This window comes from Nematostella vectensis, chromosome 11, assembly GCF_932526225.1.
Source record: "Nematostella vectensis chromosome 11, jaNemVect1.1, whole genome shotgun sequence".
Classification (NCBI taxonomy): Eukaryota; Metazoa; Cnidaria; class Anthozoa; order Actiniaria; family Edwardsiidae; genus Nematostella; species Nematostella vectensis.
This window is the reverse complement of record NC_064044.1, coordinates 13,097,195-13,158,142: the sequence shown is the minus strand read 5'-3', so window position 1 is coordinate 13,158,142 and position 60,948 is coordinate 13,097,195. Positions and strand designations below refer to the sequence as shown.

Below are 60,948 nucleotides of genomic sequence, written 5' to 3'. Positions count from 1 at the left end.
CAGCGACGATTGCGTGAAGTCCACGGTGGTGATCTCTGTAGGTGAAATTATCTAAAGTGCTCTAAAAATTATCTATATCTGGTTTTAAGGCGAGTGGTCAGGCCACCCCTTTTTACTCGTGAAACACGAGTTTTGCAAATACGAATAACCACGTAAATTTCACTCAAGTGGCGGCGGCGTTGGTGGTGTGGACAAAGAATGTGGACATTGCAAAGAATGATGGGTCAATATATTGGCCAGTCGAAAAGCGTTTACTTGAGAAATGTAGAAGTCCGCACGTAAGGCCTAACATGATTGGCTAGATTACCCTCATTGTTCAATTGTATTCCTGTTCTTCGTCTGTTTTTCCTCTTCACCACAGAAGGCCCAAGTTCATTATAAGTACAATCTATCTACTGTTTTGATGGGGATATGCAGTAGTTTCACGGTGTTTATATGGGTTCGTATAAGCGTCATCGATAAACTTGCTAAATCACGTGGTACAAAGAGGGAGTCACTTCGTTCCAACTTCTTCCAAATCGAGAAATAAAAACAGCACAAGTTTAGGTAAGACATACTTTTATTTTACACTGTTTTCTGGAACTCTGAAGTGATTTTAAGCAATTTAACGAGTTTATCGATGACGCCTATACGAACCCCTATCTAAACAGTAGATGGATTGTACTTATAATGAACTTGGGCCGCCTGTGTCTACACTTGGTGTAGCACACTACCATTGCACTGTTGCTTGGTAAGGTACATCAAGGTACAAATCACAAAATGCCAAAATTATTATCTTGCACTGCGTTTAAATGCTTGTTTGCACAAAGCAAAGAAATCTTATGACCACGATAAATGATGAAAATATGGACACACCTCGGGTGTGACGCTATCTGGAGGAGGCGAGCTGAGAACTCCAAGCAGTTCTGCCCAGGTCTCCTCGAACTGCTGACGGTTTATACAATACAATTTCAAGAAGGGAGTTCCACTGACTTATAGTTCTATGGTAGGAGTCTATGAGCTTCTGCTTTACGGTGTTTTTGATTAAAGGTGTGACATTTCGTTTGTCTTGATTCTCTCGCTGTAAGAATAATTAACGAGGCCGTTGACTTTCTTTAAACATAAGAGCAAGAGATTGCTCTTCTCTTTGCAAGTGTGTCCAATCCAAGTTTGTTTCGTTTTCATACGCGTGATATGCTTATGTATGTGTGTGCTTGTGTGTGTGTTTTGTGCATAGTTACTCTATCTGGCTACCCCCGAACTCACATTTAAAAAGAATCGAAAAACCAGGTAAGCGGAGCCTAGCCCGCTTAGCTCTCCAACTACTCAAGGGTGCCCATAAATACCCCAAATTTAGGTCCCATATTGGTATACATCTGGGGTTACATGTATCATACATGTAAAACGAAATGAAAAAAGAAAAAGAAAGGAATTCAAAAAAGAAAGAAATGGAAAAATGAAGAGAGGAAGAAAAGAAAAAAGGAAATAAAATGAAAAAAGGAAAATGAAATTTTTTGTATCTGGAGAAAAAGGTATATTTGTATTTCTCATGTAGCCGGGATCAGACGAGGCCAAGCTGGTATTTCAACTGGTTTTAATTGTAATTGCCTGAATGCCAGCGCACATAAATTACAAATCTGCTTTCTATATTTATACGCTAGGACCAGACAGCAATCCATGTGGTCGTCTCACATGAAAGAAAACCAATTCAAAAGACCCCAGGGAACGGGGAGAATTGGATACGTTTGAACCAATGTGTAGTTCCAGAAAATATGCATACCCCCCTCCAGTAACTGTTAAGGAAAAAGGACATTTTACCCCCCCCCCCCCCCCCCTCCCATCTGGAAATTCCTGGGCGTTTTAACGCCCACACCCCGGAATTCCCAATCCCCTCAAGGGGGAGGATGGATATTTTATGGAACTACACAATCATGAAAAATATCAAGGGCGTGGGAAATTACAGGATTGGTCTCCTGTCAAAGCGTATTTACAAAATAAGAAGTCAGGGTGACTCTAAAATAATATTAATGATTAAGCAACTTTTAAGAATAAACTGCGCATGTACAGAGGTGAACATAACATGTGAGGTTAAACTGCTCAAGTAAAATGTCTGAAACGACAAGAAGAGACCACGATTCCGCCTTGTATGTGAAACTGAACATACCCTTTTGATTTAGGCGCTAAAAGGCCATCCATCGAAGAAGAGGGTCCACGGCAGGCCCGTACCCAGGATTTTTCTTGGGGGTGGGGGTGGGGGTGCGAAATCCGGAAAAACGAGCCTAATACTTCCGGGGGAGGACCACGCCTTTGCAGTATCTCCACCGGACGTTTATTGTCGGATTTGGCTCATACCAGAGTGATCTAGCTGATGCTTTATAGTTTTGTCTACAAATAATAACACGTCTATTGAGAACCGAATATGGACCTTTGGCCGCTATGGGAGGGGGGGGTGCGTTTGCAACCCCTGCACCCCCCTGGGTACGGGCCTGCACGGGCGTGCAACAAACTAGACTAAGGAAATCATCAACTATCAAATTATCCTTAAAAGAACCAAAACTAAAGAAGTTCCGGTTCTCTTAGAAGAAACATGAAATACTAAACGACAATTAGCTCTAACCTAATAAATTTGTCAATTCGTCCTGTAACATTGGCTTCCCCTTTATCGAGCGTTTAGGGTTATTCATGTGTATATTTTCATTAGGAGAACACGATAAGGCTTGCATGACTTCTTTGTTTTCAAATGAGCCAGGCTTATGAGTTAGAAAGACAGCACTTTACACAAAAAAACGCAAAAATCAACTAAAAGTTCCGACAGAGAAATATGATGCTCGAATTAACTTTGGTCTGACTTTTGGAAAAAGAAAAAAAGTTCTGGACATTGTGAAATCTATTTCTTAGGTCCAAGAAAAGTTACCAGATCCCTAGAAAATCGTCCCGATCACAATATTTGGAATCTCGATCCCAACAAATACATGAGAATGATCCCTACCTTGATCCTGGGGAGAGTGGTAACAACAATACAGCATCAAATCGTTCTCTATCATTTTCTATATTTCATCTCTTAATTTTTGTCCATGTTTTTAGCTTATTTCTTCTTTCTATATTTAACTTGAATGTCTAAACAGTGGTGCATTTCTAGTGTTGCTTTAGCATTTCTAGCAGAAAATTCGGAAAATTCAAAACCTGGAACGGCTAGACGCACAAATCATGTAAAACACAGTTCAAAGTTCAGAGTTTTTTTGTTCTTCTTCTTTCTCTAACTGTGGAGACCATTTGCCGCCGGTATGTAAATAAACAGGACAGCGGATTCCCTTGAATATATCCCTCTCGTCTGTTCCTTCATCACAGATAATCATTCTTGTTCCCAGCTCATCACTGCTGAGATACATCCCAAACACGCCACCCCAACTTTTCTTATAATGTCAGTCGTTATTCTGATCAAATGTCACGGCACTATGAGACTTACAACCCCAGATCTGCTCACCCTTATTTGATTTACGTTTTACTCCGAGCTCAAGTTCCAAACTTGCTTTGAGAAATTGGACTCTCACAGCGACGTGTTGCGCCCAACTAGTTTTTGACAGTAAATGACAGTAAGGGGTAGCCGGCAGACTCCTCAAACATTTTGACCAAATCAACCTTTGGTCGCACCCAACAATGGAATGGGCTCCTTCTGACATGTTCACCGTTTACTGTAACAGACAATTTATACATTCCTTTATCAGGTGGCCTGTACGTAAATTCATAGCCATAGCCATTGTCATAAAACTGTATTACAACATTCAAAGGGATCCCTGGCCCAGCTGAAATAGATATCTTTTGAACATAAGCTTCGACCCTCACTGGCGCATCATAACGTTGCTTCTCACTGTCGTAAACTGCAACGGAAAAATGTATGCGCTGCTTTGCAAACGTGGAATAAATGATCCCTGGCTCTGCACCTGTTCCCATGGTAACGACGCACTGCTTGGGGTCAACGGTCACTCTTTCGAAAGAAGCTTTCTCGGTCACAGATTTCCAGAAAACCTCGTCTACATTAAAGGTAACGATGACTTTTTCAAACAGCACATCTTGCATGGTGGTATCTGCAAGATGTGATAGTCGCGGCATGATCTCCCTCTTCAACGATAACACCTCAACTTCGTTTCCTGGACCCGCCTGACATACACGCTCTGCGAACTTCACACAGCTATTGCAGTTTGCGATGAAAATAGAAAGAAAATCTTCGTGACAATCAAGCTGCTTATTTCTCTTCTCATAATCAGAAATAACCTCATCTTTTAGATTTGAACGCATCTTTTCCAAAGTACTGATCTGTGCGTTTATAAAGTCGTCAATTTCAGACGTCAACGATTTTTTTTGTGCTTCTATTCGAGCTTTTTCATTTACGACTTTATCATGTAGTTGGGATGAATCGATTTGCTTGGATTTTACTTCTTCCAGTTTCGCCTTAATTTCGTCTTTCTCTCGATCTATAATGTTGCTAGTAAAGTTGATCTTGTGATATTGGTGGGTAGTGATTGCACAATCTCGGCAAATCAGTTCGTCACAAGTGTCACACAACAAAGTGAGCCTTTCTCCTTTGTGCCTTGGGCAATAGTGTGACTTGCAGTTTGACTTGCCTTTCACTGTGGCCTCTTTCACACCTATTATCTTGTGCTGCTTCGTTCGCAGAAAACGCCCGTGTGCTGTGATGCAGAACTCACACATGAACTCACAGCAATCATCGCATCTCCCAGTAGCAACATCACTTTGGCAGGTTTCACAAGTAATAGAGATGTCGGCTTTATTTTCCTGATCCAGCGACATCTTTTTAATCATATCATTCAGCATGAAGTCTACTTTTAGATCTTTTACCTCTTCCACACTAATCTGTAAAAAAACACATGAAATTGGACGGAAAATTATTTTGAGATGAAAGGATGGAGTTCTTGGTCTTGGATTTTTCATTTCTTTTTTCTCGGATAAAAAAGACGTGATCTCGTGGTCTCGGGGGGGGGGGAAGGGGGTGGGTGCGTAGTCATAGTTATCATATGGAAAATCATAAAATTAGAAGATTCCTTATAAGAAATGACCCACGTTTTGGCCAACAATAGAATTGAAGATTCCTTAATAAGAAATTACCCACGTTTTGGCCGCCAAGGGGGATGCGCGCGCACCCTGCGCACCCCCCCTGTGTACGCGCCTGGACCAATCAAAAAGCAAAAGCTTGTTAAAATAGCGGAACTCAAAAGGCGATTAAGAAGTTGAAATGTTCGCATGACATTAAGATGGTGTGCCGAGGTTGTTTTGGCTAAACAGCTAATACTAAGTTATACTAAGAATAATGTTCGGCGCGATTTTCGTAAATTTTTAATTAATACACTTATGCTTTATCAGATTCCGCTAGATTCACTCACTTTGAAAATTATTTTTTATGCAAGTTAAATTAAAGCAATAATTCACCTCAATACCTAAGATTCCCTAGTAAAATTGGAATTATGTGCTTTTTTAGTTTTAAACAGCCTATGTCAGCCGCCATTTTGTCATCCTAACAAAGTGGGAAAAAATCCCATCCCATCGGCTGATTTGGGGAAGCCAATGCGATATATTCATTGAATTTGGTAATTAAATATATTAAGCTTTGTTTTTGGATAGTTATTTCAAGACTTTAACACATTATGTGCCTTCCAGTATTAAATGAAAACAATAACAAAGGTGTGGCTGACACACTTCAAGTGTTTTTTAGTTGCTTGCTGCTCGCTTTTTTTTTTTGGGGGGGGGGGGACTGAAATATTGTGTTTGTGATAGAAAGTCATCAACTGCGTACCACTATTTTTTCACGGCACTGGGGGCAAGACACTGTGCGTTCCTTGGCTGTGCTCTACCAGACTTTCCAGACAGTGTCGGCAATAAGTGTGCAGACAGGCTAGCACTCGCGGGTCTTGGTACTGCTCCAGGCAAAGAGAGCATGTGACATCACTGACATCTTTAGGCTTCGTCTCAGAACCAGCCATACTATAACAGAAGACATAGAATCAACAAACATATAGTTTGTACAGCGCTCTGGGAATGCTGTGTGACTCAAACTGATTGGGGTTGCGAAAGAGACTAACAAACATGTTGATATCATCTAAAACCACGTTGCTGCCATTACAGATTGCAGAGAATTCTGGGAGATCCGTGAAAAAAATCACAGGGGGAGGGCCAGTCAACACTCCTCTCCCCAAAGTCAGACGTGTTTTTTCACCCCAAAGCAAAACAAATCGGTTCCAGGTCAAACAGACCCAGGAGCTGTGGTTATTTATTAGTAAATAATTTTCTCATTCAAAGCCAAGCAAGAAGAAATCCCTATGAATCCACCAATATGCCCAAATAGACTTTATGATGTCCTTGAGCACTCTCCCAACATGCTCATAGCTGCATTTTTGATGAAAAGTACAAGAAAACATCAACTTGTGCTCACATTAGCACCGTGATTAGGGATTAGAGATGGTACCGCAAGGCACTGTTGGAACTTGGATACAGCTGACTAGGGAAAGGTATCTGTTTTTAGTTTTTTTGTAAATTCAGCTTAAAATAGCAGTCAATGGTTAATTGTTGTATAAAACAAATAGGTCATTTTTGGCGCGTTTGATTTGTGACAGTGTGAACTGGACTTGACTTTATCTCTTGTGCGTGTGTATGTTTTAAAAAGTGTTCGTGTTTTTATTTCTCTTATTTTAGGTAGACTTTGTTTAATTTCCTAATATAGATGTCATGACCTTATTTGGAAAGTGTCTACACGTGTGTGATTTCTGCATTTTTTGGAATAAATTTAGTTATGTCCCAGCGCTCGCGTGGTGAACCTGTAAATTTGTTTGTCTACGTAAACTTGCGAGCCATCCGCCGAACCGACCTATTCCACTCCGTCACATTTGGCGTTGTCGGCAGGATGGCTTTGTTTACGTGTGAGGAAATGCAGGTCAAAGGAGTAATGGGGCTCAATGTTGAATGGAACTAAAGAAGATCGTAAGTGAGTGAGTGGACAAGATGGCGTCGGGCGTGAATGAAAGGGCGTCTCAGCAGTTTGGTGAAAAGTAGGGAAGCTCCACAGGGCGACAAAGACACAGTTGATGGAGTGTCGACCCTATTCGAAGATCACGGCCAGGGAAGGAAAAGCAGGCAGGAGTGAAGTTGCTTCAAAGTCCAAAGTCATTTTGGGTTTGTTCCGCGAGCTTGTGCTACGAGTACACTGTAATCTGCCGCTCTATACAGGATCGAAAGTTGGTCGTCAAGCAAGAAAAAGGGACATTTATTGTACTGTTTGTGCATTTACGAGAATTAAATGCAGGTCGGGCGTGAATGGCGTGAATGACTTTGGACCTGTAAATACACAAACAGTGTTAATGATCATTCAGTGGGAGACGAATGTTCGCGCGGAGAGAAGAGCGAAGAAATATGCGTTTACCGAACGTAAAGACAGGACGTGTTTTTTGTGTCGTCGCGGGTGTGTGCCAGCATGTTCTCCGGTCCCGTTTGACGGTGGGAAGCGTCGCACTTGAATATGCTGCTGCTACGGATCGACAAGGGATTGAGAAATGGAACATTTGCGTTGTAGTTAAAGTACTGTGTATGATTAACTCTGGACGGAGGTTTTAGTTTGCTATTGTTCACTAGAGCTGGATTGTTCCGATGGCTGGATGGAGGTCCTCTTTGTTAATTTGGTAGTTTTGGACTGGTTCACACCTCCAAGACATTCCTAATATACACAAGAGACTGAAAAGTACGACGGTTGATGTGCGAATAGGAATGGTTGCAAGGAGCTACTTGAAAGGCTTACTTAGCCGATTTCAAGTCCTCAAAGCATTATGGCGTTTTAGTGTGGTGAAGCACTATGTTAATGCGAGTACTTGTTCTTTACTCTCACGATATCCTGCCGCTCCTGCGTCGGTTAATTTCCCGGGGAACAGCACCTGAACTGTTAACTGTATTGTTCAAGACTGTTTATACCAAGAAGTTCAAGACTGTGGTATACGAAAGGAACTAGTTGCCTGGACATGACATAGATTATTTTAATTTGCTCGAGGGCGTAGCAAAGTTCCGCGAGGGCGGATGTGACAGTGTGTCTTAACTTGTGCGTGTGTATGTTGTAATGAGTGTGCGTGTTTTTATTTTTCTTATTTTGGGTAGCCTTTGTTTAATTTCCTTATATAGATGTCATGACCTTATTTGTAAAGTGTCTACACGTGTGTGATTTTGCATGTTTTGGAATAAATTTAGTTCTGCCCCAGCGCTCCCGTCGTGAAGCTGTAAATTTGTTTGTCTCCGTAAACTTTTAGAGCCATCCGCCGAACCGATATATTCCACTCTGTCACAGATTTAAACAAAATCATATTGATATAACTCTTTATACATGACTTATACTTCTTTTAAATAAGCTTAGTGATGAATTTTTGTAAATCTTTGAAGAAGATTTAATAGAATAATCAGTACGTGCTTCAAATCTTTGTAGAAGATTTAATAGAATAATCAGTAGGTGCTTCAATTTTGAATTTCTAACTAATATCACTTACTTACTAGCGAAAATGAAGGACAAAATGGGATGAAATCCTTAATCACTTAAGTCTGCTTAGCATCCGCTCTTTATAGTGTCACTAGGCTACTAAAGCAGACTTCAATCAAAGGGACTGAAAATTATTTATTTCGTTGATGACGCCTATTTCAGGAAGGTCCTTAACTGGCGATAGATAATACGATAGATATTTCGACCGAGGACGACTTTAGTCATGTGCTAGATATATAAAGAACTTATACTGACCAACGATTTACTCTAGACTTTCTTACAGCGGAAAGGAATTTGGACTATTCCTTCGCATTCTCACACGAGACCTCAAGTTGCGAGGAATCTAGATAAACATTTAGATGCATTCCAACAGTTCTAACATACGCTTATAAAAATGGCAAATAGGGGGTGTAAGAAAGTTAAGAAATACCTGCAAATCAAAACTTGAGAGCAATTATCCTTGTAGGCAGTCTCTTGTTGTCGTTCTAGCGGTTTCGGAAAAACTGTTACCAAAAATAGATATACTTTGAATGCAAAACCCAACAGGCGTTACTGGTAAAGAAAACAGGGATACCATGACGGGGTAATCCAGTTTCGGAGGCAGCCACAGCGCATCTTCGGGGACCCAGGGCGTCGCGGAGATTGGGCACACGGGGCGCGCGCAAAAAGGGCGAGAAAGAAAGACGAGTGATTTTCGCGCGCTCCCTTTGTGCCCGATCTCCGCGACGCCCTGGGTCTCCGAGGATGGCCACAACATATAACTAAAAACTGACATTTATTCAAACGGTAGAGGTAGCTTCCTGTGCGGGGAAGTCGAGTGTACACTGGTCATTGTGCCAACAGACATTAATTCGTAAGGAGCTTAGTTACTTGTTATGAGCGTCCGTATAGGTCATGTGTACTTTTGGCCCCCACCCTTCTCTCCCTTGAATATTGAATTGGTGGGTGTGGTCCTCCATGTCTGCCACGGACCCTGGTAACGTCCCTATGTCAGGCGCGGAGTTACCATACATGTTGTTCATATACGGATAAAACTGAACATTTTGCTAAGCAGAACTAAGGCCCCTATTTAGGCTTCAAACGTCGTATTGTCTTTGAGCCGTATGCAATGTAAATGCGTGCAAATGAATCAAGTCGATTGTTTCATATCTCTATTTGCATTGAATACGGCTGATGAATAATACGACACTTGAACTTAACCTAAGTTCAATGTCGTCGGCGATCTTAGGCTAAGGGGGCGCTTAGTGTAAACGTATTATCCATGAGCCGTTTTCAGTGCAAATTAATAGAAATAAACCAGGAACATTGTTCCATCTTTATTTGCATGAATTTACATTGAGTACGGCTCATGGAAAATACGACGTTTGTGCATGGCGTTAGACTCCAAGCAATCGCCGTTATGTAGGTCGTTTCACATTTCTCCACGAAATGAAACGCCCGACACAGCGACGACGGCGTAAAGTCCACGGTGGTGATCTCTGTAGGTGTTCAATTGTATTCCTGTTCTTCGTCTGTGTTACCTCCTCACCACAAAAGGCCCAAGTTCATTAGAAGTATAATCTATCTACTGTTTTGATGGGGATATGCAGCAGTTTCACGGTGTTTATATGGGTTCGTATAAGCGTCATCGATAAACTCGCTAAATCACGTGGTACAAAGAGGGAGTCACTTCGTTCCAGCTTCTTCCAAATCGAGAAATAAAAACAGCACAAGTTCAGGTAAGACTTATACTTTTATTTTATACTGTTTTCTGTAACTCTGAAGTGATTTTAAGCAATTTAACGAGTTTATCGATAACGCTTCTACGAACCCCTATCAAAACAGTAGATGGATTGTACTTATAATAAACTTGGGCCGCCTGTGTCTACACTTGGTGTAGCACACTACCATTGCACTGTTGCTTGGTAAGGTACATCAAGGTACAAATCACAAAATGCCAAAATTATTATCTTGCACTGCGTTTAAATGCTTGTTTGCACAAAGCAAAGAAATCTTATGACCACGATAAATGATGAAAATATGGACACACCTCGGGTGTGACGCTATCTGGAGGAGGCGAGCTGAGAACTTCAAGCAGTGCTGCCCAGGTCTCCTCGAACTGCTGACGGTTTATACAATACAATTTCAAGAAGGGAGTTCCACTGACTTATAGTTCTATGGTAGGAGTCTATGAGCTTCTGCTTTACGGTGTTTATGATTAAAGGTGTGTCATTTCGTTTGTCTTGATTCTCTCGCTGTAAGAATAACTAACGAGGCCGTTGACTTTCTTTAAACATAAGAGCGAGGCGAGAGATTGCTCTTCTCTTTGCAAGTGTGTCCAATCCAAGTTTGTTTCGTTTTCATACGCGTGATATGCTTATGTATGTGTGTGCTTTTGTGTGTGTTTTGTGAATAGTTACTCTATCTGGCTACCCCCGAACTCACATTTCAAAACATACTCCCAGAACCTTAAAAAGAATCGAAAAACCAGATAAGCGGAGAAACCCGCTTAGCTCTCCAACTACTTTAGGGTGTCCATAAATACCCTAAATTTAGGTCCCATATTGGTATACATCTGGGGTAACATGTATCATACATGTAAAAAGAAATGAAAAAAGAAAAAGAAAGGAATTCAAAAAAGAAAGAAATGGAAAAATGAAGAGAGGAAGAAAAGAAAAAAGGAAATAAAATGAAAAAAGGAAAATGAAAATTTTTGTATCTGGAGAAAAAGGTATATTTGTATTTCTCATGTAGCCGGGATTAGACGAGGCCACGCTGGTATTTCAACTGGTTTTAATTGTAATTGCCTGAATGCCAGCGCACATAAATTACAAATCTAGGCTTTCTATATTTATACGCTAGGACCAGACAGCAATCCATGTGGTCGTCTCACATGAAAGAAAACCAATTCAAAAGACCCCAGGGAACGGGGAGAATTGGATACGTTTGAACCAATGTGTAGTTCCAGAAAATATTCATACCCCACTACAGTAACTGTTGAGGAAAAAGGACATTTTACCCCCCTCCCCCTCCCATCTGGAAATTCCTGGGCGTTTTAACGCCCACACCCCGGAATTCCCAATCCCCTCAAGGAGGGGGGGGGGGGTGGGTGGGGGGAATGGATATTTTATGGAACTACACAATCATGAAAAATATCAAGGGCGTGGGAAATCACAGGATTGGTCTCTTGTCAAAGCGTATTTACAAAATAAGAAGTCAAGGTGACTCTAAAATACTACCCCCCCCCCCCATCTGGAAATTCCTGGGCGTTTTAACGCCCACACCGCGGAATTCCCAATCCCCTCAAGGGGGAGGGGATGGATATTTTATGGAACTACACAATCATGAAAAATATCAAGGGCGTGGGAAATCACAGGATTGGTCTCTTGTCAAAGCGTATTTACAAAATAAGAAGTCAAGGTGACTCTAAAATAATATTAATGATTAAGCAACTTTTAAAAATAAACTGCGCATGTACAGAGGTGATCATAACATGTGAGATTAAACTGCTCAAGTAAAATGTCTGAAACGACAAGAAGAGACCACGATTCCGCCATGTATGTGAAACTGAACATACCCTTTTGATTTAGGCGCTAAAAGGCCATCTATCGAAGAAGAGGGTCCACGGCAGGCCCGTACCCAGGATTTTTCTTGGGAGTGGGGGTGGGGGTGCGAAATCCGGAAAAATGAGCCTAATACTTCCGGGGGAGGACCACGCCTTTGCAGTATCTCCACCGGACGTTTATTGTCGGATTTGGCTCGTACCAGAGTGATCTAGCTTATGCTTTATAGTTTTGTCTACAAATAATAACACGTCTATTGAGAACCGAATATGGACCTTTGGCCGCTATGGGAGGGGGGGGGGTGCGTTTGCAACCCCTGCACCCCCCTGGGTACGGGCCTGCACGGGCGTGCAACAAACTAGACTAAGGAAATCATCAACTATCAAATTATCCTTAAAAGAACCAAAAACTTAAGAAGTTCCGGTTCTCGTAGAAGAAACATGAAATACTAAACGACAATTAGCTCTTTCCTGATCAATTTGTCAAGTCGTCCTGTAACATTGGCTTCCCCTTTATCGAGCGTTTAGGGTTATTCATGTGTATATTTTCATTATGAAAACACGATAAGGCTTGCATGACTTCTTTGTTTTCAAATGAGCCAGGCTTATGAGTTAGAAAGACAGCACTTTACACAAAAAAACGCAAAAATCAACTAAAAGTTCCGACAGAGAAATATGATGCTCGAACTAACTTTGGTCTGACTTTTGGAAAAAGAAAAAAAGTTCTGGACATTGTGAAATCTATTTCTTAGGTGCAAGAAAAGTTACCAGATCAGAAAATCGTCCCGATCACAATATTTGGAATCTCGATCCCAACAAATACATGAGAATGATCCCTACCTTGATCCTGGGGATAGTGGTAACAACAATACAGCATCAAATCGTTCTCTATCATTTTCTATATTTCATCTCTTAAATTTTTTCCGTGTTTTTAGCTTATTTCTTCTTTCTAGATTTAACTTTAATATCTAAACAGTGGTGCATTTCTAGTGTTGCTTTAGCATTTCTAGCAGAAAATTCGGAAAATTCAAAACCTGGAACGGCTAGACGCACAAATCATGTAAAACACAGTTCATAGTTCAGAATTTCTTTGTTCTTCTTCTTTCTCGAACTGTGGAGACCATTTGCCGCGGGTATGTAAATAAACAGGATAGAGGATTTCCTTGAATATATTCCTCTCGTCTGTTCCTTCATCACAGATGATCATTCTTGCTTTCAGCCAATTATCCCTGCTGAGATACATCCCAAACACGCCACCCCAACTTTTCTTATAACGCCAGTCGTTATTCTGATCAAATGTCACGGCACTATGAGACTTACAACCCCAGATCTGCTCACCCTTATTTGATTCACGTTTTACTCCGAGCTCAAGTTCCAAACTTGCTTTGAGAAATTGGACTCTCAAAGCGACGTGACTCCCATTTAGTTTTAACTTTAAGGGTTTGTTGGCAGGCTCCTTAAACATTTTGACCAAATCAAATTTTGATCGCACCGACAACTGGAATGGGCTCCCTCTGACATGTTCACCGTTTACTGTAACAGACAATTGATAACATCCTTCATCAGGTGGCGTGTACGTAAATTCATAGCCATAGCCATCGTCATAAAACTGCATTACAACATTCAAAGGGATCACTGGCCCAGGAGAATCAGAAGACGTGAACAAATCAAAATCTTCTTTTTGAACATAAGCTTCGACCCTCACTGGCGCATCATAACGTTGCTTCTCACTGTCGTTAACTGCAACTGAAAAATGTATGCGCTGCTTTGCAAACGTGGAATAAATGATCCCTGGCTCTGCACCTGTTCCCATGGTAACGACGCACTGCTGGGGGTCAACGGTCACTCTTTCGAAAGAAGCTTTCTCGGTTACAGATTTCCAGAAATCCTCGTCTACATTAAAGGTAACGATGACTTTTTCAAACAGCACATCTTGCATGGTGGTATCTGCAAGATGTGATAGTCGCGGCATGATCTCCCTCTTCAACGATAACACCTCAACTTCGTTTCCTGGACCCGCCTGACATACACGCTCTGCGAACTTCACACAGCTATTGCAGTTTGCGATGAAAATAGAGAGAAAATCTTCTTTACAATCAAGCTGCTTATTTTTCTTCTCATAATCAGAAATAACCTCATCTTTTAGGTTTGAACGCATCTTTTCCAAAGTACTGATCTGTGCGTTTATAAAGTCGTCAATTTCAGACGTCAACAAATTTTTCTGTGCTTCTATTCGAGCTTTTTCATTTACGACTTTATCATGTAGTTGGGATAAATCGGTTTGCTTGGATTTTACTTCTTCCAATTTCGCCTTAATTTTGTCTTTCTCTCGATCTATAATGTTGCAAGTGAAGTTGATCGTGTGATATTGGTGGGTAGTGATTGCACATTGATTGCAAATCAGTTCGTCACAAGTGTCACACAACAGAGTGAGCCTCTCTCCTCTGTGCCTTGGGCAATAGTGTGACTTGCAGCTTGACTTGCCTTTCACTGTGGCCTCTTTCATACTTATTATCTTGTGCTGATTTGTGCGCAGTAATCGTCTGTGAGATGTGATACAGAACTCACACATAAACTCACAGCAATCATCACATCTCCCAGTAGCAACATCACTTTGGCAGGTTTCACAAGTGATAGAGATGTCGGCTTTATTTTCCTGATCCAGCGACATCTTTTCAATCATATCATTCAGCATGAAGTCTACTTTTAGATCTTTTACCTCTTCCACACTAATCTGTGAAAAAACACACATGTATTTGGACAAGGTAGAGCGACAGGGACTTCCATCAATTTCGTGATGGAAAATGATTTTGAGATGAAAGGATGGAGTTCTTGGTCTTGGATTTTTAATTTCTTTTTTCTCGAATAAAAAAAGACGTGATCTCGTGGTCTCGGGGGGGGGGGGGGGGCAGAGGGTGGGTGGGTGCGTAGTCTTAGTTATCATATGGAAAATCATAAAATTAGAAGATTCCTTATAAGAAATGACCCACGTTTTGGCCCACAGTAGAATTAAAGATTCCTTAATAAGAAATTACCCACGTTTTGGCCGCCAAGGGGGATGCGCGCGCACCCTGCGCACCCCCCTGTGTACGCGCCTGGACCAATCAAAAAGCAAAAGCTTGTTAAAATAGCGGAACTCAAAAGGCGATTAAAAAGTTGAAATGTTCGCATGACATTAAGATGGCGCGCCGAGGTTGTTTTGGCTAAACAGAAATACTAAGTTATACTAAGACTCATTTTCGGCGCGATTTTCGTAATTTTTTAATTAAATACACTTATGCTTTATCATATTCCGCTAGATTCACTCACTTTGAAAATCAAATTATTTTTTATGCAAGTTAAATTAAAGCAATAATTCACCTCAATACCTAAGATTCTTTAGTTAAATTGGAATTATGTGCTTTTTTAGTTTTAAACAGCCTATGTCAGCCGCCATTTTGTCATCCTAACAAAGTGGGAAAAACATCCAATCCCATCGGCTGATTTGGGGAAGCCAATGCGATATATTCATTGAATTTGGTAATTAAGTATATTAAGCTTTGTTTTTTGATGGTTATTTCGAGATTTTAACACATTATGTGCCTTCCAGTATTAAATGAAAACAATAGCAAAGGTGTGGCCGACACACTTCAAGTGTTTTTTAGTTGCTTGCTGCTCGCTTAAGTTTTTTTTTTTCGGGTGGGTACTGAAATAATGTTTTTGTGATAGAAAGTCATCAACTGCGTACCACTATTTTTTCCCGGCACTGGGGGCAAGACACTGTGCGTTCCTGGCTGTGCTCTACCAGACTTTCCAGACAGTGTCGGCAATAAGTGTGCAGACAGGCTAGCACTCGCGGGTCTTGGTACTGCTCCAGGCAAAGAGAGCATGTGACATCACTGACATTTTTAGGCTTCGTCTCAGAATCAGCCATACTATAACAGAAGACATGGAATCAACAAACATATAGTTTGTACAGCGCTCTGGGAATGCTGTGTGACTCAAACTGATTGGGGTTGCGAAGGAGACTAACAAACATGTTGATATTATCTAAAACCACGTTGCTGCCATTACAGATTGCAGAGCATTCTGGGAGATCCGTGAAAAAAATCACAGGGGGAGGGCCAGTCAACACTCCTCTCCCCAAAGTCAGACATGTTTTTTCACCCCAAAGCAAAACAAATCAATTCCAGGTCAAACAGAACCAGGAGCTGTGGTGATTCATTAGAAAGTAATGTTCTCATCCAAAGCCAAGCAAGAAGAAATCCCAATGAATCCACCAATATGCCCAAATAGACTTAATGATGTCCTTGAGCACTCTCCCAACATGCTCATAGCTGCATTTTTTATGAAAAGTACAAGAAAACATCAATTTGTGCTCACATTAGCACCGTGATTAGGGATTAGAGATGGTACCACAAGGCACTGTTAGAACTTGGATACAGCTGACTAGGTATAGGTATCTGTTTTTAGTTTTTTTGTAAATTCAGCTTAAAATAGCAGTCAATGGTTAATTGTTGTATTAAACAAATAGGTCATTTTTTGTGCGTTTGATTTGTGACAGTGTGAACTGGACTTGACTTTATCTCTTGTGCGTGTGTATGTTTTAAAAAGTGTTCGTGTTTTTTTTTCTCTTATTTTGGGTAGACTTTATTTAATTTCCTTATATAGATGTCATGACCTTATTTGGAAAATGTCTACACGTGTGTGATTTCTGCATGTTTTGGAATAAATTTAGTTCTGTCCCAGCGCTCGCGTGGTGAACCTGTAAATTTGTTTGTCTACGTAAACTTGCGAGTCATCCGCCGAACCGACCTATTCCACTCCGTCACATTTGGCGTTGTCGGCAGGATGGCTTTGTTTACGTGTGAGGAAATGCAGGTCAAAGGAGTAATGGGGCTCAATGTTGAATGGAAGTTAGAAGATCGTGAGTGAGTGAGTGGACAAGATGGCGTCGGGCGTGAATGAAAGGGCGTCTCAGCAGTTTGCAGAAAAGCAGGGCAGCTCCACAGGGCAAAAAAGACACAGTTGATGGAGTGTCGACCCTATTCGAAGATCACGGCCAGGGAAGGAAAAGCAGGCAGGAGTGAAGTTGCTTCAAAGTCCAAAGTCATTTTGGGTTTGTTCCGCGAGCTTGTGCTACGAGTACACTGTAATCTGCCGCTCTATACAGGATCGAAAGTTGGTCGTCAAGCAAGAAAAAGGGACATTTATTGTACTGTTTGTGTATTTACGAGAATTAAATGCAGGTCGGGCGTGAATGGCGTGAATGACTTTGGACTTGTAAATACACAAACAGTGGTAATGATCATTCAGTGGGAGACGACTGTTCGCGCGGAGAGAAGAGCGAAGAAATATGCGTTTACCGAACGTAAAGACAGGACGTGTTTTTGTGTCGTCGCGGGTGTGTGCCAGCATGTTCTCCGGTCCCGTTTGACGGTGGGAAGCGTCGCACTTGAATATGCTGCTGCTACGGATCGACAAGGGATTGAGAAATGGAACATTTGCGTTGTAGTTAAAGTACTGTGTATGATTAACTCTGGACGGAGGTTTTAGTTTGCTATTGTTCACTAGAGCTGGATTGTTCCGATGGCTGGATGAAGGCTCTCTTTGTTAATTTGGTAGTTTTGGACTGGTTCACACCTCCAAGACATTCCTAATGTACACAAGAGACTGAAAAGTACGACGGTTGATGTGCGTATGGGAATGGTTGCAAGGAGCTACTGGAAAGGCTTACTTAGCCGATTACAAGTCCTCAAAGCATTATGGCGTTTAAGTGTGGCGAAGCACTATGTTAATGCGAGTACTTGTTCTTTACTCTCACGAGATCCTGTTCTCCTGCGTCGGTTGATTTCCCGGGGAATAGCACCTGAACTGTGAACTGTATTGTTCAAGACTCTGTTTATACCAAGAAGTTCAAGACTGTGGTATACGAAAGGAACTGGTTGCCTGGACATGACATTTAATTTAATTTTAATTTGCTCGAGGGCGTAGCAAAGTAAAGCGAGGGCGGATGTGACAGTGTGTCTTATCTTGTGCGTGTGTATGTTGTAATGAGTGTGCGTGTTTTTATTTTTCTTATTTTGGGTAGCCTTTGTTTAATTTCCTTATATAGATGTCATGACCTTATTTGTAAAGTGTCTACGCGTGTGTGATTTTGCATGTTTTGGAATAAATTTAGTTCTGCCCCAGCGCTCGCGACGTGAAGTTGTAAATTTGTTTGTCTCCGTAAACTTTAGAGCCATCCGCCGAACCGATCTATTCCACCCTGTCACAGATTTAAACAAAATCATATTGATATAACTCTTCATACATAACTTATACTTCTTTTAAATAAGCTTACTGATGAATTTTTGTAAATCTTTGAAGCAGATTTAATAGAATAATCAGTACGTGCTTCAACTTTGAATTTCTAACTAATATCACTTACTTACTAGCGAAAATGAAGGACAAAATGGGATGAAATCCTTAATCACTAGTCTGCTTAGCATCCTCTCTTTATAGTGTCACTAGGCTACTAAAGCAGACTTCAATCAAAGGGACTGAAAATTATTTATTTCGTTAATGACGCCTATTTCCGGAAGGTCCTTAACTGCCGATAGATAATACGATAGATATTTCGACCGGGGACGACTTTAGTCATGTGCTAGATATATAAAGAACTTATACTGACCAAAGATTTACTCTAGACTTTCTTACAGCGGAAAGGAATTTGGACTATTCCTTCGCATTCTCACACGAGACCTTAAGTTGCGAGGAATCTAGATAAACATTTAGATGCATTCCAACAGTTCTAACATACGCTTATGAAAATGGCAAATAGGGTGTAAGAAAGTTAAGAAATACCTGCAAATCAAAACTTGAGAGCAATTATCCTTGTAGGCAGTCTCTTGTTGTCGTTCTAGCGGTTTCGGAGAAACTGTTACCAAAAATAGATATACTTTGAATGCAAAACCCAACAGGCGTTACTGGTAAAGAAAACAGGGATACCATGACGGGGTAATCCAGTTTCGGAGGCAGCCACAGCACATCCTCGGAGACCCAGGGCGTCGCGGAGATTGGGCACACACGGGGCGCACGCAAAAAGCGCAAGAAAGAAAGACGAGTGATTCTCGCGCGCTCCCTGTGTGCCCGATCTCCGCGACGCCCTGGGTCTCCGAGGATGGCCACAACATATAACTAAAAAATTGACATTTATTCAAACGGTAGAGGTAGCTCCCTGTTCGGGGAATCGAGTGTACACTGGTCATTGTGCCAACAGACATTTATTCGTAAGGAGCTTAGTTACTTGTTATGAGCGTCCGTATAGGTCATGTGTACTTTTGGCCCCCACCCTTCTCTCCCTTGAATATTGAATTGGTGGGTGTGGTCCTCCATGTCTGCCACGGACCCTGGTAACGTCCCTATGTCAGGCGCGGAGTTACCATACATGTTGTTCATATACGGATAAAACTGAACATTTTGCTAAGCAGAACTAAGGCCCCTATTTAGGCTTCAAACGTCGTATTGTCTTTGAGCCGTATGCAATGTAAATGCGTGCAAATGAATCAAGTCGATTGTTTCATATCTCTATTTGCATTGAATACGGCTGATGAATAATACGACACTTGAACTTAACCTAAGTTCAATGTCGTCGGCGATCTTAGGCTAAGGGGGCGCTTAGTGTAAACGTATTATCCATGAGCCGTTTTCAGTGCAAATTAATAGAAATAAACCAGGAACATTGTTCCATCTTTATTTGCATGAATTTATTTATTTATTTTAATTTTTATTTGCATGAAATTATCTAAAATGCTCTAAAAATAATCTATATCTGGTTTTAAGGCGAGTGGTCAGGCCACCCCTTTTTACTCGTGAAACACGAGTTTTGCAAATACGAATAACCACGTAAATTTCACTCAAGTGGCGGCGGCGTTGGTGGTGTGGACACTGCAAAGAATGTGGACATTGCAAAGAATGATGGGTCAATATATTGGCCAGTCGAAAAGCGTTTACTTGAGAAATGTAGAAGTCCGCTCGTAAGGCCTAACATGATTGGCTAGATTACCCTCATTGTTCAATTGTATTCCTGTTCTTCGTCTGTGTTACCTCTTCACCACAGAAGGCCCAAGTTTATTATAAGTATAATCTATCTACTGTTTTGATGGGGATATGCAGTAGTTTTACAGTGTTTATATTGGTTCGGATAATCTTCATCGATAAACTCGCTAAACCACGTGGTACAAAGAGGGAGTCACTTCGTTCCAACTTCTTCCAAATCGAGAAATAAAAACAGCACAAGTTCAGGTAAGACATACTTTTATTTTATACTGTTTTCTGGAACTCTGAAGTGATTTTAAGCAATTTAACAAGTTTATCGATGACGCCTATACGAACCCTTATCGAAACAGTAGATGGATTGTACTTATAATGAACTTGGGCCGCCTGTGTCTACACTTGGTGTAGCACACTACCATTGCACTGTTGCTTGGTAAGGTACATCAAGGTACAAATCGCAAAATGCCAAAATTATTATCTTGCACTGCGTTTAAATGCTTGTTTGCACAAAGCAAAGAAATCTTATGACCACGATAAATGATGAAAATATGGACACACCTCGGGTGTGACGCTACCTGGTAGAAAGGAGGAGGCGAGCTGAGAACTCCAAGCAGTGCTGCCCAGGTCTCCTCGAACTGCTGACGGTTTATACAATACAATTTCAAGAAGGGAGTTCCACTGACTTATAGTTCTATGGTAGGAGTCTATGAGCTTCTGCTTTACGGTGTTTTTGATTAAAGGTGTGACATTTCGTTTGTCTTGATTCTCTCGCTGTAAGAATAACTAACGAGGCCGTTGACTTTCTTTAAACATAAGAGCGAGGCGAGAGATTGCTCTTCTCTTTGCAAGTGTGTCCAATCCAAGTTTGTTTCGTTTTCATACGCGTGATATGCTTATGTATGTGTGTGCTTGTGTGTGTGTTTTGTGCATAGTTACTCTATCTGGCTACCCCCGAACTCACATTTCAAAACATACTCCCAGAACCTTAAAAAGAATCGAAAAACCAGATAAGCGGAGAAACCCGCTTAGCTCTCCAACTACTTTAGGGTGTCCATAAATACCCTAAATTTAGGTCCCATATTGGTATACATCTGGGGTTACATGTATCATACATGTAAAACGAAATGAAAAAAGAAAAAGAAAGGAATTCAAAAAAGAAAGAAATGGAAAAATGAAGAGAGGAAGAAAAGAAAAAAAGAAATAAAATGAAAAAAGAAAATGAAATTTTTTGTATCTGGAGAAAAAGGTATATTTGTATTTCTCATGTAGCCGGGATCAGACGAGGCCAAGCTGGTATTTCAACTGGTTTTAATTGTAATTGCCTGAATGCCAGCGCACATAAATTACAAATCTAGGCTTGCTATATTTATACGCTAGGACCAGACAGCAATCCATGTGGTCGTCTCACATGAAAGAAAACCAATTCAAAAGACCCCAGGGAACGGGGAGAATTGGATACGTTTGAACCAATGTGTAGTTCCAGAAAATATGCATACCCCCCTCCAGTAACTGTTAAGGAAAAAGGACATTTTACCCCCCCTCCCATCTGGAAATTCCTGGGCGTTTTAACGCCCACACCCCGGAATTCCCAATCCCCTCAAGGGGGGGGGGATGGATATTTTATGGAACTACACAATCATTAAATATCAAGGGCGTGGGAAATCACAGGATTGGTCTCTTGTCAAAGCGTATTTACAAAATAAGAAGTCAAGGTGACTCTAAAATAATATTAATGATTAAGCAACTTTTAAAAATAAACTGCGCATGTACAGAGGTGAACATAACATGTGAGATTAAACTGCTCAAGTAAAATGTCTGAAACGACAAGAAGAGACCACGATTCCGCCATGTATGTTAAACTGAACATTCCCTTGATTTAGGCGCTAAAAGGCCATCTATCGAAGAAGAGGGTCCACGGCAGGCCCGTACCCAGGATTTTTCTTGGGGGTGGGGGTGGGGGTGCGAAATCCTGAAAAATGAGCCTAACACTTCCGGGGGAGGACCACGCGTTTGCAGTATCTCCACCGGACGTTTATTGTCGGATTTGGCTCATACTAGAGTGATCTAGCTGATGCTTTATAGTTTTGTCTACAAATAATAACACGTCTATTGAGAACCGAATATGGACCTTTGGCCGCTATGGGAGGGGGGGGGGGGTGCGTTTGCAACCCCTGCACCCCCCTGGGTACGGGCCTGCACGGGCGTGCAACAAACTAGACTAAGGAAATCATCAACTATCAAATTATACTTAAAAGAACCAAAACTAAAGAAGTTCCGGTTCTCATAGAAGAAACATGAAATACTAAACGACAATTAGCTCTAACCTAATCAATTTGTCAATTCGTCCTGTAACATTGGCTTCCCCTTTATCGAGCGTTTAGGGTTTTTCATGTGTATATTTTCATTAGGAGAACTAGATAAGGCTTGCATGACTTCTTTGTTTTCAAATGAGCCAGGCTTATGAGTTAGAAAGACAGCACTTCACACAAAAAAAACGCAAAAATCAACTAAATGTTCCGACAGAGAAATCAGATGCTCGAACTAACTTTGGTCTGACTTTTGGAAAAAGAAAAAAGTTCTGGGCATTGTGAAATCTATTTCTTAGGTGCAAGAAAAGTTACCAGATCAGAAAATCGTCCCGATCACAATATTTGGAATCTCGATCCCAACAAATACATGAGAATGATCCCTACCTTGATCCTGGGGATAGTGGTAACAACAATACAGCATCAAATCGTTCTCTATCATTTTCTATATTTCATCTCTTAAATTTTTTCCGTGTTTTTAGCTTATTTCTTCTTTCTAGATTTAACTTTAATATCTAAACAGTGGTGCATTTCTAGTGTTGCTTTAGCATTTCTAGCAGAAAATTCGGAAAATTCAAAACCTGGAACGGCTAGACGCACAAATCATGTAAAACACAGTTCATAGTTCAGAATTTCTTTGTTTTTCTTCTTTCTCGAACTGTGGAGACCATTTGCCGCGGGTATGTAAATAAACAGGCCAGAGGATTCCCTTGAATATATTCCTCTCGTCTGTTCCTTCATCACAGATGATCATTCTTGTTCCCTGCCCATCACTGCTGAGATACATCCCAAACACGCCACCCCAACTTTTCTTATAATGCCAGACGTTATTCTGATCAAATGTCACGGCACTATGAGACTTACAACCCCAGATCTGCTCACCCTTATTTGATTTATGTTTTACTCCGAGCTCAAGTTCCAAACTTGCTTTGAGAAATTGGACTCTCACAGCGACGTGCTGCGCCCTTCTAGTTTTTGACAGTCTTCTTAACTTTGACCAAAGCAACCTTTGGTCGCACCCACCAAGAAAATGGGCTCTCTTTGACATGTTCACCGTTTACTGTAACAGACAATTGATAACATCCTTCATCAGGTGGCGTGTACGTAAATTCATAGCCATAGCCATCGTCATAAAACTGTATTACAACATTCAAAGGGATCACTGGCCCAGGAGAATCAGAAGACGTGAACCAATCAATATATCCCTTTTGAACATAAGCTTCGACACTCACTGGCGCATCATAACGTTGCTTCTTACTGTCGTTAACTGCAACGGAAAAATGTATGCGCTGCTTTGCAAACGTGGAATAAATGATCCCTGGCTCTGCACCTGTTCCCATGGTAACGACGCACTGCTGGGGGTCAACGGTCACTCTTTCGAAAGAAGCTTTCTCGGTCACAGATTTCCAGAAATCCTCGTCTACATTAAAGTTAACGATGACTTTTTCAAACAGCACATCTTGCATGGTGGCAAGATGTGATAGTCGCGGCATGATCTCCCTCTTCAACGATAACACCTCAACTTCGTTTCCTGGACCCGCCTGACATACACGCTCTGCGAACTTCACACAGCTATTGCAGTTTGCGATGAAAATAGAGAGAAAATCTTCGTAACAATCAAGCTGCTTATTTCTCTTCTCATAATCAGAGATAACCTCATCTTTTAGATTTGAACGCACCTTTTCCAAAGCACTGATCTGTGCGTTTATAAAGTCGTCAATTTCAGACGTCAACGAATTTTTCTGTGCTTCTATTCGAGCTTTTTCATTTACGACTTTATCATGTAGTTGGGATGAATCGGTTTGCTTGGATTTTACTTCTTCCACTTTCGCCTTAATTTCGTCTTTCTCTCGATCTATAATGTTGCTAGTGAAGTTGATCTTGTGATATTGGTGGGTAGTGCGCCCTTCTAGTTTTTGACAGTCTTCTTAATTTTGACCAAAGCAACCTATGGTCGCACCCACCAACAAAATGGGCTCCCTCTGACATGTTCACCGTTTACTGTAACAGACAATTTATAATAATCGGCATCAGGTGGCGTGTACGTAAATTCATAGCCATAGCCATCGTCATAAAACTGTATTACAACATTCAAAGGGATCACTGGCCCAGCTGAATCAGAAGACGTGAACCCAATAATATATCCCTCTTGAACATAAGCTTTGACACTCACTGGCGCATCATAACGTTGCTTCTTACTGTCGTTAACTGCAACGGAAAAATGTATGCGCTGGTTTGGAATCGTGGAATACATGATCCCTGGCTCTGCACCTGTTCCCATGGTAACGACGCACTGCTTGGGGTCAACGGTCACTCTTTCGAAAGAAACTTTCTCGGTCACAGATTTCCAGAAAACCTCGTCTACATTAAAGGTGACGATGACTTTTTCAAACAGCACATCTTGCATGGTGGTACCTGCAAGATGTGATAGTCGCGGCATGATCTCCCTCTTCAACGATAACACCTCAACTTCGTTTCCTGGACCCGCCTGACATACACGCTCTGCGAACTTCACACAGCTATTGCAGTTTGCGATGAAAATAGAGAGAAAATCTTCGTGACAATCAAGCTGCTTATTTCTCTTCTCATAATCAGAGATAAACTCATCTTTTAGATTTGAACGCACCTTTTCCAAAGTACTGATCTGTGCGTTTATAAAGTCGTCAATTTCAGACGTCAACGAATTTTTCTGTGCTTCTATTCGAGCTTTTTCATTTACGACTTTATCATGTAGTTGGGATGAATCGGTTTGCTTGGATTTTACTTCTTCCACTTTCGCTTTAATTTCGTCTTTCTCTCGATCTATAATGTTGCTAGTGAAGTTGATCTTGTGATATTGGTGGGTAGTGATTGCACAATCTTGGCAAATCAGTTCGTCACAAGTGTCACACAACAAAGTGAGCCTCTCTCCTTTGTGCCTTGGGCAATAGTGTGACTTGCAGCTTGACTTGCCTTTCGATGTGGCCTCTTTCAGACCTATTATCTTGTGCTGATTTGTGCGCAGTAATCGTCTGTGAGATGTGATACAGAACTCACACATAAACTCACAGCAATCATCACATCTCCCAGTAGCAACATCACTTTGGCAGGTTTCACAAGTGATAGAGATGTCGACTTTATTTTCCTGATCCAGCGACATCTTTTCAATCATATCATTCAGCATGAAGTCTACTTTTAGATCTTTTACCTCTTCCACACTAATCTGTAAAAAAACACACATGTATTTGGACAAGGTAGAGCGACAGGGACTTCCATCAATTTCGTGATGGAAAATGATTTTGAGATGAAAGGATGGAGTTCTTGGTCTTGGATTTTTAATTTCTTTTTTCTCGGATAAAAAAGACGTGATCTCGTGGTCTCTGGGGGGGGATAGAGGGGGGTGGGTGCGTAGTCTTAGTTATCATATGGAAAATCATAAAATTAGAAGATTCCTTATAAGAAATGACCCACGTTTTGGCCCACAGTAGAATTGAAGATTCCTTAATATGAAATTACCCACGTTTTGGCCGCCAAGGGGGATGCGCGCGCACCCTGCGCACCCCCCTGTGTACGCGCCTGGACCAATCAAAAAGCAAAAGCTTGTTAAAATAGCGGAACTCAAAAGGCGATTAAGAAGTTGAAATGTTCGCATGACATTAAGATGCCGCGCCGAGGTTGTTTTGGCTAAACAGAAATACTAAGTTATACTAAGACTCATTTTCGGCGCGATTTTCGTAATTTTTTAATTAAATACACTTATGCTTTATCAGATTCCGCTAGATTCACTCACTTTGAAAATCAAATTATTTTTTATGCAAGTTAAATTAAAGCAATAATTCACCTCAATACCTAAGATTCTTTAGTTAAATTGGAATTATGTGCTTTTTTAGTTTTAAACAGCCTATGTCAGCCGCCATTTTGTCATCCTAACAAAGTGGGAAAAAAATCCAATCCCATCGGCTGATTTGGGGAAGCCAATGCGATATATTCATTGAATTTGGTAATTAAGTATATTAAGCTTTGTTTTTTGATGGTTATTTCGAGATTTTAACACATTATGTGCCTTCCAGTATTAAATGAAAACAATAACAAAGGTGTGGCTGACACACTTCAAGTGTTTTTTAGTTGCTTGCTGCTCGCTTTTTTTTTTATTGGGGAGGGGGGGGGTACTGAAATATTGTTTTTGTGATAGAAAGTCATCAACTGCGTACCACTATTTTTTCCCGGCACTGGGGGCAAGACACTGTGCGTTCCTGGCTGTGCTCTACCAGACTTTCCAGACAGTGTCGGCAATAAGTGTGCAGACAGGCTAGCACTCGCGGGTCTTGGTACTGCTCCAGGCAAAGAGAGCATGTGACATCACTGACATCTTTAGGCTTCGTCTCAGAATCAGCCATACTATAACAGAAGACATAGAATCAACAAACATATAGTTTGTACAGCGCTCTGGGAGTGCTGTGTGACTCAAACTGATTGGGGTTGCGAAGGAGACAAACAAACATGTTGATATTATCTAAAACCACGTTGCTGCCATTACAGATTGCAGAGCATTCTGGGAGATCCGTGAAAAAAATCACAGGGGGAGGGCCAGTCACCACTCCTCTCCCCAAAGTCAGAGATGTTTTTTCACCCCAAAGCAAAACAAATCAATTCCAGGTCAAACAGACCCAGGAGCTGTGGTGATTCATTAGTAAATAATTTTCTCATCCAAAGCCAAGCAAGAAGAAATCCCTATGAATCCACCAATATGCCCAAATAGACTTTATGATGTCCTTGAGCACTCTCCCAACATGCTCATAGCTGCATTTTTGATGAAAAGTACAAGAAAACATCAACTTGTGCTCACATTAGCACCGTGATTAGGGATTAGAGATGGTACCGCAAGGCACTGTTGGAACTTGGATACAGCTGACTAGGTAAAGGTATCTGTTTTTAGTTTTTTTTGTAAATTCAGCTTAAAATAGCAGTCAATGGTTAATTGTTGTATAAAACAAATAGGTCATTTTTTGCGCGTTTGATTTGTGACAGTGTGAACTGGACTTGACTTTATCTCTTGTGCGTGTGTATGTTTTAAAAAGTGTTCGTGTTTTTATTTCTCTTATTTTAGGTAGACTTTGTTTAATTTCCTTATATAGATGTCATGACCTTATTTGGAAAGTGTCTACACGTGTGTGATTTCTGCAAGTTTTGGAATAAATTTAGTTCTGTCCCAGCGCTCGCGTGGTGAACCTGTAAATTTGTTTGTCTACGTAAACTTGCGAGCCATCCGCCGAACCGACCTATTCCACTCCGTCACATTTGGCGTTGTCGGCAGGATGGCTTTGTTTACGTGTGAGGAAATGCAGGTCAAAGGAGTAATGGGGCTTGAGGTTGAATGGAAGTTAGAAGATCGTGAGTGAGTGAGTGGACAAGATGGCGTCGGGCGTGAATGAAAGGGCGTCTCAGCAGTTTGCAGAAAAGCAGGAAAGCTCCACAGGGCGACAAAGACACAGTTGATGGAGTGTCGACCCTATTCGAAGATCACGGCCAGGGAAGGAAAAGCAGGCAGGAGTGAAGTTGCTTCAAAGCCCAAAGTCATTTTGGGTTTGTTCCGCGAGCTTGTGCTACGAGTACACTGTAATCTGCCGCTCTATACAGGATCGAAAGTTGGTCGTCAAGCAAGAAAAAGGGACATTTATTGTACTGTTTGTGTATTTACGAGAACTGTGTTAATGATCATTCAGTGGGAGACGACTGTTCGCGCGGAGAGAAGAGCGAAAAAATATGCGTTTACCGAACGTAAAGACAGGACGTGGTTTTTGTGTCGTCTCGGGTGTGTGCCAGCATGTTCCCCGGTCCCGTTTGACGGTGGGAAGCGTCGCACTTGAATATGCTGCTGTTACGGGCCGACAAGGGATTGAGAAATGGAACATTTGCGTTGTAGTTAAAGTACTGTGTATGATTAACTCTGGACGGAGGTTTTAGTTTGCTATTGTTCACTAGAGCTGGATTGTTCCGATGGCTGGATGAAGGCTCTCTTTGTTAATTTGGTAGTTTTGGACTGGTTCACACCTCCAAGACATTCCTAATGTACACAAGAGACTGAAAAGTACGACGGTTGATGTGCGAATAGGAATGGTTGCAAGGAGCTACTGGAAAGGCTTACTTAGCCGATTACAAGTCCTAAAGCATTATGGCGTTTAAGTGTGGTGAAGCACTATGTTAATGCGAGTACTTGTTCTTTACTCTCACGAGATCCTGTTCTCCTGCGTCGGTTAATTTCCCGGGGAATAGCACCTGAACTGTTAACTGTATTGTTCAAGACTCTGTTTATACCAAGAAGTTCAAGACTGTGGTATACGAAAGGAACTGGTTGCCTGGACATGACATAGATTATTTTAATTTGCTCGAGGGCGTAGCAAAGTTCCGCGAGGGCGGATGTGACAGTGTGTCTTATCTTGTGCGTGTGTATGTTGTAATGAGTGTGCGTGTTTTTATTTTTCTTATTTTGGGTAGCCTTTGTTTAATTTCCTTATATAGATGTCATGACCTTATTTGTAAAGTGTCTACACGTGTGTGATTTTGCATGTTTTGGAATAAATTTAGTTCTGTCCCAGCGCTCGCGTCGTGAAGCTGTAAATTTGTTTGTCTCCGTAAACTTTAGAGCCATCCGCCGAACCGATATATTCCACTCTGTCACAGATTTAAACAAAATCATATTGATATAACTCTTTATACATGACTTATACTTCTTTTAAATAAGCTTAGTGATGAATTCTTGTAAATCTTTGAAGAAGATTTAATAGAATAATCAGTACGTGCTTCAACTTTGAATTTCTAACTAATATCACTTACTTACTAGCGAAAATGAAGGACAAAATGGGATGAAATCCTTAATCACTTAAGTCTGCTTACCATCCGCTCTTTATAGTGTCACTAGGCTACTAAAGCAGACTTCAATCAAAGCGACTGAAAATTATTTATTTCGTTAATGACGCCTATTTCCAGAAGGTCCTTAACTGTCGATAGATAATACGATAGATATTTCGACCGAGGACGACTTTAGTCATGTGCTAGATATATAAAGAACTTATACTGACCAAAGATTTACTCTAGACTTTCTTACAGCGGAAAGGAATTTGGACTATTCCTTCGCATTCTCACACGAGACCTTAAGTTGCGAGTAATCTAGATAAACATTTAGATGCATTCCAACTGTTCTAACATACGCTTATAAAAATGGCAAATAGGGGGAGTAAGAAAGTTAAGAAATACCTGCAAATCAAAACTTGAGAGCAATTATCCTTGAAGACAGTATCTTGTTGTCGTTCTAGCGGTTTCGGAGAAACTGTTACCAAAAATAGATATATTTTGAATGCAAAACCCAACAGGCGTTACTTGTAAAGGAAACAGGGATACCATGACGGGGTAATGAAGTTTCGGAGGCAGCCACAGCACATCCTCGGAGACCCAGGGCGTCGCGGAGATTGGGCACACGGGGCGCGCGCAAAAAGGGCGAGAAAGAAAGACGAGTGATTCTCGCGCGCTCCCTGTGTGCCCGATCTCCGCGACGCCCTGGGTCTCCGAGGATGGCCACAACATATAACTAAAAACTTACATTTATTCAAACGGTAGAGGTAGCTCCCTGTGCGGGGAAGTCGAGTGTACACTGGTCATTGTGTCAACAGACATTAATTCGTAAGGCGCTTAGTTACTTGTTATGAGCGTCCGTATAGGTCATGTGTACTTTTGGCCCCACCCTCCGCTCCCTTGAATATTGAATTGGTGGGTGTGGTCCTCCATGTCTGCCACGGACTCTGGTAACGTCCCTATGTCAGGCGCGGAGTTACCATACATGCTGTTCATATACGGATAAAACTGAACATTTTGCTATGCAGAACAAAGGCCACTATTTAGGCCAGGTTCAAAAGTCGGTTTGTCCATGAGCCGTATGCTATGTAAATGAGTGCAAATGAATCAAGTCGATTGTTTCATAACTTCATTTGCATTGGATACGGCTCATGAAAAATACGACGCTTGAACTTAACCTAAGTTCAATGTCTTCGGCGATCTTAGGCTAAGGGGGCGCTTAGTGTAAACGTATTATCCATGAGCCGTTTTCAGTGCAAATTAATAGAAATAAACCAGGAACATTGTTCCATCTTTATTTGCATGAATTTACAATAAATACGACGTTTGTGAATGGCCTTAGACTCCAAGCAATCGCCGTTGTGTAGGTCGTTTCACATTTCTCCACGAAATGAAACGTCGACACAGCGACGACTGCGTGAAGTCCACGGTGGTGATCTCTGTAGGTAAAATTATCTAAAATGCTCTAAAAATTATCTATATCTGGTTAAGGCGAGTGGTCGTGCCACCCATTTTTTAAACGAAATTAGGTCTTTGCTGTGTGACGTTCTTTGTACAGGAGCGCCGTTTTGTGTGAATGTTAAGTTTCGAATCATAATTTAATACTAGAAATTCTCGTGGAGAAGTGTGAGTGCTCGAGCTCATAGATTGGTTGGTCATTCAGTTGCCAGGGGTTCAATCTATTTTCTTTTAGATTTGTGTGGGCTCCCCCACATATGCATTCGCACATTTTTCTTAAGCCAGATTTATGCAAGACCCCTTTTCTTTGCATACTGTCTTGGCTGATCACTTAACCCTTTGTTTCATGGTTCCTCTGTTTGTTTTATAAGAGAAATAGAACAAAAACAAATAGCTTTATCATCGGATCATAAGTCGTCATACTTACCAAATAATTACTTGATATCGCCATCATATTCGCGGTATAAATCGAAGAAGGAGCTTTCAACATTATTGTAAACACAGGGCAAGTGCGTGAAATCATGGCCGCTTTGTATCGCCGACTGCCAAACGTAGCCCAAATCTTGGTTTCCACTGACAGACAGAGTCCGTCCAAATCGAAGCTGGAAAGTCAGCGCATAGACTACTAATTGCGCATCGGGGGAGGGGACGAGAGATTTCGTTTCCAAGATGGCGGCGGCTTGTTCCACAGCAAACTCAAATCGACACGATGACCGAAAGAAGTGCTGCTCTCGCTCGCTCGAGCAATAATCTTGTGTATATTGTATGCGGTGGACAGTGCTGAATAACGTATGCGCATGCGCGTGTTCTGGCGAAAACAAACAAAATCTCAGTATTGAATCGTTCGAGTAAAGGTACGAAAGGCTGACTTCGGTCGCTGTTTTGACTTACTGTACAGCATTTAAACCATACTGTACAAAAGATGACAGATTTGTTTGATAATGAGGGAGTCATAAAGAAAATTTTAGCCTTAGGTTTGATCTAATTTTCTTAGCATTCGCCAAAATGTGACAGTTCGCCGGTAAAACCCAGCCATTTCAAAACAAAAAGGCTTGTTTAACCGCGCGGTGCTGGAACTAGTCTTGCGTTTTTCAGCACTGTCTATGCGGTGACATCCAGGGCCGCAGCAGGGTGTGAGGCACTGGGGACAAGTGTCCCCACCCCTCAAAAAAAAAATCTGAATGTTTCTGTACCGTGCCCCCCTCCCATCATTTCGAGGCCCGCTACAGCTCTGACATTAGAGGTCTAACATTTTTGTTCAATATTTTATTAGCAAAGAAGTCTCGATTCATACTACACGAGCTTCTAGAATGAGGGGGGGGGGAGGTGTGGGTGAAATCGGATGGAAGGCTGAAAACAACTAGAAAACATTGTAATTTTCAGCAAAAATGATGTGCAAAATAATCCCTCGGTTAGCCCCTAGCCGGAGCACCCTGTTATGTCATACCGAATTTCTACATGGCTATCGAAGTAACATGCTTTGTTATCAGTGATAGCGGCAGAAATGTCATGGGTTCCAGAAGCCTTCAATGAGAGGACTGTGTGTTATTGAATGCACGGAAATGGAGTGGGTCTGCAGTCACTGGTAACATATTAGTACATATAAGAGGTTCATTAAATAACGGCACTTTTTCGCGTTCTGGGAAAGGAGGGGGGGGGGGGGTTCTTGTGATTGTAGCGCATGTATCTTACATACCACAGGAAACACGATGATACGATCACAACGGCAAGGACAAGGCTAAAGACATTTCTGTGCATAAAGGCGCGATATCGAACTTTCCTGGCACTTTGATATTTATACGATATTTATCACTCATCTAAAATCGGATATAAATCAGATATTTTTTCACAGGGTTCTAGTATCAGATATTTAGTCGATATTATAACAAAGCTGACATCCAGCAGAGAGGACGAAGGAGTCTCTATAGATATCTAGTAGATTCTAATAAGATAATCTCAGATAATATCACAATATCGAGGAGTAGACCACAGAAGAAAGAAGAGAATCTAAATAGACATCTAGTAGATTCTAATAAGATAATCTCAGATAATATCACAATATCGAGGGGTAGAGCAGATGGAAGGAGAGGATCTAAATAGACATCTAGTAGATTCTAATAAGATAATCTCAGATAATATCACAATATCGAGGGGTAGAGCAGATGGAAGGAGAGGATCTAAATAGACATCTAGTAGATTCTAATAAGATAATCTCAGATAATATCACAATATCGAGGGGTCCAGCAGAAGAAAGAAGAGGATCTAAATAGACATCTAGTAGATTCTAATAAGATAATCTCAGATAATATCACAATATCAAGGGGTAAAGCAGATGGAAGGAGAGGATCTAAATAGACATCTAGTAGATTCTAATAAGATAATCTCTGATAATATCACAATATCGAGGGGTAGAGCAGATGAAAGGAGAGGATCTAAATAGACATCTAGTAGATTCTAATAAAGATAATCTCAGATAATATCACAATATCGAGGAGTAGAGCAGATGAAAGGAGAGGATCTAAATAGACATCTAGTAGATTCTAATAAGATAATCTCAGATAATATCACAATATCGAGGAGTAGAGCAGATGAAAGGAGAGGATCTAAATAGACATCTAGTAGATTCCAATAAGATAATATCAGATAATATCACAATATCGAGGGGTAAAGCAGATGAAAGGAGAGAATCTAAATAGACATCTAGTAGATTCTAATAAGATAATCTTAGATAATATCACAATATCGAGGGGTAAAGCAGATGAAAGGAGAGGATCTAAATAGACATCTAGTAGATTCTAATAAGATAATCTCAGATAATATCACAATATCGAGGGGTAGAGCAGATGGAAGGAGAGGATCTAAATAGACATCTAGTAGATTCTAATAAGATAATCTCCGATAATATCACAATATCAAGGGGTAAAGCAGATGGAAGGAGAGGATCTAAATAGACATCTAGTAGATTCTAATAAGATAATCTCTGATAATATCACAATATCGAGGGGTAGAGCAGATGAAAGGAGAGGATCTAAATAGACATCTAGTAGATTCTAATAAAGATAATCTCAGATAATATCACAATATCGAGGAGTAGAGCAGATGAAAGGAGAGGATCTAAATAGACATCTAGTAGATTCTAATAAGATAATCTCTGATAATATCACAATATCGAGGGGTAGAGCAGATGAAAGGAGAGGATCTAAATAGACATTTAGTAGATTCTAATAAGATAATCTCTGATAATATCACAATATCGAGGGGTAGAGCAGATGGAAGGAGAGGATCTAAATAGACATCTAGTAGATTCTAATAAGATAATCTTAGATAATATCACAATATCGAGGGGTAGAGCAGATGGAAGGAGAGGATCTAAATAGACATCTAGTAGATTCTAATAAGATAATCTCCGATAATATCACAATATCAAGGGGTAAAGCAGATGGAAGGAGAGGATCTAAATAGACATCTAGTAGATTCTAATAAGATAATCTCTGATAATATCACAATATCGAGGGGTAGAGCAGATGAAAGGAGAGGATCTAAATAGACATCTAGTAGATTCTAATAAAGATAATCTCAGATAATATCACAATATCGAGGAGTAGAGCAGATGAAAGGAGAGGATCTAAATAGACATCTAGTAGATGCTAATAAGATAATCTCAGATAATATCACAATATCGAGGAGTAGAGCAGATGAAAGGAGAGGATCTAAATAGACATCTAGTAGATTCTAATAAGATAATATCAGATAATATCACAATATCGAGGGGTAAAGCAGATGAAAGGAGAGAATCTAAATAGACATCTAGTAGATTCTAATAAGATAATCTTAGATAATATCACAATATCGAGGGGTAAAGCAGGTGAAAGGAGAGGATCTAAATAGACATCTAGTAGATTCTAATAAGATAATCTCAGATAATATCACAATATCGAGGGGTAGAGCAGATGGAAGGAGAGGATCTAAATAGACATCTAGTAGATTCTAATAAGATAATCTCCGATAATATCACAATATCAAGGGGTAAAGCAGATGGAAGGAGAGGATCTAAATAGACATCTAGTAGATTCTAATAAGATAATCTCTGATAATATCACAATATCGAGGGGTAGAGCAGATGAAAGGAGAGGATCTAAATAGACATCTAGTAGATTCTAATAAAGATAATCTCAGATAATATCACAATATCGAGGAGTAGAGCAGATGAAAGGAGAGGATCTAAATAGACATCTAGTAGATTCTAATAAGATAATCTCTGATAATATCACAATATCGAGGGGTAGAGCAGATGAAAGGAGAGGATCTAAATAGACATTTAGTAGATTCTAATAAGATAATATCAGATAATATCACAATATCGAGGGGTAAAGCAGATGAAAGGAGAGGATCTAAATAGACATCTAGTAGATTCTAATAAGATAATCTTAGATAATATCACAATATCGAGGGGTAGAGCAGATGAAAGGAGAGGATCTAAATAGACATCTAGTAGATTCTAATAAAATAATCTCTGATAATATCACAATATCGAGGGGTAGAGCAGATGAAAGGAGAGGATCTAAATAGACATCTAGTAGATTCTAATAAGATAATATCTGATAATATCACAATATCGAGGGGTAGAGCAGATGGAAGGAGAGAATCTAAATAGACATCTAGTAGATTCTAATAAGATAATCTCCGATCATATCACAATATCGAGGGGTAGAGCAGATGAAAGGAGAGGATGTAAATAGACATCTAGTAGATTCTAATAAGATAATCTCGGATAATATCACAATATCGAGGGGTAGAGCAGATAGAAGGAGAGGATCTAAATAGACATCTAGTAGATGATAATAAGATAATCTCCGATAATATCACAATATCGAGGGGTAGAGCAGATGGAAGGAGAGGATCTAAATAGACATCTAGTAGATTCTAATAAGATAATCTCCGATGATATCACAATATCGAGGGGTAGAGCAGAGGGAAGAAGGGTATCTAAATAGACATCTAGTACAGTAGATTATAATAAGATAATCTCCGATAATATCACAATATCGAGGGATGAGGAAAGGAAAGGGGTCTAACCACTATCTAATAGCATATAATTAGAGGAAAACAAATGATAATATCCTAATCTCAATATCAGTGATAATGTTCGATATCGCGCCGATCTCTTTCTGTGGTTCAGTGTGAGTAAGGAGAGGGATGGGGCAACAGATATCACGCGAGAACTCTCAGAACAAAGGGAGTCAGAGGATGAAAACACAGTAGTAACGCAACCATCAATTTTAAAAGAGTCTTTATTACATTTTGGAATCCTCAAAACCAATGTTTCCGTTATCAGGATTAACTGCATTTCTTACAAAACAGAGATAATCAACGAGTGAAAACTTTGGTGAACTCTCGTTTCAGAGAACTTTAGAACCGGGAACGAAGACTAAGTTTAGCCACACAAGGACTTGTATATGTTTTTGCTATTGTCCTCACGAAAATGCAAACTGCTAAAATGCTATAGACATCGAGTTTGTAGACAATAGTTTTTCTCTCGAAAGTGTGTAGTAAAATGTCCACTAACAGGTTCTAAAAATCACCAGAATTTCGTCTTTGTGTTCGTTGTCGTTCTCGGATCTAAATCACTAGCTAATGTGTAACAAATGTATCGACACAACTAACTTTGACTGTCATTGGGACTTCCACGACTCACCTACACATTACCAAAATTGGCATGAAAAATTAAACTTACCATGCATGTTGACAAATTGGCAAAGATCTGAGCTGATATGATGTTAACTTACCATGTTTTTTCTGATAATAAACTTGAAACATTTTACCTCAACTGGTCTGAGGAATTTTACTTACTTTGCACCTTGATAAGTGGCTTGAAGTGTGTTGTAAAATCTCCCTAGCTTTCCATTTCTGAAACTGGAGGCTTAAAGTACCTGGAATAATTTTCCTTACCTGAGAAAAGAGGCTGGAATAGAAAAAAAAAAGAATACTAGATCTTGCCACTGTGTTTTTTGTCACCACTCAACACATTACAAGTCATAGTACATTTTTTCTCCTTAACATCTCAGATGCGAAAATAGCCCCAATCACAAGAGAACCGTAAATTCTAATACCTGCCACGAAAGATAGCCGTGTTTACCTTACACCACACAGTCTGCAATACACATTCCCCCTTCCACTATCCACTATGTACCACTATCACAGAGGGCAGTTTTGTGAAGTCAGTCAATAAGGATGTAAGAAACGTACTATCTGATACGACGCGCGCTACCGTGACCACCTTGGCAGTTTTGTGAAACCAATAGGGATGCGAGAAACGTGCTATGATTTACATGGACTCCACCAGCAAGGAAAATAAATGCCTCAGTGCAGAATCCTCCTAGTTCTGAAGTTCATGTCAATCAAAGTGTGATTCTCGCATGCTGATTGGCTAACTTTCTTGAAACGTTGTGATGCTGACCACGTTAGCGTGCGTCACACTGTCACACTCTCGACGGCAAATTCTTGGACCACTTAGTCCTCTGCTAGCCTAACTTATAACATGTGAAGTTAAAAGAGAATTATAATCACCATTACAATTCTAGAAACAGATTCCAAACACTGAAGATATTGAGCATTTTTTATGACATGATTCAAAAGTTAAAACACAACTTATTCGTCCGCAAAGACAGAAAGAATCTCAACAGAACCCTCTGACAACCCTTCCAGGTTTCTCCCCATGTAGAAACCGGACCCGGCATCAATTCTCTGACATTTGTGACCGTCCATGGGGAAACGCACACTTAGGTTTTTCGTGTAAACGCCAAAAACAAACGGGTATTAAACGGAATTTCTTTCCGTGTCCACGGGATTTTTTTCCGTGGCCACGGAATCTTTTTCCGTGTCCACGAAATCTTTTTCCGTGTCCACGGAATTTTTTTTCCGTGTCAACGGATTTTCTTTACGTGGACACGGGTTGCGCAATCTTAGCCCACGGCTTTCAGTATTTTTTTAAACGGTATACAACACTCAAGTACACGGCTTTCAAAGTCGTATGGAGGATTGCAGACAATCGAGTATACATCGTCGCGTCGGATAAAGATTTTTAATGAAGGTCAATGAAGATCTTTATTTATTATTTAGCTCTAAAAATTCTTGAATCTCTAAGTCTTTAATCATTAAATTCCGAAACTGTTTAATGATCACGTTCTCGGGATCCCTGGACGTTAAAGCCTCCGCGTTATGTTTGACCATGCAAGTCCCTTAAATCGCAGGAAGTGAGTAAATATCAGTTTAAAAACTACAGCCAACTCTTTATCGCTGTTTACCACCGTTCCTCTCCTCCTTCCATAGATAAACACATCGATTGCCAGAGAATAAGTGAGCATACTTGATAATAAAGCTTAGTTTCTCGATATCTAAGTATAGCCGATTCTGTACGATTTCTCGATTTCACTAGAGCGGCCACGATCAGTGAATGTTTGATTACCGATTTCGGTGTTTATTGTTTACATAACAACAAGCCGAGACTGCCACTAAGTTAATGACACAACAACTTTCGCCCTTATTTACGCATTATCGTACTATCCACACATAGCGCGCATCAAATACATCGCTGAATTATTAGGAATAAGCATTTCTGATTTATTTCTGCGCGATTCATTAGAGCGGCCATGATCATTGAATGTTTGATACCGACTTCTGGGTTTCTTTTTTGTATCAGGTATCAGACTGTGACACCTGGGCTTGTTTGCATACGACTAAACTCTATGAAAATGTTCTACCAAACGCGAAAATCTTAGTGACAAACTCAACCTTATATGGAATTCTTTTTGATGCATGAGTATTAGCTAGTAAAAACTGCCTTAGCTTAGCCGTCGATAGCATCCTCTTACAGGAAATAAAAGACAGCATTACCGGTCCCCTTTCTTGTTTGCATACTCTAAGTTGTGAAAATGATTTCCATTTAAATCGGAAGATTTAATCGAATGGTTCAACATTCACGACTCGCGACCCGTGTGTTTGATTTGTAGACACGGAATCTAGACGGCCGTGTCAACGGCTTTTAAAGTTTTTTTTAAACGGCTTTTTTACCGCGTGCCCACGGATTTTCCTTCCGTGGCCACGGAAAAAAATTCCGTGTCAACGGAAAAAAATACCGTGGCCACGGAAAAAAAAATCCGTGTCAACAGAAAAAAATCCGTTTAAACGGCGTGTCAACGCCCGTGCCCACGCGTTTGAAAACCTTAGTGTACGTTTTCCCGTGGACGGTCACATTTAGTCAAACCAAGATGAATCTAATTTTAAGCTGCCCACGTCCCAGAACGCACTTGTCTTCAAAACCAAAAGACTTTCAGTAAGCCTCTAGCCCTCTGACGACCCTTTTAGATCTGTCTCTTTAGAAAACGGACCCCGCATCAATTCACACCCCACCTATCTCTGAAATCCTTTCAAACCAATACATTAAGTGTTAGATTAAAGACACACCATAGCTCTTCAAAAACCGATACAATCGAAATGAACCTCAACCCCTCTGACAATTTTTTTAGGTTCCCCTCTGTGTAGAAGCCGCACCCCACGTCAAGTTCCAACCCAGTTATTCTCCCATCAACGACGCAACAACCACAAAAGATAACAATGGTCCTTTATAAGAATACAACAATACGCCTGTTCCAGTGTGGTGCTAAGTGTATGAGGTAAGTCAACCTTTAGAGTGAATGAAAAACAGTCAGACAGATCTAGATCAAACAGATCTAGGTCAAACATGTCATGTGAATCAAAACTCCCAAGCTACAACAGGCAACTACGATCAGAATAAAAATCTACAGTAAAGAGCAGTCAACAAAAGAACTAAAACCTAACCTAAGCGGTGAAACTATAGCAAACCTAGATAGATTACAATTCCCCTTCAGCAACTGTTCCTCGACTGATCTTTCCACTTGCATGACTTCATTCCCGACTAGCGCCCACTAATGCATCACTACTAACTGGACATGCGAAAGAAAGAGTCATGGGGGTGGTGTGAGTGGGTACAGAAAGTATTTTGAAAAGTGGGTATGATGCCAATTCGGTTTAATCTTATTGCATTGTTCTAGTTTTCATCGCTACGGGAGTTTTGGAAAATTATCGGGTTTTTTTTTGTTAGGACTTTCTAAGCAATCCTGATGTTAAGAGCGTTGTGCTTAAGAATGTGATGTTTTATGTTTGATGACAAACAAAATGGCCGCAAGAGCAATGCTTCATGGGAATTTGGGTAGCCCCTTTAAAACAAGTGACTGGTTTGTTAGCAATTATGGGTGTGGTACCGTGTTGTAACTCAACCAAGGAGGTCATATCGGTAACATGGTAAAATCCCGTGCAAACAGCCTCAGAAACTACCAGCAATATATAGGAATCACTCAACGTAAACAATACTGTCGCTGCTTGCATGGGTATGTATGCAACTGTGACTGACACTTCATAAGAGCCCCCAGTCCACCAAGTCATGCACAGTGGAAATTCACAAGAGTCGCTTGGCTACCAGTGAGCTCACTGTAACCCCCACACAAAGTGTCAGATGTGAGTATTAAATGACTCCGAAGAGAGCAAGCAAAACCTCCAGCCCGCAACCTTAGAGCAGACTACAGCAGGTGGAAGCTTCATCGGGGATCGTAACTCTACAACGGTCGCAGTCACAGAGAGGGACTCCACTACATCTGGCATCCGTCACACAAATGGCTTTTGTAACCCTGTAGCGAGTTTGCCAATTCGATAGAACAGTTCCTTCAGGGATCGAAACTCTACAACTAATTCCACAAATTCCGCTTCCTCTGGTATTTGTGATACAAAAACAGCTTCCGTGAGTCTGTTGAAGCCACACTAGAACTACATCTTCGCAGAAGCCCTCGAACATTTCTACAATAGACTTCCCAAGCCATCTTCAATTTCAACTAGCTAAGGTAAGGTAAAACAATATGCCATCAGTCATTAAAATCAGCAAAGCAGAACTTCGTAATCAGCTTTTTTACAATGCACTCGGACCATCTTCAAAAAACAGCACAGCAGAAGTCATTAAAAACGGCACGGCAAGGCATAGCATGGTACAACTTTGTCATCGGCTTCTCTACAATGCACTCAGACCATCATCGAAAACAGCATGGTACAACTTTGTCATCGGCTTCTCTACAATGCACTCTAACCATCTCCGGAAGCAGCAAAGAAGAAGTAATTAAAAACAGCACGGCAGAACTTCATAACCATTCTCTCTACAGTGAACTGGCGCATTATTCCTCTGCTTTACAACGGGTAACGGGAAATCTCAAACATCAGCATTTCTACAATACACGAAGGTACACGAAAAAGACCATTATCCACCAGTCACAAGCCCCTACGTCCAGCGAACACCCCTCAGCCGAACCTGTCAAGACGCACATCAATCTCACGTCCGTCAAATGAGGCACCATTAAAGGCAGCTGTGAAACACAGTTAAGGTATATGACATGTACATAAAATAATGATATCCTGACTGGACTCACACCAAAACGTTTGGCATGCTTTTTCTCTGTTAGAGTATCTTTCAACAACACTAGCCCCATAATAAAGGGTTAATGTCATAAGAGTTTTTTTAAGCTTACGAAAAGATGCTTTCGACACCCCCACCCTTCATTCACCATCTGATTACTTCCATTTTGGGTCTTTTACAGCCATTGTGCACTTTGTCAGGCAATGCACTTTGGCATTGACGGGTACTCAAGCACATTACCGGAGAAAGTACATAGAGGCTGCAAGAAAAGGTTACTTAGATGCTTTATGAAATAATTTAATTGTATGAACGTGAAAGTCAATCTATGTAATAGGACACTTGCAGTAAGAAATCATGCGACCTTATGGGTGGCTAACTTGCACTCTTTGGCGTTTAGCAGTAAAATAACGACAACAAAAGGTGACTTATTCAGCGCTTACGAATAAGCCAGAAAGTTTCTTTGTTAGACAGGGCTTATTTTCATTGAAAGATTTTTTTTCGTCAATCTTTGGCGTGACAAGCGGAGTCATTTCTGTGTTTATTTGGCTTTAATTTGTGTGACTTCTTAGTGCAACTCTCTATTGCAATGGTATAAAAAGGATACAGATTGCCATCTGGGCTTCCTCTTGTGTCTCAAACACAACTATCCCACAACCTTTTGATCGGCCACTGGGCTCCGTCAAGATGTCTGCTCTCATGACTTTACCTTGAGACAAAACACAAACAGAGTTTACAAACTGCGGATGGCTTGTTAAATAGCGCAGATCATAATAGATTCTTTTGTTAGTTGAGGTTTCCGTTTGCCCCCCGGAAGTAAACTTGTGAAAATGCCACTTTAATTGTAGCTCATTAGCACTTTGGATTTTTCGAGTTAACCTACCATGTTCTTATTATACAACGGGTGCTTAGTGACATTTTAGGCTAGTCAGGTTCTCAAATAAGTATCTAAAAAATAACTTATCTAAATAAGATATTATAACGACAGGTTACTGAGTTACTGATACAGATATGAAATGGCAATAAAGCTGCCTGCCTATAATTACCCCAGTTATTACAGTAATTCAGTTTCCTGGCCATCCTTGAAATTCTAGTTGAAATTAAAAACCTGTTTCAAATTGTAGGCTAAATGGTTACTTTTAAAAAGGGTTCTTATTTGATAATTTTAGGCTCATAGGTTCTTTAGTTCTTTTATAAAGATTTTGTAACGTAGTGTAATTCCAATGTAGCTGTAATAATAAATAACAATAACAGTTACAGTATGTATACTGGTGATGACTACAACACGATTTACAGTCAAAGACTAAGGATTGCATAGTTAATTTCTAAATTACAACAGATTCTGATATACTGTAGCACTAACTCACTGGGCTCAAACAGATTCTGACATACTGTAGCACTAACCCACTAGACTCAAACAGATTCTGATATACTGTAGCACTAACCCACCGGGCTCAAACAGATTCTGACAAACTGTAGCACTAACTCACTGGGCTCAAACAGATTCTGACAAACTGTAGCACTAACCCACTAGACTCAAACAGATTCTGATATACTGTAGCACTAACCCACTAGACTCAAACAGATTCTGATATACTGTAGCACTAACCCACCGGGCTCAAACAGATTCTGACAAACTGTAGCACTAACCCACTAGACTCAAACAGATTCTGATATACTGTAGCACTAAGATTCTGACAAACTGTAGCACTAACCCACTAGACTCAAACAGATTCTGATATACTGTAGCACTAACCCACTGGGCTCAAACAGATTCTGACAAACTGTAGCACTAACCCACTGGGCTCAAACAGATTCTGATATACTCTAGCACTAACCCACTGGACTCAAACAGATTCTGATATACTGTAGCACTAACCCACTAGACTCAAACAGATTCTGATATACTGTAGCACTAACCCACTAGACTCAAACAGATTCTGATATACTGTAGCACTAACCCACTGGGCTCAAACAGATTCTGATATACTGTAGCACTAACCCACTGGGCTTAAACAGATTCTGACAAACTGTAGCACTAACCCACTGGGCTCAAATGGATTCTGATATACTAAAACACTAACCTGCTGGGCGAAACTTGTCCTTGAGGTCTTGCCATGTGTACTTCCAGGGTAGCTAACAAGAACAAGTGATCACCTTAAGGTTAAATACCAAATCAGCATAGGGTCAGGTGCATGTCAACTGCTACCAACATTTATAACAAACACTCCAGCCCCACTACCAAAGAGAAAGGCCTATTGCCAGCTTGCTTGAGAGCTCAAGAATTAACATTTCTCACAAACTCTTCCACATTCATTCTTATAGTGCAAGACCCATATTAGCTTGCTTAGGTGATACCACCCCATCTTAAAAAGAAAGGCCTTTTGTCAGCTTTAATATCTTGCTAAAGATATACCATTCCCTCTCCATAGAGAAAGACACATATCAGCTTGCTAGGGTAATACCCACCCCCTCTCCAAAGAGAAAGGCCCCTAGTCAGCTTGTCTGAGTGATTCCACTACTCACATTCCTCACAAACACTTGTTTTCCAGATGCGTCTCCCTGGTTCATGGACGACCCAGCAGAACTTGAGGTGGTAGTCCCATACTGTGGTGTACTGGTGCCATATGACGTACTGGTCCCATACTGACCAGTGCTGTACTGAGACCCACCATACTGCCCTGCCATACTCTGCATAGTGCTCTGCATTGGACTCTGCATGTTGCTGAAGTTACCGAGGTTGCCAAGGTTACCCAGGGCACCAAGGTTAGCCAGGCTGGACATGTCGGGCAAGGAGTTTGAGGTGCCCATGCTCTGACTGGCACCCATGCCCATGTTTTGGTTGCTGGAGCTGTTGGTTTGTGGTTGGGTGTTGCCAAGGTTCGCCACACCCCCAAGCCCGGTTAGCTGGGCAAGAGCTGTCAAGCCCTGTTAAAAAGTAAATAAAAAATAAAAAATTGTAACAGTTTAGAACTTGTGTAGTTCAAATTAGTAGAGCAAGGCATTATGAAATGAGCTCCCATGTAAAGGACTCATCAGAACTTGTCAGAATAGATACAGACTGCTATATGAAGTTTTGATGAACAAGGATGTTTGTTCTAACTATTCCACTTTACAGTATCCCAACTGTAAGCTTCCCAAAATAGTGGTATACAGTAACTTACTCTTTATCTGTCCAAATATCCTACCTCTTGAACAAGTATTAGTTTTGGATAGAACAATATAAAATCCAAATAAATTCAAGAGCACAGAAAAACATGGTGGAATTGGGAGGTGCCTTAGGCAGCTGCAATACAAATGTCTGACCAAATAGCACAATTTAGATAGAAATTGTTGTTTGTTGTGGCAGAAAACCCTTGAAGCAGAAGTAAGAACCAACCCAACCTATGTTTGAACTGGGAATCTAACCAGGATCTCGAAGGAAAGAGACACAGGCAATGCAGAGAGACACTCTGCTAATTGGGCCACCAGTACTTGCCTATACCACATTGTACACAGCTCTTATATCCAAACGAACCTGCAAACTCTGTAGTAACTGCAACAAGGCCATGGGGTTGTTCGCAGCGGCTGCGGCAAGAGGGTTGTTAGCTCCTGCTCCTCCAAGTAGCTGCTGGGCATTGGTCGCAAGGTTCGACATCTGGTTCTGTACAGGAGGAGCTGCACGGTCCTTTAAGTTAAGTTGGACAATTAGATAAGATGATCTAAGAAATGCCATAAAAGTAGACAGCAGGCAGTAAAACTATATCAGCCCAGGGCTATTTCTGGCAGTTAGCACCCGGTTTGTTCAGTAGATCAGTAGACTAATCCAAACTTCCTGCCCATTTTAACAGGAAAGGGTTGGAACTGAGGGCAAAGTTCAGTTTTTCCGCTGTACCCTTTTGTTCTAAACGGATTTATTTTATACCTAGAAAATGTGCAAACAACCTCTTTTCTTATTGAGTTCTGAATCTCAAACCTTTCCCTTTAGCATATTTTACCCTGAAAAGCATATTTTCATCCAATTGAATCAAATAAGGGTACTAGAACCCCTGCTAACCTAAAATGCTCTTTTCTCTCATAATATATCCCCCTAAAATTTCACAGCAAAGCAGAGGATAGAAGGGTGTATTCAGATTCTTGACTCACCATGCGTACACGCAGGGCTCTATCCATCAACATCTTCCCGTGCAGCAAATTAACAGCGTTCATAGCTTCCATGGGTGTCTCAAACTGCACTGTGCCCATCCCCTTGGATTTCTTCTCATCATCTTCCATTATTTCTGCTCTGATGACATGCCCTTCAGAAAGATTACCCATGGATTAGTAATGAATTAGCATTTGAAGACAATTTAGACCCATGGGTACCTGAAGATATCATGATGATACTACTGTATAATAAATATGATAGTCTGATGAAGATACAGTAGTGTGAAACTTACCAGCGCACTTGAATGTGTCTTTAAGCTTCTGCCAGTTCACCTTGTAATCGAGCTATAGAAGAAACAACAAACATGATGTCACTCTCTAAAAATAGTGGAAGCACGGGTGGCCGAGTGTGTTAGCGCGTCGGCCTCTCACCGCTGTGGCCAAGGTTCGAATCCTGGCTCAAACTGGGGATTTTTCCGGGTTCCTGCCTTGGTTCGAATTTGTGTCACAAGTGAGTTGAAGTTATTCTCCCGTGTTTCCAGTCTTCTCGGATAAGGACACTAAACCGGAGGTCCCGTCTCTTCAAGCTGCACTACATTAACCTGAACCGAAGGGACGTAAAAGAACCACTGGGGACGCAATAAACCCTCTGGCAGTGACCACCCCCAGTGACAGTGCTTACAATGCTTACTAACAATACACTCAAGGGGGCACTTGAATTGGAGCCTAGCTCTGTTGTGCCTTCCGCACCAGTATAACTGGTGGAAATAGAATAAAGAAAGAATAAAGAAATACTATAGGATAACTTGATTTTGAAACTCAACTTTCTACTGATCACTCTCCTTTGTCATATTCTACCCTGAATTAATTTTTCTTTCCAGTTATCAAATTGGAAACATTAATTGATTTTGATTCTTCTTATTACATTATTCTTGAGTGGGCTCAAACATATACAGTACCACTCACGAACATAGGGACACTGCGAACATCGCGAACAACGTTTGCGAAATTCGCGAACATATAGACTGTCCGCGAACAGATGCAAAATAAACGGTTTGACAAACGGTAACGTGTGATCCAAGGCTTAATAACAGCTAGAAAAGCGAGAAGCCATTTATTTGACAAAGACTTGTATTAGACAGAGAATTAGTTTGGGGAATGAATGGCGATCGCTTGATATTCCTTGAAGATTTTCGAATGTGTGTTAACTGCTAGCGAATAATACTTTTAAACAGCGGGAAGCCATTTATTTCACCAAGCAAAGACTTTTACTAAACACGGGAGAATTAGTTTGAGGAGGGAATGCCGATCGCTTGATATTCTTTGAAGATTGTCGAATGTGTGTTAACTGCTAGCAAATACTTTGAAAAGCGGGAAGCCATTTATTTGACAAAGCAAAGACTCATGTACTAAACACGGAGGAGAATTAGTTTGAGGAGGGAATGCCGATCGCTTGATATTCTTAGAAGATTTTCGATTGTGTGAAAACTGCTAGCGTAGACTTAATAACAACGGGAAGCCATTATTTGACAAAGACTTGTAATAAACACGGGAGAATTAGTTTGAGGAGGGAATGCTGATCGCTTGATATTATTCGAAGATTTTCGATTGTGTGAAAACTGCTAGCGAAGACTTTTGAATAGCGGGAAACCATACTTTGATAAAGCAAAGACTTGTACTAAACACGGGAGAATTAGTGCATTAGTATTTACCGGCATATAATGTGTACTTATTCACTCCCAAAATAACCTCGAAAAACGGGGTGCGCATTATATGCGGAACCCATTGTTCACAGTATGATAAAAAGCGCAAAATTAATAAGAAAATGAGGTGATCCCATTGTAGGTGAGAAACAGTCACAAAATTGCTTAAAAATAACAAGGTAAAATGTATTCCAAACGAAGAATATCTTTAATTTTCTTATCATGTGTTTTGTAAGAAAATAAGCCCCAAAACTCGCCAAAAAAACAGCAATTACTTATACTCCCTTCACGATTTTCTTTTTGTCCACCATGTTGGAATTTACTCTACCCAAACTCTTTGCACCTCATCCAAAATAGCGGTAATTGTCGTGAACAAACACAAGCTCGCATTTCGATGTTCCATGTGAAAATACAACAGCTTTACAGTTGTGCTAAGTTACGCTGCTTATGCCTATATGGTTTAAAGTGGTTATCACCTTCAATTTCAGACGTAGAAAAGCATTTACTGTACTTATGTACAAATAAATAAAAATGAATTGTGAATCGGAACATTTATCTCGTCATGATATTTCTGTTTCTTTTTTGGTTGTTTCTCATTTCCTTGCTATTTCTATTGGGGTGCATATTATACGTGGGTTTTTAAATTTTTTTTTTTTTTAAAAGGCCTTGAAAATTGGGGTATGGATTATATGCAGGTGCACATTATACGCCGATAAATACGGTATATTAATAACTAATTTACAGCAGAAGTTGGATTTTATGATGGCTTGGGAGAAAGAAAACTTATTGTAAACTCAAGGTATTGTTCAAAACGTAGTAAGGTCACTATGTGTATCAAGGATGTTATTATACCAAACATGTATCCCTTGCAATGACGTCATTTTACTGTATTTTCCAATAAGAGAAGGAAATGCTATCATAAAATAAAGGTCATTGTTCGATCAAGTATGGTCAAATCTAAGTACTGTCCTTACATTGGTCACAAAAACTGTAGAGGCTGCGGGGTCGTTGGATTTCTTCATCATGGGGTTGGTGCTCAGGTTCAGGAGACTAGGCAAGCCTCCTCCTGATCCCCCTACTGACTGGGATGCCGAGTTGCCACGGAGACGAGACCTGTGCATTCTGTTTTCGTCTTCAGGACGTGTCTGTGGATAGCATCAAGGAACTAGCTTGAGGGTTGAAAAGTAAATGTAAAAGGAAATTATAAAGGCCACAATTTCCCTGAAAAAATGGTACCATGGAAACAGAACTGATCGTCCTGAATTTTGTGTGTCTGTCCTCTAACAGATGCACAGACGATGTCACAGGATGCCAAAAACAAGTCGAGGAAAAGTATGCAAGAAATTGCTAGTTAAGTTATATGACTGTTCACTATCTAAAGTCATGCATTTGCCTTTTTCTGATATACTGTAGCACTAACTCACTGGGCTCAAACAGATTCTGACAAACTGTAGCACTAACCCACTAGACTCAAATGGATTCTGATATACTGTAGCACTAACCCACTGGGCTCAAACAGATTCTGATATACTGTAGCACTAACCCACTAGACTCAAACAGATTCTGATATACTGTAGCACTAACCCACTGGGCTCAAACAGATTCTGATATACTGAAACACTAACCCACTGGGCTCAAACAGATTCTGATATACTGTAGCACTAACCCACTGGGCTCAAACAGATTCTGATATACAGTAGCACCAACCCACTGGGCTCAAACAGATTCTGACAAACTGTAGCACTAACCCACTGGGCTCAAAGGTGTTCAAAATAATTACATCTATTTGGTTACTAGATATATTTAGTAAACAAGTGTGTGTGAACCTCAAATACAATTTTTGACAGCCTTGCTCACTATGACATCAAACCAGTGTGTTCTCTGATTACAAATACTTTTCTGCCAGAGAGGGAATAAACTGAATAAATGACTGAATAACTATTTAGCAAACGTACTTGTCTAACAAGAAGATTTCGTCCATTAAAATCCTGGCCATTACACAGACTGATGCACCGCTCTGCACTCTCAGATGAGGTGAACTCCACCACCCTAGAAATAAAATCATATTGATAGAAGAGAACAAGAGAAATAGAAACAGCACTCAAAAGCACTAGACAGATAGACTTTGATGCAATGTATGCAAGAGCTATGTTCAAAAGGAAAGTTTGAGATTGATTACAAAAGCATATAGCAAGAAAAAAAATTGAAAATGATTTTGGGGTGGCATTCTTTGTATTTTTTTTTTATTATAAAAGCAAGATAGAAAAAAAGTAAAAAAAAATCTATAATTTTGTATAATTACAATTTTAGCAGATCAATTTATCAGTCTATGTTATAAACAGAACTAAACATCCCTTTTTTCAATTCCATACAATTTCATGACGTTATAAAGTTTGACATTTAACAGATGAAAGGAAGAGAGCAGTTCCTGTTAACACCACAATACGAGTTGCAGTAGCATGTGTTTGTGAAGGTTGAGAGAAGAGTAGGATTGGTTGATAGTAACATACCCACAGCCCTGCAAAAACAAACAAACAAATAACAGCAATTAATTATAAGCACTGTCTTCCATCACGGCAAGGTAACAATAAATTATCTTAAGAATATTTGGATCTGCCATATGTTGTTTCTCACACAGAACCAACAAGGCATAGAGGTCAGAAATTCTCCAAGTAGTTATCAAAATATTATTGCCTACCTTAGATCTGCCTTTCTCATCCTCAAAGATTTCTGCAAATGCGACATCTCCAACAACTACAGAAAATAAAATATTACAATATGCTGGAGCAATAATAACGTAACAGTTGGGATTTGCAAAGCATGCTGGACTTGCATGATATATGGTTTCATAGGCTATGAAACCCTATGCAAATGAGATGATCATCTCAATAGTAAATTAAATCTGCTTGGATCACAGGGAATTACAGCTAAAGCATCCACATTCTATTTGTATCAAATAATACAGGGAAAGTTGTATTTTTTTAATATTCAAAACAAAAGCAAAACAACAGCAAAACAACATTGTCACACATGTCGGATTTAAAGACTTGAAAATAAATACAGTTATATTACAGTAAAAAATTTATTCCCCGCATAATTTGTAGTTGGTTTCCTACAGTTTGTAGTTAAGAGCTTCTGTGAAGAAAATTAGAATAAATATGGATTTAAAAAAAAAATGTCCGCTTAAAATTGTTATCTGTTATTCGCGTACTTGATTTATTCACTTCCAAATCAAGACGAATCTAACAAAAGCAATAAGCAAACCCCTAAAAAATCACCGCAAATACCAAGTTCGATTCAACGCTTAGCTCGCATGACGTTTCCCCATCAATTATTCACTCACCTTTATTCATATGGTCTTTCAGATTTTGCCATCGGGATTCGAAAGGAATATTAGACACAAAGACCTTCTTCTCTGGTGCACCGCTTGACCGTGATCTCCGGTTTGTGTCGTAAGGTGTGTATCTTCGGCTTGTACTTTCTCTATCTCTCTTCAAGTCGTTTCGTTCAAAGTTCCCCCCGCGTCTTCTGCTATCGCTGTCTTCGCGGTCGCTATCCCTGCTTCCCTCTCGTTGATGCCTGGAGTCGTCTTCTGCTTTATTGTAGTCTGTGTTTTTGCTGTAGGCGTTGCTGTAAGCCATTGCCAGCGCGAGTTGCTGATCGGCTGACTGTTGTTCTGAAGACGCCATTTTGGTTTTTGGTGAAGACGCTCTGGGCTAGTACCCATGGCCCCACATGTGCTCTCAAGCCGTCACGTGACTAGCGACCACAGTAAACCTCGTTTCAAAGGGTCTTCTGGGTAATTTCCAATAATTGCACTTCCTATAAAAATTACAACAATCATATGAAGAAACAATAGCGAAACACATTAACTACGTTGCAGAAGAAAGAAATGTGTGCTTGATAAAATATATTCAAAGCGCAATTAATACAACTTCAATATATTTCTTGAATCACTGAGTTTAATTTTTTTCGACATTTCGGCAACCGCCGAAAAACAATAGCGAAACATATTAACTACGTTGCAGAAGAAAGAAATGTGTGCTTGATAAAATATATTCAAAGCGCAATTAATACAACTTCAATATATTTCTTGAATCACTGGGTTTAATTTTTTTCGACATTTCGGCAACCGCCTTTATCAGGATTAACTGATGAAGACAGCATTCCCGAAACATCGAAAAAAATTCATCCCAGTGATTCAAGAAATTGTTATATATATATATAACCATAAGAGAATCACTGCACAGGACCAAAAACACTGATACAACTTTAGCTGAAAAAAAAAGTCCGATACTCAGGCTAATACAACTTCAGAATTATGGTCACTGAGGAAATCTGTGTAGTGAGATGACCTACGGGAAAATTTAAATATTTCTCGACCAGATTCTGTAAACAAACACTTTTGCGAAGAAAATATCAGTTTACGTGTATAAAAAAATGTTGGGTATCCTGTTGCCTGTGTCCGCTAATAAATTCAGCGGTAATTAACTAACTGCTAGTCATGCGCAGAACGTTTCCGAACGTCCGAAAGTTACTTCTGTCTGCACAACATGTGCAAGTTACGCTCAACTAGTACACACTCGAAAACGCTATGTTTTATCTTGTTTATCGGACAAATTTCCCATTTTCAAACTATGACGGCACTTAAGAATTGTTAGGAAGGGTCTCCGGACCAAAATGGCTGGCGAAATGGTGTGCGAACTTTGTGGAAAGAGCGGCGTTTTGAGCCACATGTCGATATTTCAGCTCAACTTCGGAGAAGCTGTTTTACTCTGTGAAAACCCCGAGGTAAGATAAGTTATTCACTTCTTTCCTTCATGTATGTACAAAAATGTATAAGCTATTCTTAAGTTTTCCCAATGTGTAACTATAGAGTCTTATTTTACCGTGATTTTGACGTGATTTATGCATTCCTTTGTAGTGTGTTTTCCCGCTGCTCGGAGGGAGACTTGAGAACTACATAATCCAGAGAAAGGCTTCAGAAATGTCGAACATAAAGAGGAAGAAGAAGAAAAAACAGTCGTCTTTAAAGCAGAAAGTAAGTGTCTTGACTAGTTTAGCCTAATATAACATGAAGGAAGTATATTATTTAATAAGTGTTACTCAGTGCAAGGAATGTGAGACGTGTGCTGGTATTTTATGGTAAATTGGTTTATACAATAAATAGTGCTATAAATAGTCGTCTTACACTCAGTCAGCTCCTGTTTTTCTGAATAGTAAAGTAACTTTTTTATTACTTTGGTATGTATCTAATAAGAGTTGTATAGTACAAACTTGCTTCTACATTGTTAGTTTCTCACATAATTCTTTGGATTTCCAGTTAGATGCTGTTGGGATTCCTGGTCGACAAGAACCGTGTGCATCCTCTAAGGAGGGTGCCAGTACGTGCTCATTGAAATCAACCAGCTCATTACCAAAGGCACCATCCCCTTACTCTGGGAACAAGTTTTTGGAAGTCTGTGACTCTTTGAGCGATGTCCCTATGGAAACTGAACATTGTTCTTTTGAGGAATATATTCAGTGGTGTAACAGTAGCGCTCTCTGCTGGCTTGATTGTGTCTTGAGTTTGTTGGTTTTTAACAAGAGTATAAAGACTCTAACTTCTAAGATAAGCTCATCCGGTTCTAGACTAGCAACCCTACAGGAAACCTACACAAAGGCTTTGGATATTATGCACATGGATCAAAACAAAGCAAACAACCTCTTGGGTGATGTTCGGCAATCATTGTGGGACTACTTGAAGCCTAAAATGAAATGCAAGCTGGGTGTTAATGATTCGCCGGTCTTTGCACTTCCGCTTATCCTCAGGGAGAACTCTGTTACAAGTCAAACTTGTCTGCAAGAGTACACTTGGCAGTTCCATTGTAACGAATGTGGATTTTCGGAAGCTATAAGGTTAGTTCTCTATTTTTTTATTTTTTTTTTCTGAGTTTATTATCAAATTTTGCTTTTTTACACATGGTGAATAACCCCTTTGTGAATAACCTTGAATAACCCTTAAATTGAGGCAGCTGACGATAATGCATATTTAAACTCTTCTTTGGTAATGGTTAGTTAATGCCATCCCCACAAAAGCTCAGCATATGAATGATTGCATGGTCTTTGCTGTAAAGCACGACTGGTGCAGCCGTACTCACTACCATGCCCAACTTAATTCTGGCATGCCAAGCTTATTAGTTGATTCATACATTGAACAGTTCATGCTGTATGCTCAATGCTAACAATTAGATTTAACACTAAAGGAAAGCAACATACGAATGAAGCCTTATGGTAATCAATACCATATCAATTTCAAGGCCTTAAATGCACACTGCCTTTAATGCATGCTTTAGACCAATTCTGTCACTCATTTAGTTGCCTGTGATATCCTTTGTGACTGAGCTTATATATATTTGTACCTTTTTTCTACAGGAGAAAGAAACATGTCGTCACAGTGCCAAACACGCCTGGTGACTTTACCCTCCCAGAAGCCACCTTTGTCAAGACCTGCCCCAAGTGTGGCTCTCGTTCACAGAAATCCAATCTAGTCTATGACAAGTAAGGATACATCTAGATTACATTTTTCCACCCATGCACACATTTATTACACCTACAATAGTTTTATTGAAATTATAAAACCAAACTTAGATATACAGTACAGTACAGCCTGTTTTTTTTGTGTTGTTTGAGTGTAATTCGATTCATATACTCAAACTCCACACACCTTAAGTGGACTACACGCACCAATTACATGCATGTTTTGCCTCATTAACTTCTATAAAATCCTTGAGAGTATTTGAGGCTACAACTCAATGCCATGCATTTGTATGCAAAAAGAAAACTTGATCGTTTGATTGGTATTTGGCGTTCAATGTGATACTGTAGATGTCTACTATTCAAAAGCGTGACAACTTAAGCTTTTCTTTATATTGGCAATAAAAACTGATCTCTACAAACTTCGTGAAATCGCTACAAAATCTTTAGTCTTAATATTCCTCAAATGGTGTTAGTTTGTACTTAACAGTGTGTTGAAGGGATAAAAGCAAATGTTGGGTGTTGGACTCCTTCCAGTTTGTCAAACAACGGAAGAGTACCGAAAGCCGTACAAAAATGACTGTTCTTAGCCGTTTTATGAAAATTTTTGATGCACGAAAGGAATAAATGTAAAAGTTGTGTGCCCGTGCAGCTTTATTCTTGTTGAACAGCGAAATAGTACAGAAGTTGTGTCAAACAATCACTGCCCCCCCTACTGAATCGTCCTACTATAATATTCTTGGCATTTTCACATTAAAGAAAAGATTGGTTTCACTCAAATTTTCTGAGCTACTGAGTCAAACAAAGTATGTTAGTCTAATTCGAGAGAAATGCGAATTATAAGATCACAACAATCAGACAATGTGTGAGTTTTACCACCAACTTATGAACATGCAAAGTCTCGCCGGCTAGAATATCCGTCTAGTCTAGTCACTGTATAAGTCTCACAGGCTAGTAAGACACTACATTAGTTGTTTGTCACTTGCATGACCTAATGTGGTGTTTAGAGGGTGTCATAAATTTTGATTGTTGAAAGGGCTGTTGTAAGGGCCGACAACGTACCGTGTTATTTTAATGCATACATGCTTCAACTAAAATGTCCTCGTTTCATGTGGCTGTCGTATGAAAGTATTTTAGCCATCATCAATAATTCTCTGTGCATTATAAATTCAAATGAACAATAGCCAACATTCCTGCATAACAAAGGAAACTACACGCACAGATTGTGTAGTGCACTCTGCGTTTTACACGCAAAATCGGTGCATGCATTACACTCAAACTACCTTCAAAATACATGCAAAAAAAAACATGCCTGTTGAGTTTCTTCCAGGCTGTACTGTATGGGGGTATACCTTAGCTGTGAGTCTATTAGGCAATTTCTACTGTACTTTTAAATGTTTGATATGCTGTTTAGTTTATGAGCTACGCCATGTATCAAAATATCACATCTAAATGGCATAATTTATTTTTTTTTAGTTATGGCTAATGTTGTGAGTAATAGAGGCATTTCATTGTAGGCAAAGAAGACATGATACACACTTCAATGGTTTAATGCTTATTGGAATAGGTTTATAAATAGAGATTGAAACTTCTTCAGATGAAATATTTTAATCCTGAAGATGATAATTTATTAGCTTCAAGAAATAATAATTGATTGATGTAAGACCAAATTCTGTGTCCACCACAGGGCGCCCAGTGTTCTCTTTCTGCACTTGGTTGAGGGGCTCAGGTCTGAGGGTTACCATGACAACGAGTTTAACATTCTCGACCAGCGATACAGGGTGACTCAGTTCATACAGTACAAGCACAACCCTGACCACTTTGTTTGCTGGACCAAGCAGAACAATGGTAAGTGTTCAAAGACTTAACAATAGGGAGCCTAAGCAAGGGCTTTGATCGCAACAGCAATAAGATAGGAAAATATGTGTTTGGCCTTGGAGATCAATTCCAAATTAGTTGCAATGGATAAAGCAAAATATGAGAGGGTCAGAAAAACATGAAAATAAACTAAAACATTATTTATACAGTAGCAAATATAGTAAGGAGCTAGATATCAATTTCATAGTGCTAGAAATAAGAATTATCCACTGTTTGTATTTGTGAAATCTTTTATAAGTCAGGAATCGATCCATGTTTCAATAGTGCTTGTACATATGCTTTAAATCAGAGAATTACTTCATAGTTCAAATGTTGTTTTAGATTTGAAGCCTCTTATAAAAAAAAAACCCATTCGATTTAGGTTTAACATTACTTCTTGTATTTTTCTAGGGTCCAAATGGATGGAACTAGATGATTTGAAATCCTCTGTGTGTACGTGGTCTCATGATATCCCTACTGTACCTCCCTCACAAGTACATATTCTGGTATGTGAGCCATTAGAAAAAGATACCTTACAAGCTTTTGTGGAGCCTTCTATGGAGGTGGTGTCAGAAGTCGAAGTGGAGGTATCAGAGGATGATGACAGTCTTGCTGATACTAATAGTCTTCCAAAGAAAGATACTCAAGTTTTGTCTATGGATTACAGCAAAGATACTCAGCAAGAATTGTTAATGCCATCTAAGATACCATTTGTGCCCCCAAGGTGCGGCTCGGTGGTCAATACCCAGCCAAATTCAACTCTATTCGGTAAAAACAGTGTTTTGGAACCACACGTAAATAGAACATTACCATTATCCAATCAACCTTGCACAGTATTGAAAACACACATAAATAGAACATCACCAATATTGGTACAACATGACAAGAAAGCAAACTCTGCTGCAGAAGTGGTAGACTCTACCGTCTTGGATGAATTATCTTCTAGTGCTACTAAACCAGTCTCCAATCTGTCCTTATCTACAACTCCAAAGAATGATTCAGAAACTCAAAATAAACACTCACTGAAAATTCCCCTTGAGGCAATGGTTACTACCGAACAAATGGACTCACCAAAAATTCCCTTAACCATGAAGGTTGCTAGTCAACAAATGGACTCACCAAAAACTCCCTTAACCATGAAGGTTACTAATGAAATAGTCACGAAGAGATCTACAATGGTGTCCCAGCTATCAAAGAAGCATCGTCTCAGCAAAAACCACTTTGAACCGTACGTACCAAAAAAGCAAAGGCTTTCTAGTACAAAGGGTGATGTTTCTCAGGCCGATGCTCCAGGGGCAAAAGGTGTATGGCAGGCCATTACAGAGCACAAGGCTCTTCAAGGTGTTATCATTGACGATGGTCAGAGTGACAGTGGTTATTCTAGTCCAAGTTCTGTTGGATCAGTGGGCTCTTGTTCCAGTTTGGGACCACAACTTACCATTGAAAACAGGAATAGGCTACATCCCTTGGACTCAGCGCTAGAGAGTATCAATGAATTGAAGACGGGTGATATTGTAGCCGAGTTTGAGGCCTTGTTAGATGATAACATCCTTTGTCAGAGGTCTCCATCTCCCCTTGGCCAAAACCTAGGCCTTAGACCAGCAAATGATAATGAAGATTACTTACTGAGTTTAGTTCAGTGATTTAAGCCCCTCTGTCTGTCCTTTTATGTACTTGAGATATTCCCAAAATAGTGTTACAAACCATGGAGAAAATGTCAATAATTTCATTTTAAAAATACAACCAAATATTTTCTGCTTCATCTTGACATTTCTGGTTCCTTGATCATTTTAATTGTTAACTTTACCATCTTTTCTCAAATACATGTTTCGATAGCACCCAATTTTTAAAGAGTGCCCCAATAAATCAGAAAATATGCCCCCCTTCTTCTAGCATGCTCCTCCCAGTCTGCTGTGCCTAGTTGTGGCCCCCATCGTTATTTTGACTGTGCTGGTTGGCATCAAAACGATATGGTCCCATTGTACTTGGCACAGGGTGCCCTCACCCAAAAAGTAAAAATCACCCACTCAAAAATAGAAGTATTCTTTGGATCTAATACTTGAAATAAAGAAATAACATATATTTGTATAAAGCTGATGTCTTGATTTTGAAATATGCCCCCTGCTTCAAATCTGTGCCCCATTTAGCCTGCTTGCAAGCGGTACTCTCCATTGCTGATTGGGTGCCATCTTGTATTTTAAGCCACCTAGTTCGTGGGGGCGAGTGCAAAAATGCCCCCAGGAACCATGCAGCTTAAAATATAAGATGGCAGAGGGGGTTTTCCGCGATGAAAACACAAGAGTACCGCCTGCAAGCAGGCTATGCCCCACTCACAACTTGAAATGCCCAGGATTCTAAAATTAGCATAGTCTAGACACCAAATATATTAGGGGGCAGTAGTTTTTTTTATGGGGTGAAAATTTTTATCGTTTTCTTGTCAGAGATCAGTTGATGGGTATTTCGGTACTTATGGCCTGACCTCTTGGAGAAGGGTACACACAACTGCAACTTGCTACAAAAGTCAGATTGTATACACATTTTTCATTACAATTTTGTCTTTAAATTTGCCATATGCTATTATATGGGGGGAGTCTATTAGGTGCATCGTTAGGGGGGAGGTCCCTCCTGCAACAAAAAGAACAGTTGGTCATTTCTTATAAATGATCATTAAACACGAGGTTCTGCTATAAAAGGGAAAAGCCCTCCCACCCCCAGGCTCAAGAACAATCAGTTATCAATCAGCCGTCAATGAGTCAACATGTCAGGACAATCTAAATTCAAATTTCATATTCAAAACCAAATTAAACATCATCCCTTGACTTGTACACCTAAAATGTTTATAGTAAAATAATGCTTTACCTATATGTGTGCTCTAAAATACGAGCATTTTCATTACAGCAAAGTTATAATTTATGCAGATGCGCTAGATTATGGATAGCATAATTTAAATTTGCACCGAAAATAAGAGTGGACATCAAATCACTAATTTATCAATCTCTTAACACAATTGTCTTGTTATCTATACAAAAATAGTTTTATTCTAAACGACTGACGCTAAGTTTTTTTTTACAGGAGACTTGTAATTTGTGACTGCTAGCGTGGTGGTATTCTGATTATTATTGCAAACTCGAACCTGGGGGTGGGAAGAGCTTTCCCTACTTTTTCATAGTCTGTGTGACCACACAGCCCCCCCCCCCTCCAAACAAATTATGGTTACACTTCTGTCTACCAATACATAGCTTCTATCTTTGTAGCTTCAGTGCAAAATAAAGATTATTCTTAAAAATTTTACTATCAAGTCCTTTTTAAGGGCATAAACAAGTTCTAATTAGATTCTTATAAAGTTATATTTTTACTTTTTTTTGAAAATTTATTTTACGTATATTTTCTATAAAAGTAGATTGAACTTGGGTAAGCTTTCTATATCAATACATTAAAAGTCTTCTTTCTTATCAAGAAAGCATTTCTCACAAAATTTAAATAACCAATGAAAACATTTCATGTTCTATAGTGTCTGTGAGCTGCCACTGAGCTGTTTTGAGAAAGTATCCATTTATATCGGCTGATTTAGAGAAGCTATTGGGAAATTGTTGACTGGGTTTGTTAAATAAAGCATAAAACTTTGTTTATAGATGGTTACTTCGAAATTTTGAAACATAATTCGTCTTTCAATGGTAAATGAAACACACAACTAGGGCAATTTTACTTTGTTGTAGTTTAGGTAACGTTGGTGGATATTTTGCACATCTTCTGAACTTCCACCTTCACCGTCGTTCTTGGTGCCACAATAATTTGTACTCAAAACGACATTCCAGCGAGTTGGCTAAATGCTGAGCTGTGATACCCCACAGCAGTTGTAGGAATTATCTCCAGGGTGGCTTTGAAGTCGGTTTTTCCCGGGTCGTACTACCCGGCCTCAACCGACTACTTCCAGGAGTAGAGACTCTCGATCGATTAGTCAATACTTCTCTGTCATCAAAGACGAGATTCTTCCTACTATAATCAAACAGTATTGGATTATTTCTCCCGTTATCCCCCTCTTTTGCCCAGGGAGGGTCGAATTCTCTTGGAGGTGGTGAGTTCGATCGCCGTGCGTTTCTATCCCCAAACAAGTTTTCGTCAACGTAGCTAGGTGTAAATTTTACGGGTTTGTATTTCCGCTGTGGAGTTGATCTTAAAGAAGAATTCGCTCTTGAAGAAGATCTAGAAGATGAAGGTCGATTTGGAGTGTAGAATAGAAGCGGTTTCGGTGGAGATTTTGTTTTCGCTTTACCGTTATCTACCCACGGTGGGTCAAACTCTGTTACTGGATCTGGATCCCTTGTCTTTTTTAGATCCCCAAAAAGGGATTCATCAACGTTGGATGGCGTAAACCTTGCTCTTGAGTATTTACCCGACATCATTGATGCATGTAACGACATCTTTACGTGTTTTTATTCCAATTTGAATGATGCTTTTCTTCTCCAATACAAAAACAATACACTTAGGAAGCTTTGGTAGCCATTTTAGAAGTTACTGGGGCAACCAATGCATGACGTAGGGTCTAAGTTTAGCTATGGAGTCTAGGATCTCGCGGTAGAAATAAAACACAGGTACGCTCTGTAATTGAAAAGTACCACAAAACTACAATTTCCCGCGTCCAAAGCATAATATAGACTTAGGCAGTCGCCGCTGTGTCGAGCGTTTCACTTCTCTCCACAAGACTGCATGGATTCTAAACATAATGGGCCGTCTTCAAGAGGAAGACATGAAAACGAGATTTTTTTTTAAAAAGAATTGCTAGCATATTCTGTCATTTTTCACGACAGTAATCCAGATTTCAAGTATTTCAGGAATTAGGATAAATAATCTTGAAGTTTCACAGTATTTATTACTTAATTTGATTGTTTTATGTCTGTCTCGACGACTGTTTCTGAGTATTTGTTGTGTTACTTGTGGGGAAAAGGTATGGGTGGTCAGCAGGTAACTCTCTTGCTCAGCAAAGCGGCGTCGGCCACAAACTTGCAAAATAGACCAGTTCCATTAACGGATCCCACTGGCCACGTCTTCGGACCGAAATTTTAGAAGAAATGTTTCAGAGCATAATAATCCCCCCCCCCCCCTCCCTCCCTCCTTTCCTTCAGGAAAGCCTTGATCCTTCCGTGAGTTCGATCATATATAGCAAGAGATCCACGGCAAGAGATGCTTCAGGTATGACTGTTTAATGGCTTTTGGCTAGAACGTTGTATCAAAAACAAATATTAGTATCAATTATCATCTGTTGTTGATATGAACATATACTGTAAGACTTTGTACGATTTGTTTGAAATAAAACGAAGCATTCTTTGGAAATCAAGTATCATTTTCTAAAGAAATCAGGCATATTATTTTGGCATTTTTTGGCTTTATGGGATAATTTCTAGTATTAATTACATGGCCGTATCAGGCCTCAAATATTGGGGGGGGGGCACAATACAGAAACATTAAGAAAATATTGGGGGGGGCACAATACAGAAACATTAAGAAAATATTGGGGGGGGGCACAATACAGAAACATTAAGGAAATATTGGGGGGGGGCACAATACAGAAACATTAAGAAAATATTGGGGGGGGGGGGGGGGAAACAGCCACTCATTTCATT

General features: G+C 40.1%; 4 protein-coding genes across 7 annotated transcripts; 1 reads left to right on the top strand and 3 right to left on the bottom strand.

The window, feature by feature from the left end:
* Positions 1 to 2,648: 2,648 nt before the first annotated feature.
* Positions 2,649 to 9,047, bottom strand: LOC125573642 (tripartite motif-containing protein 45-like). The gene is made up of 3 exons (XM_048734306.1): positions 8,934 to 9,047; positions 5,789 to 5,976; positions 2,649 to 4,851 (listed from the first exon to the last, which is right to left on the bottom strand). Exon 3 carries the CDS (start codon positions 4,810 to 4,812, stop codon positions 3,550 to 3,552), a length of 1,263 nt encoding a protein of 420 aa, XP_048590263.1. The 5' UTR covers positions 4,813 to 4,851; positions 5,789 to 5,976; positions 8,934 to 9,047; the 3' UTR covers positions 2,649 to 3,549.
* A 2,211-nt stretch (positions 9,048 to 11,258) lies between these two features.
* On the bottom strand, positions 11,259 to 31,469 carry LOC5517547 (tripartite motif-containing protein 45). 4 transcript variants are annotated; one of them, XM_048734304.1, is made up of 6 exons: positions 31,080 to 31,469; positions 29,600 to 29,672; positions 26,557 to 26,743; positions 25,176 to 25,568; positions 23,844 to 24,228; positions 11,259 to 14,000 (listed from the first exon to the last, which is right to left on the bottom strand). In XM_048734304.1, the coding sequence occupies exons 3-6, from the start codon at positions 26,740 to 26,742 to the stop codon at positions 13,117 to 13,119; spliced, it is 1,848 nt and encodes a 615-aa protein (XP_048590261.1). In that variant the 5' UTR covers position 26,743; positions 29,600 to 29,672; positions 31,080 to 31,469; the 3' UTR covers positions 11,259 to 13,116. The 4 variants fall into 4 exon arrangements, with proteins under 4 accessions (XP_048590261.1, XP_048590259.1, XP_048590260.1 ...); XM_048734302.1 differs by having other exon boundaries at positions 23,844 to 24,246; positions 25,194 to 25,568; XM_048734303.1 differs by lacking the exons at positions 23,844 to 24,228; positions 25,176 to 25,568; positions 26,557 to 26,743; positions 29,600 to 29,672; positions 31,080 to 31,469 and adding exons at positions 15,772 to 15,958; positions 18,870 to 18,989 and having other exon boundaries at positions 11,259 to 14,778.
* A 7,786-nt stretch (positions 31,470 to 39,255) lies between these two features.
* LOC5517552 (myelin expression factor 2) lies at positions 39,256 to 50,692 on the bottom strand. The gene is made up of 12 exons (XM_032361932.2): positions 50,298 to 50,692; positions 49,653 to 49,708; positions 49,465 to 49,472; positions 48,910 to 49,003; positions 47,929 to 48,099; positions 45,545 to 45,596; positions 45,252 to 45,403; positions 44,644 to 44,793; positions 43,653 to 44,054; positions 43,211 to 43,262; positions 41,734 to 41,835; positions 39,256 to 41,079 (listed from the first exon to the last, which is right to left on the bottom strand). The coding sequence occupies exons 1-12, from the start codon at positions 50,641 to 50,643 to the stop codon at positions 41,015 to 41,017; spliced, it is 1,650 nt and encodes a 549-aa protein (XP_032217823.2). The 5' UTR covers positions 50,644 to 50,692; the 3' UTR covers positions 39,256 to 41,014.
* A 759-nt stretch (positions 50,693 to 51,451) lies between these two features.
* Positions 51,452 to 57,415, top strand: LOC5517553 (SUMO-specific isopeptidase USPL1). Its single transcript, XM_032361930.2, has 6 exons — positions 51,452 to 51,745; positions 51,879 to 51,995; positions 52,278 to 52,852; positions 53,369 to 53,494; positions 55,158 to 55,318; positions 55,739 to 57,415. Exons 1-6 carry the CDS (start codon positions 51,635 to 51,637, stop codon positions 56,968 to 56,970), a joined length of 2,322 nt encoding a protein of 773 aa, XP_032217821.2. The 5' UTR covers positions 51,452 to 51,634; the 3' UTR covers positions 56,971 to 57,415.
* The last annotated feature ends 3,533 nt before the right edge of the window (positions 57,416 to 60,948 follow it).

Excerpts from the sequence above, each read along its gene's own strand:
- LOC125573642 (XM_048734306.1), bottom strand. The coding sequence starts at position 4,812 with ATGCTGAATGATATGATTAAAAAGATGTCGCTGGATCAGGAAAATAAA.
- LOC5517547 (XM_048734304.1), bottom strand. The coding sequence starts at position 26,742 with ATGGCTGATTCTGAGACGAAGCCTAAAGATGTCAGTGATGTCACATGC. Across the intron at positions 25,569-26,556 it reads AGTGCCGGGAAAAAATAGTG|ATTAGTGTGGAAGAGGTAAA; the intron begins GTACGCAGTTGA and ends GTTTTTTTACAG. Across the intron at positions 24,229-25,175 it reads AGATCAACTTCACTAGCAAC|ATTATAGATCGAGAGAAAGA; the intron begins ATTATAGATCGA and ends TTCACTAGCAAC.
- LOC5517552 (XM_032361932.2), bottom strand. The coding sequence starts at position 50,643 with ATGGCGTCTTCAGAACAACAGTCAGCCGATCAGCAACTCGCGCTGGCA. Across the intron at positions 45,404-45,544 it reads AGACACATTCAAGTGCGCTG|GGCATGTCATCAGAGCAGAA; the intron begins GTAAGTTTCACA and ends ATCTTTCTGAAG. Across the intron at positions 44,794-45,251 it reads GAGCCCTGCGTGTACGCATG|GACCGTGCAGCTCCTCCTGT; the intron begins GTGAGTCAAGAA and ends CTTAACTTAAAG.
- LOC5517553 (XM_032361930.2), top strand. The coding sequence starts at position 51,635 with ATGGCTGGCGAAATGGTGTGCGAACTTTGTGGAAAGAGCGGCGTTTTG. Across the intron at positions 51,746-51,878 it reads TACTCTGTGAAAACCCCGAG|TGTGTTTTCCCGCTGCTCGG; the intron begins GTAAGATAAGTT and ends ATTCCTTTGTAG. Across the intron at positions 55,319-55,738 it reads CTGGACCAAGCAGAACAATG|GGTCCAAATGGATGGAACTA; the intron begins GTAAGTGTTCAA and ends GTATTTTTCTAG.